At 38.9% G+C, this 72,089-nt stretch overlaps 1 pseudogene; it reads right to left on the bottom strand.

The window, feature by feature from the left end:
- On the bottom strand, positions 52,397-68,985 carry LOC110272077 (annotated as a pseudogene).

Below are 72,089 nucleotides of genomic sequence, written 5' to 3'. Positions count from 1 at the left end.
GTTTTTCGTTTACTTTATGTTAAGTGTTTATCTATGTTTGTGTCTTTATTACATGATCATTAGTGTCTAAGTGTCTATGCCTTAAAGTAGTGAATATGAATCCATCACCTCTCTTAAATGAAAAATGTTTTAAAAACAAAAGAACAAGAAGTACATAGTTTCGAATTCATCCTTGAAACTAGTTTAATTATTTTGATGTGGTGACAATACTTTTTATTTTCTGAATGAATGCTTGAACAGTGCATATGTCTTTTGAAGTTTTTGTTTTAGAATGTTAAATATGTTGGCTCTTGAAAGAATGATGAACAGAAGACATGTTATTTGATAATCTAAAAAATCATAAAAATGATTTTTGAAGCAAGAAAAAGCAGTGAATACAAAGCTTAGTTTGGAATTTATAGTATATTCTCTTCTTTTTATCCTATTTGATTTTCAGTTGCTTGGGGACAAGCAACAATTTAAGTTTGGTGTTGTGATGAGCGGATAATTTATACGCTTTTTGACATTATTTTTAGTATGTTTTTAGTAGGATCTAGTTACTTTTAGGCATGTTTTTATTAGTTTTTATGTTAAATTCACATTTCTAGAATTTACTATGAGTTTGTGTATTTTTCTATGATTTCAGGTATTTTCTGGCTGAAATTGAGGGACTTGAGCAAAAATCAGATTCAGAGGTTGAAGACGGACTGCTGATGCTGTTGGATTCTAACCTGCCTGCTCTCAAAGTGGAATTTCTGAAGCTACAGAACTCCAAATGGCGCGCTTCCAATTGAGTTGGAAAGTAGACATCCAGGGCTTTCCAGAAATATATAATAGTCCATACTTTGCCCGAGTTTCAATGACGAAAAAGGGCGTTGAACGCCAGTTCTACGCTGCAGTCTGGAGTTAAACGCCAGAAACACGTTACAAACCAGAGTTGAACGCCAAAAACACATTACAACTTGGCGTTCAACTCCAAAAGAAGCCTCTGCACGTGTAAACTTCAAGCTCAGCCCAAGCACACACCAAGTGGGCCCCAGAAGTGGATTTATGCATCAATTACTTACTTCTGTAAACCCTAGTAGCTAGTTTAGTATAAATAGGACTTTTTACTATTATATTATCATCTGATGATTTTTTAGTTCAACCTTGGATCATATTGATCACGTTGAGGGCTGGCCATTTGGCCATGCCTGGACCTTCATCACTTATGTATTTTCAACGGTAGAGTTTCTGCACTCGATAGATTAAGGTATGGAGCTCTGCTGTTCCTCATGATTTAATGCAAAGTACTACTGTTTTATATTTAATCCAACTTATTCCGCTTCTAAGATATCCATTCGCAAATCCTATTCCTGTATGATCGAGAACCTCCAGATGATTAGCCGTGCCGTGACAGAGCATTTGGACCTTTTTCACAGAGAGGATGGGATGTAGCCTTTGACAACGGTGATGCCCTATATAAAGCTTTCCATGGAAAGGAGTAGGAAGGATTGGATGAAGACAGCAGGAAAGCAGAGGTTCAGAGGAACGAAAGCATCTCTATACGCTTATCTGAAATTTTCACCAATGATTTACATAAGTATTTCTATCTTTATTTTCTGTTTATTTATTATTATTATTCGAAAACTCCATAACCATTTGATATCCGCCTGACTGAGATTTACAAGATGACCATAGCTTGCTTCATACCAACAATCTCCGTGGGATCGACCCTTACTCACGTAAGGTTTTATTACTTGGACGACCCAGTGCACTTGCTGGTTAGTTGTATCGAAGTTGTGACAAATTATGAATTAAGATTAGAGCACCAAGTTTTTAGAGCCATTACCAGGGATCACAATTTCGTGCACCAACACCATATACAACAATCCAACCAATCCTCTTCATCTTCCACCAATCAAGTTGATGAGCTTAGAGCCACTGTGGATAAACGGAATGAGAGTTATAAGGATCAATTCGAGGCCATGAATGCTCAATTGGCCAATATCACTGATATGATCTCAAAGATGGCCATGTCCTCCAACAACACCAACCAACCCTCAAGCTCTTCTAGCCTTCCTTCCCAACCCCAACCAAACCCCAAGGGCGGTCTCAACGCCATCACTCTACGGTCGGGGACTACATTGGAGGAGATACCTCCTAGGGTCATGGAAGACATTCATAAGGAAGAAGTGGTTGTTGAAGCTCCATATAAAGAGAAGGAGGTAGACAAAAGGCAAGATGAAGAAGGTGTAAGCCTTAAGGAACCCAAGAGGAAAACTATAGTGGATGAGTCCATTTCTATCCCATTCCCTTCCTTGGTGAAGAAAGCAAAGAAAACTCCGGAATTCGATTTAAACATGCTTCAAGTGTTCAAGAAAGTTGAGGTAACCATACCACTTCTTGATGCTATCCAACAAATTCCGAAGTATGCAAAATTTCTGAAAGACTTGTGCACACACAAGGATAGGATAGGAGAGTTGGAGACATTATCCATGGATAGTTCAATTTTTTTCTTGATGGAACCTATTCCAAAGAAATGCGGTGACCCTGGACCTTGTTTGGTGTCTTGTTGTATTGGTGGACGTACTTTTCATGACTGTATGTGTGATCTAGGAGCTTGCGTAAGCATCATGCCACTTTCTATCTTTGTGCGGTTGAATTTAGCTCCATTAAAGAAGTCGGCGGCGAAGTTTGCCTTAGCCGATAAGAGTGTGATCACTGTGATGGGAATAGCAGAAGATGTACTTGTGGCAAGCAAGGACTTAGTCTTTCCGGTTGACTTTTACATCTTTGAAATGCCTCCAACAGAAAATAGAAGCTCATCCTCCGTTCTACTTGGTAGACCCTTTCTTAAGACTTCTAAATTCAAGTTAGATGCCTTCACTGGCACATATTCCTTTGAGGTTGTAGATAAGACTATCAAATTCAATTTGGAAGAAGCCATGAAGCATCCTCCCGAAGAGCATTCCGTTCTCCGATGTGATGTAATTGATGAAGTGGTAGCAGAAGTACGAGAAGAAGACCACAACAAGTTGTGCTACCATATTGTTGAAGAGACGGATGACCAAGAGGATGAACAAAAGAAAGTCGTTGAGAATGAACTCCGTGAGCTTGATGAAAAGGAACCTCAGCTTGAGGCAAAAAGTGAACTGAAGCCTCTTCCATCTCATTTGAAGTATGCTTTCTTAGAGGACAACCAAAAGTTTCTGGTCATTATTGCTAGTGAGCTTTCGAGTGAAGAAGAAGAAAAGCTCCTAGATGTTCTAAGAAGGTACAAGAAGGCAATTGGTTGGAGCCTAGCTGATATTGTGGGGATTGATCCTCGCAAGTGCATGCATCGTATATTTCTCCAAGAGGGAGCTAGGCTGGTTAGGCAACCGCAAAGGAGACTCAACCCGACCATCCTTGATGTGGTAAAGAAGGAGGTCACTAGGCTACTTGATGCGGGTATCATATACCCAATTTCTGACAGTGAATGGGTGAGCCCGGTCCAGGTTGTTCCCAAGAAATCGAGCATCACTGCGGTTAAAAAGGAGGATGGAGAAGTGGTCACCAAGAGAATACAAAATGCATGGCGAGTGTGCATCGACTACAGGAGATTGAATGCCGCTATAAGAAAGGATCACTACCCTTTGCCTTTTATCGATCAGATGTTGGACCGTTTGGCGGGTAAATCCCATTATTGCTTTCTTGATGGATTCACTAGTTACTTCCAGATTCACATTGCTCCTGAAGATCAGGAAAAGACCACATTCACTTGCCCTTTTGGCACCTTTGCCTACAAAAGGATGCCATTTAGACTATGTAATGCACCTGCTACTTTTCAGCGGTGTAACCAGTGTCTTTTCCGATCTAATGGAGAATTGTCTAGAAGTGTTTATGGATGACTTCAGTGTTTATGGAACTTCATTTGATTGTTGCTTAGAGAACTTAGCCAAGGTCTTAGCTAGATGTGTTGATACTAACCTTATCTTGAATTTTGAGAAATGTCACTTTATGGTAAGGCAAGGTATAGTGTTAGGACATGTAGTATCTCATGAAGGCATTTCTGTAGACCCGGCCAAGGTCGATGTTATCACCACTTTACCTCACCCCTCATCTGTGAGGGAGGTTCGCTCGTTTTTGGGACATGCAGGATTTTACAGGCACTTTATCAAAGATTTCAGCAAAATTGCTTTGCCATTGTCGCGCCTACTCCAAAAAGATGTGGACTTTGAGTTTGACAGTGCATATGTGAAGGCATTTGAAGAGCTAAGGAGAGTTCTTACAACAGCATCGGTTGTGCGAGGCCCCAACTGGACATTGCCATTCGAGATAATGTGCGATGTGTCAAACCATGATGTAGGTGCCTCACTTGCACAGCGCGATGGTAAACTCCCTTATGTCATTGCTTACTCTTCTAAAACACTGGATGCAGCACAATCCAACTATACCACTACAGAAAAGGAACTCCTAGCTATTGTTCATGCTTTAGATAAATTCAGATCTTATTTGCTAGGGTCCAAGATAGTGGTATACATGGATCATGCATCTTTAAAGTACTTATTGAAAAAGAATGAGTCAAAGTCTAGACTCATACGTTGGATCTTGCTTTTGCAAGAATTCGACATTGAGATTAGGGACCGGAGTGGGTCTCAAAACTTGGTTGCGGATCATTTAAGCCGCCTTGAGAATTTAAAATTTGACCCATTTCCGATCAATGACTCATTCCCATTGGATAGTTTGCATGCTGTGTCGGATAGCTTTCCTTGGATTGCCCCAATGGCGAACTACTTGGTTGCAAAAATCTTCCCTCCCAACTTTTCTAAAAACAAAAGGGACAATTTGAGGAGTGATTCCAAATACTACATTTGGGATGACCCTCACTTGTGAAAGAGGGGCGTGGACCAAGTAACTCGAAGATGTGTGCCAGAATCTGAAATTCAACCTATTCTTGAAGCTTGCCATTCATCCGAATGTGGTGGCCACTTTGGCTCACAAAGGACAGCTAAAAAGGTGTTGGATTGTGGATTCTGGTGGCCAACCTTATTCAAGGATGCTAACCGGTTCTGTGTGTCTTGCCATCAGTGTCAGAAGTCGAGAAACACGTCCCAAAAAGATGAGATACCTCAGCAACCTATGTTGTTCTGTAAGATATTTGATGTATGGGGCATTGAATTTATGGGACCGTTTCCCAACTCAAGTGGGTATCTATATATTCTGTTAGCAGTTGACTACGTGTCAAAGTGGGTAGAAGCAATACCTACCCGCCTGGACGATGCCAATACCATTGTTTCTTTTATTAGAAATCACATTGTATGCCGTTACGGGTCGCCACGAGCAATCGTGAGTGACCAAGGATCCCACTTTTGTAACAAAAAAGTAGAGACACTGCTCAAGCGCTATGGGATATTGCATAAGGTTGCCACTGCTTATCATCCGTAAACCAATGGACAAGCGGAAGTGTCCAACCGGGAGATCAAAAGAATCTTAGAGAAAGTGGTCAATCCACGAAGGAAGGATTGGAGCTTCCGGCTAGGAGATGCACTGTGGGCGTATAGGACGACCTACAAGACTCCGTTAGGGATGAGTCCCTTCTGGATTGTCTATGTTAAGGCATGCGACCTTCCGATGGAAATTGAGCGCAAAGCCTATTGGGCGGTAAAGCAGTGCAACATGGATCCAACCAAGGCGGGAGTGGCTAGGAAATTACAGCTAGAGGAGCTCGAGTGTTTGAGGAACGAAGCATATGAGAATGCCCGGATTTACAAGGAAAAGACTAAAGTATTTCATGACCATCACATCCGGAAGAAGGATTTCCAAGAAGGTGATGCGGTTTTCCTCTATAACTCGAGGCTTAGATTCATGCCTGGCAAGCTCCGTTCTAGATGGGAAGGACCCTTCAAGGTGTAGAAGATAAAGCCCTATGGAGTGGTAGAATTGTTTGATCCTAAAAGTGAAGCAACTTTCAAGGTAAATGGACATAGAGTGAAGAAGTACCATGGCTACAAACTCCCTAAAGAGCTAGAGGTGTTCCTGCTAACGGATGCACCTAGAGGAGGAGAAGCTTAAGCGACTGAGTATCCAACTTAAGGACGTTAAAGAAAAGTGCTTGGTGGGAGGTACCCCACCCTGGTAAGATCTTCCTTGTGTATACCATCTTGTTTTTAGCTTTAGATTCTTGTGAATATTGTGACTTCTTGATGTTGTTGATTGCATAGGATTGCTAGTTTTGTTGATCTTGTTGGATGATTAGGATGTTCATATAGATTTTCTTATTTTGGTATGGATGAATTGTTAAAGTGAAGAGAATGCTATGTTTTGAATAAGTGTATGAATTTGTGAAGTGTTCTCTTGACTACTAGCTTAAACACCTGCCAAAATTGTGTTAGAATAGCTTTTCTCCATGTTGTGTGGAAAAAAAAACAAGGAAAATGTGCATCTGCGTGCAAGCGCCTTGTGCGTGCGCGCGCGGGTGGTGCATTTCATACTCCTGGACCAAAAATCCGAGAGTCATGCCCACTTTGTGCCCATTTCATGCTAGGCACCCACGCGTCCGCGTACGTGCACCTTGCAATTTGACCATCGACGCGCAAGCGCACTGTGCGCGCGCGCGCCGATGGTGCTACATAAACCCCCTGGTACAAAAACCAGAGAGTTGTGCCACACTTGTGCCTAGCCTGTGCCCATACCGATGCGTCCGCATACTGCAAGCATCCGCGTCGGTCGCCAATTCACTCAGGCATGCGTCCGCGTACTGTGCGCGTCTGCGCACTGTGCTGCATGCCAACTCTGGTACAAATTACCCAAGACTTAGGCCAACTTTGTGCCAATCCTATGCTAGGGGCACAGCTACACTCGCGCGTCAGCACCATTGACGCGTACGCGTCCCTTGCCTAAATCTCACCGACGCGCCAGTGCACTGTGCGTGCGCGTGCCGGTTGCACGAACCAGTTTTAAAACTGGCGCACCCTGTTCTGTCCCTCTCCCACCTCTCTTTCTTATTTCTTTCTTCTTCTTCCTACTCCATCACCTCTCTTCTCTTCTTCTTCCACAATCCACCACCACCGTCTCTGGTTACTTACCGGGGACCACCACCGCTTCCGGTGACCCTATATCTCTTCTATCTCTTTCTCATCTTCACAAAAGAGAATTTTACCTTATTCTCTTACATTTTTTTTCAAGGTGCTACTTCTTCCATATCTCATCTATTACCCTCTTTGCATAATCTCTTCTTCTAGTTAGATTTTTCTTGTTTGTTTACTTATTTTCTATTTTAGTTACATGATTATATTACTTGCTTTTTATTTGCTTACTTTTCCTTTTTCTTGTTCTTCCATGGATGTTGAATTTGAGTTTTAATTTGCTTTGATAGATCTTCTTGTTGTCTCTCATTGTCTTTGTCTTTTAAGTGATGTTGTGTGATGATTGATGTTTCATTTGAGCTTCTAATTGGTTGAGTATCTCATAATTACTCATTGCTTGATAATTGCACACCAAGTGTTCGAGGAATTGCACGAATGCCATCTTGGTTTATTTTAATCATGTATCTTCAATTTGGTGCTCCCTCCTCATTCACTTGCTCTCTTCTAAATGCATTGAGTCCACTTTGCTTATCACTTGCTAATTAGATACTCATTGAACATGACTTGCTCTTTGTTATGGATGCTTGAGATTATTCTTCTCATGCCATTTTGCATGCCTCACTCCCTCTTGCATCCCATGCCAAGTGTTGTGACCCATGTCTCTATGATTACTTTGTTGCAATATTTCTTTTGGGCACTATCTTTCACTTGCATGTTTTTATTGAGATGACTTTTTGGGATTCATGTTTTCCTTTTTCCCTTTCTTTTTCAGGATGGCCACCAAGAAAGGCAGGGAGAAAGCTTCAAGGAAACCGGCCGCAAGAAGGGTACCCCAAAGGTCAAACTCTAAGGCGCACTCTTCATTAGGAGCCAAACCCCTATTTAAGAAGGCGAAAACACCCGCTCCTATTGATGAAAACGAGAAGAGCAAACCGGCAAAGGATTCTTCAAGATTCTCTAACCGCTTCTGTGAAATTGTGTTCCCCTCCATGGTTGAGAGGAACTATCATGCTGAGCATCTACTCGCTCCGCCGGACAAGGTTGCTCCTTGTATTCTACCCTGCATTGAACGGCGAGGATGGAAGTTTCTTCTGAGAAAACCACAAGAGGTCAACCTCTCATGGGTGGTAGAGTTCTACACTAACTACCATCTTCCCTCTCTTCAATCGGTATACGTACGTCAGAAGCAAGTCTCAGTTTTAGAAGAGGCTATTCAGCATGTGCTTAATGTCTTACCAGTACCAAGTGACATGGATGGCTACCAAGAGGTCTTACGTCAGCGACAAAAGTTTGGATTTGATTGGGACTCGATTCTCCGAGTCATTGCTGAACCAGTGGTATTTTGGACCCATGGTCTACTCCGGATGAGGCCCAAGTGCATTGACGCTCGCTTCCTCACTGTAGAAGCTAGAGCTTGGGCCCAGATCCTATCCCACTATGTGCTACCTAGCACTCACAAGTCGTCCTTCATGGCGGATCTCGCTTTGCTTGTTTGGTGTGTTCTCATGGAGAGACCGGTGAACATTCCACCTCTTGTCAAGCAAGCGATGGGTCAAGTCCACGGCCGTGGTAATTTGCCATTTCCAACATTGGTATCTGATTTAGTTGCTGCTGCGGGTGTTCCTTGGGAAGATATAGACACGAAGGCTATAATTCTGGCTAAGGGCGATGTGGTCCCAAGCGAAAAATACTTACATCATCCCATGAACAACCCAAGTCTTGACATAACCCTTCTATCTACTATTCCTTCTACCTTATCATCACCACCATGGCAAAGATCCACCCATCAAAGGATAGAAGGTCTACACCAGAAGATTGATAGATATGAGCAGCGCAACTAATGCCGATACACTCACATCAAGAAGCTTCTGCGTTGTGTTACCCCTAGCATGGAGGAACCCGAAATATTCACATCCACCTCAAACCCAAGTGATGGGAGTTTTGATGGAGGGGATAGTGAAGGTTCCTGTCCCGACCGCCCTTTGCGCATTGTTGGTAGCACGGAGGACCGTGCTATATTCTAAAGTGTGGGGAGGTCGTTCGACCTATCTCCATGGGTAACAATCTCTTCCTTTCAACACCCATGGATTTATCTTTTACTTAGTAGTTAGTACATTGCATGTGTAGTTAGTCTTGCTTGTAAATACTCCTTGCATGATAGCTAGTCTCTATAGAGTTACTTGGTCAAAATAATAACTTCTTTCCCAAGAAACTGTGTTTTGGGGTACCCTATCAATTTTGAAAAAAAAATTTTTTTTTTGCCTTAAACTTGCTTCAAGAATGTATTTTGGAACATAGTGATTGAGCTAAGAACACAAGCATGTAAGTTTTGAGCCTATTGTGTGGTTATATCTTCTAACCATTAATTCTCATTCTTGTGTGCATTATTCTCTCTCTATGATTGTAATCCTTGCTTTGTCTGATTCTATATGTCCATTACCTGGTGTATGAATGCATTTACATGATTGAGGCTATCATTTCAATAGTCACTTTTCCCAAACTGCCTTAACCCTTTTATCTACCATTGCTAACTAATTTTGAGCCAATGATAAACCCTCTTTGTTCTTAAATAGAGCACATCAATAATCCTAAGTGAAAAACAATGAATGTCCCTAGATTTGGATCCTTGATTAGCTTAGGTAAGTTAGGGAGTGTGTCATTCAAATGGGAGGGTGTACTTGGGAACTTGGGTAGATAAAAAGGTATGTTTGTAATTGTAATTGGAAATTTTGAAAAGTCGGAACATACTCATGTATTGAATGATTGAGCTATGTGCATTGGAACTTTTGTACATGAAACCCCAAGAAAAAGGGGACCAAAAAGAAAAAAATAAAAATATATTTTATATGTGTATATACGAAAAAAAAGAAATAGAAAAATAAAAGAAACAAAAAATAGAAAAAGAGAAAGCAATGGAAGGGGACAAAAATGCCCCAAGACAAAGTAATAATAATAATGCATATGAGATGTGAACTGAAAAGAATGCATGAGTATGCAAAAAAAAAAAAGTGAAACGTATGGGTAGTTAGGTATTGTATTATAGTTGTATAGGTTGTTCTATGTGTCTAGTGGGATCTTAAGTTAACCAAGGATTCAAATTTTAAGCTCACTTGACCATATACATTCTTACCTTCACCTTAGCCCCATTACAACCCATGAATAAGACCTCATGATACTTGTAAGCATGCATTAAGTAATTGTTGATTGTTAGATGAAAGATAAATATTGGAAAGCATGATTAAGAGAGAATTGAGTGACGAACCCTATACACTCAAGCGAATAGAGCGGATACACTTCCGGTGAGGGTTCGATGCTCAACTCCTTGTTCTCAGCTTTCACAAGCGTTCATCTAGCAAGTTATATGCACTTCATGTTGATGTTCAAATTGGTAGGATTCATGAACTACATAGCATTTTCACGTTTTATGCTCATATGTGTTCTTGGAGGATAGATTTACCCTTGACCAAGTAGATAGATGATTTTACTTTAGTTACATGCATTCATTTAGGAAATTTGCATTGCATAAACCCTTTCTTACCATGATCTTTGGTCTTTTTATTTTAAGCATGAGGATATGCTTGGTTTAAGTGTGGGGAGATTTGATAAACCCCAATTTTTTGGTTTATATTGTGTAAAATTTGGGGGTTTTTGTCAATATTTCTCACACTTATCCACAAGAAATGCATGGTTTTGTGTTCTCTTCCTAATATTGCTTCATGATGAAAAACATGCTTATTTTGCCTTAGAATTACTATATTTTGATCCTTTTTTATTGCCATTCGATGCCGTGATGTATTTGTTGAGTGATTTCAGGATTTATAGGACAAGAATGGCCTAGAAGAGAGAAAGAAAGCATGCACAAAAGAAAAGAACATGAAGATTTGGATTTTGGGAACTTCAGCACCGACGCGCACGCGTACCTCGTGCGCACCTAGTTGGAAGCGGCGCGCAAGGATGGACGCATCCGCGGATCAGAGAATTCCCACCGACGCGCACACGCACATGGCGCGCATGCGTGGATCACAAAAGCAATCGGCGCGCACGCGCGGAAAGCTGCACGTGACCTCATTAAAGGAAATCATGCCTGGCAATTTCTGAGGCTCATCAGGCCCAAATTCAAGCTGTTTCTGCTTGGAAAAGACCCAAGGATGCTAGGGGAAAAGGGGGGATCAATCATTTTACACTTAGACACAATTTTAGTTATTTTTTGGGTTCTTTGTTATTCTAGAGAGAGAAACCTTTGTTCCTCTCTAGATCTAGCTTTAATTTGATCTTTCCTTGTTGAATTTTGAATTGGATCTTGTTAATTACTAGTTTTAATTGTTTAATTTGAATTCTCTAGTATAATTTTGTTTAGATCTTGTGCTAGTTTTATGTTTCTTTGTTGTTTGTCATTTTATACCCATTTCATGAATTTTGTAGATCTTGATTTGTTATTGTTTCATTGATGATTTCCATGATTAATTGTGTTGTTTGAGTGATTGTATGTTGATAATTGTTAGTGGGTACTTGTTAGTTCCAATTTAATTACAATTTAATTAGATATTTTATTAATGCTTACCATGTGTTTGATGAAATATTTTCTTTGATTATGGAGTAGTTTTGTTTACTCTTGGCCTAGGCTAAAGGAATTGGGTAAGCTTGAGTCATTGGGTCTAATGAATTTGATGATTTGGAAACCCTTAGTGGTCAATTTGATAGCCATTGACACTAGCCTACTACCAAGTTAATTTGTAGTTAGGTTGGACCTTATGGGTTGATGTTGACCAAACCATTTAACATACTTCAAGTATAGAAGTAGACTTAATGAGTTTGGTTCCTCATAATTGTCAAGATATGGTTATTAGACAAAGATAGTGATCTCAATTCCCTTGCCTAGCCAAGAGTTGCTTTTATCATTCATATTTGAAAACCCAAAAATTTTGATTGCTTTATCTTAGTTGTAGTTACTTGTTTAATTTAGAATAGAATTACTTTGGATGTTATTTTATGAGTTTGGAATTATTTACATTTTGCTCTAATTGTTTGCATTAGTTTCTTGCATTCCAAGATTACTTGCTTGTTGAGATTCCTAGTTTAATTTCTTGCTCATGACTTGCAACCCCGGATTTCTAACCAATGTTGAAGCACATGTTTGCCCATTCCTTGTGAGACGACCCGAGGTTTGAATACTTTGGTTACTTTTATTGGGGTTGAACTTGTGACAACCAAATTCCTTCTAAATTTGATACTCGAGGATTGTTGTTAGGAAGAGCTATACTTGGAACGGGATTTTATTAAGAAATTCTATACCAACATAGTCCACGAGGGCCATCAGTAATTCCCCAGCAACTTTTCAGAGGTGTATGCTTTCAATTTTTTTTGATATGGTTGAAAAGTTGATTGCGGTATTTATAGATGATTTTTCTGTTTTTGGTAATTCTTTTGAATCCTGCCTTAAGCATTTAGCTCTGGTCTTGAAACGGTGTCAAGAATCAAACCTTATTTTAAATTGGGAGAAATGTCACTTTATGGTCACATAAGGTATTATTCTTGGACACCAGATTTCAAGCAAATGGATTGAGGTTGATAGAGTCAAGGTGGAGGTAATTGAAAAATTACCACCACCAACAAATTTTATAGAAGATTTATAAAGGATTTTTCTAAAATTGCTAAACTATTGAGCAACCTACTAGTTGTTAATGTTCCTTTTGTATTTGATATTGAATGTCTGCATGCTTTTGAAAATCTAAAGGCAAACCTTACCTCTGCTCCTGTCATAGCTCCCCCTGACTGGGATTTGCCATTTGAATTAATGTGTGATGCTAGTGATTATGCTATAGGAGCTGTTTTAGGATAGAGGCATGTTAAGCTTATGCATGTCATTAACTATGCTAGTCGTGTATTAAATGATGCTCAAAAGAATTACACAACTACAGAAAAAGAATTATTAGCTCTTGTGTATGCTATTGATAAGTTTAGGTCCTATTTAATTGGTTCTAAGGTTATTGTTTATACTGATCATGCTGCTTTAAAGTACGTTCTAACCAAACATGATTCTAAACCAAGATTAATCAGATGGGTGTTGCTCGTTCAGGAGTTTGATATTGATATCAAAGACAGGAAAGGGTCAGAAAATCAAGTGGCTGACCACCTTTCCAGAATTGAACCTAAAGAAGGCGTGCAACCACCCACAGTTGTGACTGAGACATTTCCAGATGAGCAACTTTTTGTCATTCAGCAGGCTCCATGGTTTGCAGATATTGCAAATTACAAAACCATGAATTTCATTCTAAAAGAGTACAGTAAACAACAAGTGAAGAAGCTATTGACTGATCCAACCATGAGATGCCACAGCAGGGGATTCTTGAGATTGAGCTATTTGATATGTGGGGTATTGACTTCATGGGATCTTTTCCGCCCTAATATTCTAACAATTATATCTTGGTGGTAGTTGATTATGTGTCCAAGTGAGTGGAAGCTGTGGCTCTGCCTACCAATGATGCCAAGGTGGTGATGAATTTTCTTTAGAGATATATCTTCAGCCGGTTTAGTATCCCAAGGACACTCATTAGTAATGGTGGAAGTCACTTCTTTAACAGACAGCTGGACTCACTTCTGCAGAGATATGGAGTCTGTCATAAAGTGGCAACCCCTTATCATCCTCAGACAAGTGGACATGTTGAGATTTCTAACAGAGAACTCAAGGGGATTCTAGAGAAGACCGTCAGTATCTCAAGGAAGAACTGGTCTAGAAAGCTTGATGATGCTCTCTAGGCATACCGGACAGCATACAAGACTCCTATTGGCATGTCCCCTTATCAGTTGGTCTATGGTAAAGCCTGTCACTTTCGAGTTGAGCTAGAGCATAGAGGTTACTGGGTAATCAAGTTTTTGAACTTTGATGCTCAAGTTGCAGGAATAAAGAGGATGCTTCTGTTGAATGAGTTTAATGAATTCAGATATTCGGCTTATGAGAATGCTAAGCTCTATAAGGAGAGAACTAAGATATGGCATGACAAGAAGATCGCCATCAGAGTCTTTGAGCTAGGTCAGAGAGTGCTATTGTTCAATTCAAGGCTCAAACTTTTTTCCGGGAAGCTGAAATCCCGGTGGTCCGGACCGTTTGTGGTTACCAGAGCATCATCGTATGGTCATGTGAAAATTCAGGAAGAGAATTCTGATAGAAGGTTTACAGTTAATGGCCAGAGGTTGAAGCACTATCTTGGAGGCGAGATTGATCGCCAAAGGTCCGCTTATCTGCTGAACTAGCAGAACTGACCATCAAGCTAATGACGTTAAAGAAGCGCTTGTCAAGAGGCAACCCGATGTTTCCGTATCCTTTAGTCTGATTTCTTTTATTTTGATTTTGTTATTTATTTGGTTTTAGTTGAGTTTCTACATATTTCCTTTATTTTTCATGTGTTTAGATCATGCAGAGTAATTAGAATAGAAACAGGTACCTGAAGACAGAGTTTTGGACACCCTGGAAGAAGTTGTTTCGGATTGGGTAGTGCCTAACTTCAAAAACTCAAGTTAAGTGCCGCATATTTGTTGAATTTGGGTGTTACTCAATGGAGGGGTGGCGCCTAACTTCACCCCTTGAAGTTAGGTGCCAATACTGCGTACAAGTTTGATGTTACTCTCGGGAAGGGTGGAGCCTAACTTGGCTCTATCAAGTTAGGCGCCACACCAAGCGTAGGAATTGCATTCAATTCGGGAGGCTTGAAGTTAGGCGTCACGTATCCCAAGTTAGGCGCCAAACCAAGGAGTAGAGTTGCATCACATTCGGGACACCTCAAGTTAGGCGCCGTTGGTGTTAAGTTAGGCGCCAGGTCAGGGGTACACGCATGGAGTTAGGTGCCACAATGCTGAAGTTAGGCGCTAGGTGAGTGGTAAAGGCACCAAGTTAGGCGCCAGTACTTCCCAAGTTAGGCACTGAGGGAGAGAAACACATGATGTTAGGCGCCGTTTATGCCAAGTTAGGCACCAACCCCTTCCCCAACTTTGACCAATTCCTAACCGAATCAGCAATCCTTGCACCAAATCTCCCCCAAATCAATTCCAAGATACCCCCTCCTGATTCAGCTTTCCCTTTTTTCCAAGCCATGCACAACAATAGCCCTTAACCCCGCGAACCCAGCCTTTCTCCCAATAAATTCTTTGTGCAGATATCCCTTGTCCAACCCGTGACCCAAGTACTTCCCCATACACTCCCGTGATACCCAGCCATTTCCCCAAAGATCCTTCCCCTTCCCAACACTTACCCGTGACCACCCTCTTCGAACAACCCCAACCCCTCCCTCTATATAAACCCTCCTCCATCCCTCCTCAAACCACACCTCAACATACTTTACCCCCTTCTCAACCACCATAACAACACTAACCCTTCCCTTTAAACCCAACCCCAACCATAAGATCGAACCCCTCTATGCGCCCCCTTCTCCCTCTCTCCCTCGTCTATTTTTATTCAGTGTATTTCACACAAAAAAAAGAACAGAAAAGAAAATTTTAAATTTAATTTTTATTTTCTTCTTTTTCAATTTCTTATTTCACCCTCTTTCTTCCCCTTTGTATTTTTCTAATTTGCTCGGGGATGAGCAAAAGCTTTAAGTTTGGTGTTCTTGCTTTACTTGTTTGTTTTCTCTATTTTCTGTAATGGCACCCAAAACTAGTGCGCCCTCAAAAAAGAGGAAAGGCAAAGAGTCAGCCACCAGTTGTCATGATACACACAGGTTCCGATCCAAGCTCCATGAAGAACACTTTTATAATCATACCTACAAGAGGGCTATAACTCCGAAAGTGAGATTTGCACTGAAACCGGATGAATATCCGAAAATCCAATTTCAAATTGAGAGAAAGAGGGTGGCATTTTTTGTGCAACCCGCACACGATGGTTGGACAACTGATGGTCCTAGAATTTTATGAAAATCTCTGGGTCACATACAAAGATGTTGAGGGGGCCAATGAGAAGGATTATAAGAGTTATGTGAGAGGCAAGGTCATTAATTTCAGCCCAAGAAGCGTCCGACAGGCCCTCCATCTATTGTGTCCGCCTCAGCTAACTGCCTGTTACAATGAGAGAATGCATAGAGACTAAGAACAGGATCTAGTTATTGAAGAATTATGCATTCCGGGGTCTCAGTGGAGGATAGGTGCAGAAGGGAAGCCGAACCAACTAAAGAGCACTGATCTTCTTCCTGTAGCTAGAGGATAGTTAGACTTCATCCGAAGGTCTATCATGCCTACTAGCAACCGGTCCGAATGCACTGTAGACCGGGCTGTTATGATATACTGTATCATAAAGGGAGAAGTGGTTGATGTAGAGGAAATTATTCCAGAATAGATATACAACATTGCTTCTAATCCTCTTAAGAAGGCTAGACTTGGTTTTCCACATCTAATTTACCGCCTGTTTGAAGCAGCAAGGGTAAAGGTGGAGAATGACTTTTCCATTCCTGTTGAGAGACTAATTACCAAGAAGACCATGGAGACTCACAGGGAATAGCACAGGGTCCCTAGAGAAGAGCAAGTTGAGGAGATGAGGAATACTGGCAGTAGCTCACTTCCTCTATTGAGCAGATGAGAATCACGCAGGATAGCCACTGGCAGTAGTACACTACGTCTATTAAGGAGATGAGGGTGACACAAAACAACCGTTGGGAATATCTCACCACCACCTTGATCAAATGAGAGCTGCTCAGGACTCTCAGCACCAGGAGATTTCCCAGCTGAGACAGGATTATAGCTGTCTGAGAGGACCATATGGATCACAGCCAGAGGAGAGAGATCCCCAGCATGGAGACTGAGGTGGCTTAGTTCTTTTACCTTCCTATATTATTTTGCCATTACTATGTTATGCTCCTATTTTCTGCTGTTTTGTCTTAGTTTCTGCATGATTCGTTGTTATTTCAATTCTTAAGTTCTAATTTGATTTGCTATTTTAATTCTGTTATTTGATTTTAGTTCTTAAAAATGTCTCATGTATTGCTCACTGAGCTTGAATTCAAAACAAAAAGAAAAATATGTATTGCATGAGAAATAGAGTTATATCAAAGAGTAGTCTTATTCACCTAATGTGGTGGTATTCTTTGTGATTCTGAATGCATGACATGAACTGTGCATATTTGAATTTGAATCAAAGGATGTTGATGTATAAGGACTAGGAATTTAGAGAACTATTATGAATTCTCTAAAGTAAACAAAAGCTTAATCCTTAAAGCAAAAGAAACAGCAAAAGAAAAATAAAAGCAAGGTCCAAGGCTCTAAGCATCAATGACTAGGGAGGTCAGACATGATTAAAAGCTCAAAGAGTTGTTTCTCTAGTCATATGCTTGTGGTGTAAACGTGTCAAGTAATCCTTGAGACTGAGCACTAAGAGTCGATATCAAGTGTATTTAACAGCGTATGCCAAAGGCTTTGAGCACCACTGTCTGGGAGTAACTGAAAGAAAAATCAGAATTTAAGGAGAGTTCCCCAGTTAAGTGCTTGTGGTGTTGTTGTGTCAAGTGAAGCTTGAGACAAAGCATTTAAAGTCACGGCTAGGCTCAGGGTGCAAAGCACCAAAGAAAAGAGAATTAAAGGAAATTTGTTGTATTCAAGGATTAAACTGAAGTATAAAATATTAGAGAATTCATAATATTATCTGGATTCTAATTCCGAATGACAATGACATTCCTCTGGTTCAAAGGAGAGTGAGATGCCAAAACTGTTCAGGATTGCAGTGTATAAACCCCACTTCAAGAAGAGACATGAGCTTAATTGAACATTCACTTCTCATGCAAATTCACATCCTAAGCCTATATTAGTTTTGGTTGCTTGAGGACAAGCAATAATTCAAGTTTGGTGTTGTGATGCGTGAGCACCTTTCCTATCTTTTCCTAGTGAATTTGCATTCAAATTGTTGAGTTTAATCAAGAATTAATTATCTTTTAGACACGATGGATGCTACTTTGAGTCGTGTGCAATTCTATTTATTTCAGGTGGCATCCGGAAGGATTTGATGGAGTTTCTGTAGAAAAAGAGAAGAAAGCGAATGATGCTGTCAACCCTGACCTCCCTGCACTCTAACATGAATAACTCGAGATACAGAGGTTCAACTAGCGTGATTTTAGTGGCATTAGAAAGCTGACTTCTAGAGCTTTCCAACGATGTATAATAGTCTATACTTCTTCTCCATCAATTGGGAAAAGGTGGCGCCTAACTTGGGATATTCCAAGGTAGGCGCTAAGACAAACTCCACACACCAATTTCTTGCTGCATAGGTGGCGCCTAACTTGGATTTTCCCAAGTTAGGCGCCAAGACCAAAGAAACACGTTCAGAGCATTTGGCCATGCTCAAGTTAGGCTCCACACCTCACCAAGTTAGGCGCCAAGACCAACAACAACACTCAAAGCAATTCGGCGAGGTCCAAGTTAGGCGCCACTCCCTTCCAAGTTAGGCGCCAGCTATAGGAATCAAAGTGGTCTCCATTCATTAATTGAAGTTGCACGAAGATCATCATTTAATTTTGATTAAAATTTTATTTCATTTATGAATAGGAAAAGATATTATTTAGTTTAAGAAAATATATTTTACATTAATTAGGATTAGATATAAAAGGGAAATGAATAAACCCTTCGGGCTCTTCTCTTCTCTTCTACCTCATTCCGCACTTTACAGTTTTACAGAACCCTTGTTTTTTCTCTGAACCATGAGCGACTAAACCTCCACTGTTAAGGTTAGGAGCTCTGTCTATCGTATGAATTGATACTATTACTTTTCTATTTTAATTCATGTACTGATTTCTATTTCAAGAATTGTTTTCGTTCTTTATCTTATGAATCTGGGTGAAACGGAAGTATGACCCTTGTTCTAATTGAGTTCTTGTAAAACTTGGAAAAGCTCTTTACTTGAACAACATCTTGAAAATAATTTCTCCTAAACTTATAAATATCTGGATTTAACGGGATACGTGACATATAATCCTCTTATATTTGGGTAATTAGGGTTTCTGTGGCATATAAACTAGAATTGAACTTAACCTTCTAATTGGAATCAAGTGACCAAGGAATTGGCGGTTAATGATGGTTAGGGGAGACTAAAAAGGTCTAAGGAATTAGGGTTTAGTCACATATAGTTTTCCATTAATTGAATCTTGCATGATTAAAATAGTTAGTAAGAAAAGTCAATCCGGAAGATAGATATCTCTGAAACGTTAACTATTTTCTCCACATATATTTCACCTCAATTTACTGTTTATTTTCTGATTCTCTGAATTGCAATTGAACTCTCAACACTCTTTTATGTTTGTGTAACTAAGTAAATCACTTAACCATTGTTGTTTAGTCCATCAATCCTTGTGGGATCGACCCTCATTCACTTGAGGTACTACTTGGTACGACCCAGTGCACTTGCCAGTTAGTTTGTGGTATTCAAATTACGCACCATCCATCTGTGGGGAAAAAGGAAAAGGAAGGGGTGAGAACCTATATGGTTCCCAATAAGGTGACATCGTGAAAATACATCTCTCTCATGAAACCTATAGTTTTGTCTCTATCGTAATAACTCACTTGCTAAGTCTCTCGGCTACCTCCGTATCGCGGGCTCTGACATAACTCTTTCTTGGCATCTTTCTTTGGGTCAATGTCGTTCCTACGCTATTCTCTATGACTGTTATTTCCTAACTTTACTATCTTATTCTATGCTTTTGAGAAAGTTAAATAATAATTTTAAAATACAGACAAGAATCAGAGAACCGAAAGTTATCGAGAAGCACATATCACATAACTAAAAGAATGAATAGTAAACAATCACAATCAAATGCGCATACAATTTATGATGCATGCCTGTCCCTAGTGCAGGCCATGAGCTCATACGTCGGTTGTCTACCTGCAACCCGACGTTACTCGAGGCGAACACCGAATATGGTTTTTTTACTGTGTTAGTCAGGCACATGGGTTTCATCGTGGGCGAACCCATGTCAGTCAGGATACGTTGGCATCACAGGTTATCCGTGTCAGTTAGGACAAATCACAATAATGTCGCTAGCATTTCTACGTGCATCACAGTAAGAAATAGGTTATCAGTTAGGAGGATATTTCTGCATTAGCAATCTTAGGCTATCAGTCAGGCGAGCACTTCCGCATTAGTAGTTTGGCTCAAAGGTCCAGCGAAACAAACAATTCTTAATTATATTTTTCATTCGTTGTTTCTCATTTCCTTTATTTTCATCATGCCTCTGCATCACCTTATAAATATGCATACCTCCGCATCACCACATAACTAAGCATATCTCCGCATCACCATATTACTAAATATACCTCTGCATCACCTTTTAACTTTAAACCTTCCTAGGAACAACTTACATTTTTATTCATTTTCTTGACTTGTTTAGCCTAATACCTCCTTGGCGACTAGTCTTCTATTTAATAATTAATATAACAAACAGACTCAGATTTGTACAAACTTTATGTCCTTGCGTTTGTATTGAATTCAAGTTTCATTTGTATCATGTTTCGGAGCATTTTAGTTTCCAAAACAAAAGTTATGCATATTCGGTTTTGAGAGGTTTCTATTTGGTTAACCGGTGAACCAGTTAACTTCCAAAGTGCATAACTAATTTTTTAGAATAGTCATGTCTCTGAAATTTGAACTGAATGAAGTAGACACCATAGGATTTCATTTTGTTTTAGTTTCATCGCAAAATATTTTCCACATTATGAGATATCGCAAAGTCCCGTTTAGCCATGAGTGAGCAGTAAAATGTTAAAGCCTATAACTTTTAATCCATAGCGTTTAAAATTCTGAACTTTTGAGGGAATAAACTATACATCATAAGACTTCTATCAAATTTGGTTGCACTCAATTTGGAGTTTAAGATCAATACCAGGGACTCAAACAAATCACTGAAATTATCAAACAAGTTATAGAATTGCATGTCAATAAAACAGTGGACCTTCCATTTTTTAAATTGCATATTTAATTCTATAAAAATGATGTTATGTCAAAATATGGACATACTATTATTCACATGCAATCTTTTGACTCTTTTTGGTTTCAACTCAAAAACGCATCAGAATAAAAAGTTTTGTAAGTCGGAAGTTGCTACTAGATTAATTCAAAAGCAGATTTTTCAGTAGAAACCATTTACTTTCAAACAAACATTTTTATCTTTCAATCTACTCATCAGAAAATTCTGAAATTTTGAGAGAATGATATAAACTCACCAAGGAATTCTAGGGAATTATTACATGTTTTTTGAGTGGCTATATTTAGCCCAGAAATTCACAGAAGTCACTGATGCGGAGTGTTTATACCGGTTCGGGATTCCACAAAATACATCCGTTGTTATTATAGTCCAAACCGATAATCAACTCTCGAATTAAATTTAGATGGAATTGGTTGTCACAAGTTCAACCCCAATAAAAGTAACCGAAGTATTCAAACCTCGGGTCGTCTCACAAGGAATGGGCAAACATGTACTTCAACATTGGTTAGAATTCTGGGGTTGCAAGTCATGAGCAAGAATTTAAACTAAGAGACTTAACAAGAAAGAAATATTAAAGTGCAAGGAACTAATTCAAGTAACTAAAGCAAGGTATGAGCAATTCCAAACTAATAAGAGAACATCCGATATAATTCTACTCTAAGCTAGACAAGTAACTATAACTAAGACAAAGCAATTGAAATATTTTTGGGTTCAAAATATGATTGATAAAAGCAACTCTTGGCTAGGCATAGGAATTGGGATCACTATCTTTGTCTAATAACCATATCTTGATAATTATGAGGAACCAATCTCATTAAGTTTACTTCTATACTTGAAGTATATTAAATGGCTTGGTCAACATCAATCCATAAGGTCCAGCCTAGCTACCAATTGACTTAGTAGTAGGCTAGTGTCAATGGTTATCAAATTGACTACTAAGGGTTCCCAAATCATCAATTCTATTAGACTCAATAACTCAAGTTTACCCAATTCCCTTAGCCTAGGCCAAGAGTAAAGGAAACTACTCCATAATAAAAGGAAATATTTCATCAAACACATGGTGAGCATTACTAAAAGACTTATTCAAAATGCAATCAATTTGAAATTAACAAGTACCCACTAACAATTATCAATGAAAAATCACTCAAACAACACAATTAATCATGGAAATCATCAATTTAACACTAACAATTCAAGATTCACAGGATTCATGTAATGGGTAAAAAATGACAATTGACAAGAAAACATAAATCTAACACAAGATCGAAACAAAATTATACTAAGAAATTCAAATTAAGTAATCAAAACTCGAAATTCACAAGATCCAATTCAGAATTCTACAAGGGAAGATCAAATCAAAACTAGATCTAGAGAGGAACAAATGTTTCTCTCTCTAGAAGAACCAAAAACTAAAAACTAGCTAAAATTGTGTCTATGTGTGAATGAATGATCCCCCCTTTTCCCCTAGCATCCTTGGGTCTTTTCCATGCAGAACCAGCTTGAATTTGGGTCTGTTGAGCCTCAGAAATCGCCAGGCACGATTTCCTTTAATGAGGTCACGTGCAGCTTGTCACGCGTACGCGCTATGCACGCGTGCGCGTCGATTGATTTTTGCGATCCACGCGTACGCGCCATGCACGCGTGCGTGTCGATGGAGATTTCGCTAACCTCCGTGGATGCGCCAAATTTCACGCACCAATTCCACTTTCCGCACCCACGCGTGCGTGTGTGCACCGATGCTGAATTCCCCAAAATTCAATTCTTCATGTTCATTCTACTTGTGCATGCTTTCTTTCTCTCTTCTAGGCTATTCTTGCCGTGTAAACTCTGAAATCACTTAACAAACACATCACGGCATCGAATGGTAATAAAAGAGGATCAATATATGGCAATTTTAAGGCAAAATAAGTATGTTTTCCATCATGAAGCAATATTAGGAAGAGAACACAAAACCATACAATTCTTGTGAATAAGTGCGGAGAATATTGACAAAATCCCTCAAATTCTACACAATATAACCCACAAAATTGGAGTTTATCAAACCTCCCCACACTTAAACCAAGCATGTCCTCATGCTAAAAATAAAAAGACCAAAGACCATGGTAAGAAAGGGTTCATGAAGTGCAAATTACCTAAATGAATGCATGCAACTAATGTAAAGGCATCTACCTACTTGGTCAAGGGTAAATCTATCTTCCAAGAACACATATGAGCATATACGGTGAAAATGACATGTAGGCTATAAATCCTACCAAATTGAACATTAATATGAAGTGCATATAACTTGCTAGATGAACGCTTGTGAAAGCCGGGAACAAGGAGTTGAGCATTAAACCCTCACCGGAAGTGTATCCGCTCTATTCGCTCAAGTGTGTAGGGTTCGTCACTCAATCCTCTCCTAATCATGCTTTCCAAGATTTGTCTTTCATCTAACAATCAACAATTACTCAATGCATGCATACAAGTATCATGAGGTCTTATTCATAGGTTGTAATGGTGCTAGGGTAAAGGTAGGGATGTATATGGTCAAGTGAGCTTAAAATTTGAATACTTGATTAACCTAAGATCTCACTAAACACATAAAACAACCTATACGATTCTAATACAATACCTAGCTACCCATGGGTTTCACTTTTTCACATACTTATGCATTCCTTTTAATTCACATCCCATATGCATTTTTATTATTGCTTTACTTTGGGGTATTTTTGTCCCCTTTTTATTGTTTTCTTTTTTCTATATTTTTGTTTCTTCTATTTTTTTATTTCTTTTTCTTATATTATTTTTCCTTCATTCTCATATATACACATATTTTTTTCTTTGTTTGTCCCCTTTTTGGGGTTTCATGTACAAAAGTGTCAATGCATATGGTTCAATCATTCAATACATGAGTATGTTCCCAATTCTCATAATTTTTAATTACAAATACAAATACACACGTTTACATCTACCAAATCCCCAAGTACACCCTCCCATTTGAATGATACATACCCTCACTTACCTAAGCTAATCAAGGATCCAAATCCAGGGACATTCATTATTTTTCGCTTAGGGGTGTTGATGTGCTCCATTTAAGAACAAAAAGGGGTTTATCATGGGCTCAAAATTGGTTAGTAATGGTAGATAAAAGGGTTAAGGCCGTTTGGGCAAAGTGACTATTGAAATGATGGCCTCAATCATGTAAATGCATTCATACACAAAGTAATGGATATATAGAATCAGACAAAGCAAGGATTGCAATCATAGAGAGAGTACAATGCACACAAGAATGGGAAATGGTGGTTAGAAGATATAACCACACAATAAAGCTCAAGACTTACATGCTTGTGTTCTTAGCTCAATCACTATGTTCTAAAATACATTCTTTAAGCAAGTTTATCGCAAAATTTTTTTTTCAAAATCAGTAGGGTACCTTGGAAATACAATTTCTTGGAAAAGAAACCGTCACCCTAACCAAGTAGTCCAAAGAAGAAAAACTAACTAAACATGCAAGGTGTCCTAATTAACAAAACAAAAGAGAATAAAATCCATGGATGTTGAAAAGAGGAGATTATTACCCACGGAGATCGGTCGAACGACCTCCCCACACTTTAAGAATTAGCATGGTCCTCCGTGCTACTAGCAAGGCGTAAGTGATGGTCGGGTTTGGAACTTCCACTATCCCGTTCGCGAGTGCTTTCTTCACTTAAGTACGAGGTGGATGTGGAGATCTCCGGTTCTTCCACAGAAGGAGTCAAGCAACTCAGAAGCTTCTTGATGTAAGCATATCGGCGTTGATTCTGCCATTCATATCTATCTATCTTCTTGTGGAGGTCTTCAAGCCTTTGGTGGGAAGATCCTTGTGATGTAGAAGAAGTGGTGAGAATAGTCGAGGGGGCAGCTATATCAATGGTGTTGTATTCCGCCGGAGGCTTGAGATACTTTCTGGTTAGGACCACGTCGCCCTCTGCCAGAATCATCGCTTTCCGATCCTTAGTCTCTCGGGGAACACCAGCAGTAGCAACTAACTCCATCACCAAGGTTGGAAAAGGTAGGTTACCCTTAGTATAAACGCGACCTGGTTTCGTGGATGAGGCGAGCAATGTTAACCGGCCGCTCTGTAAGTATACACCAAACTAGGATGGCTAGGTCCACGGTGACCAAGGTCTTGTGAGTGCTGGAAAACACGTAATGAGACAAGATTTGGGTCTATGCTCGAGCCTCTACGGTCAGAAAGTGCACAAGAATGCCCTTGGGTCAGGGCCTGAGGTACCCTCGGGCCCAAAATGCATCCGGTTCGGTAATGACCCGGCGGACAACGTCCCAATAAAAAACAAGCCCGAACATATCACGCTGACGGAGGGCCTCTTGGTAACCATCTACCTCATCCGATACGGTTGGGACTCGGAGTACTTCTTGAATAGCTATCTCGGAAACTGGAACTTGCTTCCGGCGCATGAAAATAGCCTGAAGAGAAGGCCAGAAGTAATTTGTGTAGAACTCCACCACGCACGAGAGATTGGCTTCTTGTGGTCTCCTCACGAGAAATCCCCATCCTCGTCGCTCGATGCGAGGTATGATAAACTGAACTACATGACCCGGAGGGTTAAGAAGGGACTCAGAATGATAACTCCGTTTAGTCATGATGGGGAACATGATTTCGCAATAGCGGTTGGGGAACTTAGTGGAATCTCTTGCGGGGTTGTCTTTCTCTTGGTCATCAATCTTAACGATGCTTCACGCCTTATTGGGGAGAGGCTTAACTTTGGGCGCTTGGTGCGCCTTAGTGGTGGCTTTTTGAGGTGCCCTTTTGGAAGGCGGCTTCTTTTGTGCTTTTTTCTTGTCCTTCTTGATGACCATCTGAAAAAGGGTGAGGAAAAAGAATACATTAAACTCAAAGAGACCACAGTTGAATTACAACATGCTAGTGAAAGAAAGTGCCATGAAAGGAAAGGTAACATGCAAACATGACAGCTGTAACATGCAAGGAAGATGAAAATAGAGCAAGGCACTAGCATGGGATGCAAGAGTTAAAAAGGCATGCAAATAAGGCATGAGAAGAGTAAACTCAAGCATCACTAACAACCCCAAATAACATATGCAAGAAAGATAGAAGCGCAAACAGTTCAAATACCCAATCTAACTTCAAGACAATAAGGCACTCAAGAGGAATCAAATGGAGTTAGAGGAGGGTGAAATACAATTCTTGCAATATGATCTAAGGAAGCAAGTCATGGGTATGCATATACGAGTGGTAAAAAGGAAATGCAATGAGTGGAATGTGCAATGAGAAGGCAAGTGTATCGATAGAAGAGCACGAATTGAAAGCATAGTGTCAAATTTGACTAGAAATGTGATAGGTGCAATTCAACAAACACTTGGCGTGCAACATGCAAATCATAAGCACATTGAATAAATGCAAAGGTGCAATACCCCAAATTGATATACCCAACATCAAACAACATCACATAATCATAATGGATTCACAAGATAACAAATTAACCCATTAAAGCAAGTGGTAATAACAAAATTCATTATCCATAGAAATAGCAAAGTAAAAGGAGAACGCAAATAAACAAGATAGAATTTAACGAAATACAATTAAGAGAATTAAAAGAAAGTAAAGACATTCAATGAAAAAAAAAGAAAAGCATAAAGTAAAAACAAAAAGAATAGAAAAGAATATGACCTTGGGTGGAGTAGAGAAGATGAGGTACAAGTAAGAGAGAAGGAAATAGGGAAGAGACAAAAAAAGAAGAGAGAAAATGGGGCCGCCGGAAGTGGTGGTCGCTGGTGGGAGAAGTCGCCGGTGGTGGTGTGCGAGAGAAATGGTGAAGAGGGAGGGAAGAGAAGAAGGGAGGAGAAGAAGATGAAATGAAAGAAAGAAAATTTGAAACAGGGGCGCGCTGGGTCATTATCTGTGTCGCAAGATCAACGCGCGCGCGCACGCCGCGCGTATGCGCGGAATGATAGAAAGGGAAGAGACGCGCGAGCGCCACCCACGCGTACGCGTGGGTAGGGAAGCAGGCTAGGGACGCGTAAGCGGCAAGTGCGCGTAAGCATGGGATTATTGTGCGCTTTGCGCAATGCTTGCACAAGTCTCGGGTGCCAAGTACTAAGGGAATGCGTGCTGGGTGACCCACGCGTATGCGTTATGTGCACGCACGCATGGCTGGGTAGATGGTCAAACGATGCGTAAGCGTCAATTGCGCGCACGTGTGACACGGAGTTGCGCGTTGGGCGCAATGCTTGTGCAATGCTCACGCAACTCTCGGGTCCAATGTACCAAGAGTGGCACGCAGACCAACCAACACATACGCGCGGATAGCGTTAGGGGCAGGGACGCGCGGGCGTGCTTCACGCGGATGCGTGAACATGGATTTGCACGTTTCGCGCGTTGCTAGCGCATTGGGCGCTCAACTATCGGGTTGAATGCCCATATTTGTGAAAATGCAAGGGACGCGCGCGCGTCCTGCATGCGGACGCGTGCATCCCCCTTTTTTTTTCAATAACAACATAGAAAGGGATATTCTAACACATTCTTGGTAGATTTTTAAGCTAGATAGTCAAGAAAATACTCACAATTCATGCACTATTCACAACAACGTAATTTATCTAACCTCAATAATTCATCCATACCAAGAGTAATGAAATCTACATGAATATCCTAACAATTCAACAGAATCAACAAAGCTAGCATTCCTAAGCAATCAACAACATCAAGAAATCATAAAATTCACAAAAATCTAAAGCTAAAAGAAAGAATGTATACCCAAGGAAGATCTTACCACGGTGGGGTGCCTGCCACCAAGCACTTTTCTTTAACATCCTTAAGTTGGACGGTCAGTCGCTTAAGCTTCTTCTCCTCTATGTGCATCCGTAAGCAGGAACACCTCTAGCTCCTTAGGAGACTTGTAGCCATGGTACTTCTTCACCCTATGTCCATTCACCTTGAAAGTTGCCTCGCTTCTAGGGTCAAACAATTCTACCACTCCATAGGGCTTTACCTCCTTCACCTTGAAGGGTCCTTCCCATCTAGAGCGGAGCTTGCCAGGCATAAATCTAAGCCTCGAGTTATATAGGAGAACCTCATCACCTTCTTAAAAATCTTTCTTCCGGATATGGTGGTCATGAAATGCCTTAGTCCTTTCCTTGTAGATCCGGGCATTCTCATATGCTTCGTTCCTAAGACACTCAAGCTCCTCTAGTTGCAATTTTCTGGCTACACCCGCCTTGGTGAAATCCATGTTACACTGCTTTACCGCCTAATAGGCTTTATGCTAAATTTCCACCAGAAGGTGGCATGCCTTACCATAGACGATCCGGAAGGGACTCATCCCCAACGGAGTCTTGTAGGCGGTCCTATACACCCATAGTGCATCTCCCAACCGGAAGCTCCAATCCTTCCTTTGTGGATTCACCACTTTCTCCAGAATTTGCTTAATCTCCCGGTTGGATACCTCCGCTTGTCCGTTGGTTTGGGAGTGATAAGCAGTTGCAACCTCATGCCATACCCCATAGCGCTTGAGCAGTGCCTCTACTTTTCTGTTATAAAAGTGGGACCCTTGGTCGCTCACGATTGCTCGTGGTGACCTATAACGGCACACAATGTTATTTCTAATGAAAGAAATTACGGTATTGGCGTCATCAAAGCGGGTAGGTATTGCTTCTACCCACTTTGACACGTAGTCAACTGCTAATAGAATATATAGATACCCACCCACTTGAGTTGGGAAACGGTCCCATAAAGTCTATACTCCACACATCAAATATCTCACAGAACAACATAGGTTGTTGAGGCATTTCATCTTTTTGGGACGTATTTCCTGACTTCTGACATTGGTGGCATGATACACAGAACCGGTTAGCATCCTTGAATAAGGTTGGCCACTAGAATCCACAATCCAACACCTTTTTAGCTGTCCGTTGTGGGCCAAAGTGGCCGCCACATTCGGACGAATGGCAGGCTTCAAGAATGGGTTGGATTTCAGATTCCGGGACACACCTTCGAATTACTTGGTCCACTCCCCTCTTCCATAAGTGAGGATCATCCCAAATATAGTATTTGGAATCATTCTTCAACTTGTCCCTTTGGTGTTTAGAAAAGTTAGGAGGGAAGATCTTAGCAACCAAGTAGTTCGCCATTGGTGCAAACCAAGGAACGCTATCCGACACAGCATGCAAACTATCCAATGGGAATGAGTCATCGATCGAAAATGGGTCATATTTTAAATTCTCAAGGTGGCTTAAATGATCTGCAACCAAATTCTATGACCCTCTTCGATCCCTAATCTCAATGTCGAATTCTTGCAAAAGCAAGATCTAACGTATGAGTCTAGGTTTCGACTCATTCTTTGTCAATAAGTACTTTAAAGCTACATGATCCGTGTATACCACTATTTTGGACCCTAGCAAATAAGATCTGAATTTATCAAAAGCATGAACAATAGCTAGGAGTTCCTTTTCTGTAGTGGTATAGTTGGATTGTGCCGCATCCAATGTTTTAGAAGAGTAAGCAATGACATAAGGGAGTTTACCATCGCGTTGTGCAAGCGCGGTACCTACAGCATGGTTTGATACATCGCACATTATCTCGAATAGCTGTGTCCAGTTGGGGCCTCGCACAATCGGTCCCGTGGTAAGAACTCTCCTTAACTCCTTAAATGCACTCACACATGCACTGTCAAACTCAAAATCCACATCCTTTTGGAGCAGGCGCGACAATGGTAAAGCAATCTTGCTGAAATCCTTGATAAAGCGCCTGTAAAATCCTGCATGGCCCAAAAAGGAACGGACCTCCTTCACAGATGAGGGGTGAGGTAAATTGGTGATAACATTGACCTTGGCCGGGTCTACAGAAATGCCTTCACGAGATACTAAATGTCCTAACACTATACCTTGTCTTACCATAAAGTGACATTTTTCAAAATTCAAGACAAGGTTAGTGTCAACACATCTAGCTAAGACTTTGGCCAAGTTCTCTAAGCAACAATCAAATGAAGTTCCATAAACACTGAAGTCATCCATAAAGACTTCCAGACAATTCTCCATCAGATCGGAAAAGACACTGGTCATATACCGCTGAAAAGTAGCAGGTGCATTGCATAGTCCAAATGGCATCCTTTTGTAAGCAAAGGTGTCAAATGGACAAGTGAATGTGGTCTTTTCCTGATCCTCAAGAGCAATGTGAATCTGGAAGTAACCAGTGAATCCATCAAGAAAGCAATAATGGGATTTACCCGCCAACCGATCTAACATCTAATCAATAAAGGGCAAAGGGTAGTGGTCCTTTCTGTAATCGATGCACAACCGCCAAGCGTTTTGTACTCTCTTGGTGACCACTTCACCATCATCTTTTAAACCACAGTGATGCCCGATTTCTTAGGAAAAACCTGGACCGGGCTCACCCACTAACTATCAGAAATCGGGTATATGATACCCGCGTCAAGTATTCTAGTGACCTCCTTCTTTACCACATCAAGGATGGTTGGGTTGAGCCTTCTTTGTGGTTGCCTAACCGGCCAAGCTCTCTCTTGGAGAAAGATACGATGCATGCACTTGCGGGGGTCAGTCCCCACAATATCGGATAGGCTCCAACCAATTGCCTTTTAGTACTTTCTTAAAACATCTAGGAGCTTTCTTTCTTCTTTACTAGAAAGCTCACTAGCAATAATGACTGAAAACCTTTGGTTGTCCTCTAAGAAAGCATACTTCAAATGAGATGGAAGAGGCTTCAGTTCACTCTTTGCCTCAAGTTGAGGTTCCTTTTCATCAAGCTCATGGAGTTCATTCTGAACAACTTTCTCTTGTTCACCCTCTGGGTCATCCGTCTCTTCAACAATAGGGTAGCACAACTTGTTGCGGTCTTCTCTTCGTACTTTCGCAACCACTTCATCGATTACATCACACCGGAGAACAGAATTCTCTTCAAGAGGGTGTTTCATGGCTTCTTCCAAATTGAATTTGATAGTCTTGTCTCTGACCTCAAAGGAATATGTGCTGGTGAAGGCATCTAGCTTAAATTTAGAGGTCTTAAGGAAGGGTCTACCAAGTAGAACGGAGGAGGTGCTTCTATTCTCTGTTGGGGGCATTTCAAGGATGTAAAAATCAACTGGAAATACCAAATCCTTGATTGCCATAAGTACATCTTCTGCTATTCCCATCACAGTGATCACACTTTTATCGGCCAAGGCAAATTTCGCCGCCGACTTCTTTAATGGAGCTAAGTTCAACCGCACAAAGATAGAAAGCGGCATGATGCTTACACAAGCCCCTAGGTCACACATATAGTCATGAAAAGTACGCCCACCAATACGACAAGACACCAAACACGATCCAGGGTCACCACATTTTTCTGGAATAGGCTTCATTAAAGAAGAAATTGAACTACCCAAGGATAGTGTCTCCAACTCTCCTATCCTATCTTTGTGTGTACAAAAGTCCTTCAAGAATTTTGCATACTTTGAAATTTGTTGAATAGCATCAAGAAGGGGTATGGTTATCTTGACCTTCTTGAACACTTGAAGCATATTTAAATCGAACTCTGGAGTCTTCTTTGCCTTCTTCACCATGGAAGGGAAGGGGATAGGAATGGATTCATCCACTATGGCTTTCCTCTTGGGTTCCTTAAGGCTTGCTTCTTCGTCCTCATGCCTTTTGTCTACCTCCTTTTCTTCATGTGGAACATCAACAACCACTTCTTCCTCATGAATATTTTCCATGACCCTAGGAGGCATCTCCTCTAATGTAGTCTCCGATCGTAGAGTGATGGCGTTGAGACCGCCCTTTGGGTTTGGAATGGGTTGGGATGGAAGATTAGAAGAGCTTGAGGGTTGGTTGGAGTTGTTGGAGGAAGGTAGGGCCATCCTTGAGAGCAACTCTTGAATGTTGGATAACTGAGCGGTTATGGCACCAAATTGAGTCTCATGTTTTTCTATCACACCCTTTAGCCTCTCTTGCTCTTGGGTGATTGCACGGTTGGAATCTTCAATTTGGTGGGTAGAGGAGGAAGAGGATTGGTTGGATTGTTGTCTTTGATGTGGTGCTTGATACTTGGTATAGTTATTTTAGTTTTGATGGGAAGCTTGGTTGTGGTGATTTTGGTTGGCTTGATGGTTGTTGTTATTATGGTGGTATTGGGATGAAGATTGGTGATTGTTGTTGTAGTGAGAAGAAGAATTGTTCCATCTTTGATTTTGATTGCTCCCTTGTGCATTATCCCTCCACCCCTGATTATGATTATTGCCATAAGAGTAGTTGTTTTGGCCTTGAGAGGGATAGGGTGGACGGTTGTTGTAATTCACATTGGCTACGGCAAGGGCATACTCCTCTTGAATTTGGTGACATTGATCGGTGTAATGTGTGGTGCTAGAGCACAAACCACAAATTCTAGGAGGGTCTTCAAGTTGAGCAACTTGGGGTGGGGCTTGTATGGCTTGGATGGAGTAGAATGCCTTTTGCTTTTTATGCATTTCCGTAAGGATGGTGGTCATATCTCCAAGCACTTTGGTTAAGCTTTCTTCGGAAGGTGATGGTTCTACCACACCCTTGAGGGGATTGCTTCTTACCCTTACACGTTGTGTAGCCTTGGCAACATCATTTATCAAGCTCCAAGCTTCTCCCGCCGTTTTGTTTTTGGAAAGGAAACCACCACTAGAAGCGGTGAGCAATTTTTTATCTTTAGCACAAAGATCTCCGGTAAAGTAACTAATGAGCAAGTGAGTATCCAATCCATGGTGTGGACAAGATTCCAATAGCCTTTTGAACCGAGTCCAATACTCATACAAACTCTCTTGGTCCTTTTGCATTATACCCGAGATCTCTTTCTGGATGTAATCGGTCTTCTCCGGCAGAAAGAACTTGTCTAGAAACTCTCTTCTCAAGAAATCCCAGTTGGTCACAATCTCATCCGGTTGCGAATAAAACCAAGTTTTCGCTTGCCCCTCAAGAGAGAAGGGGAAGGCAAAAACCATAATAGCCATCTCATCGGCTCCATGTCTTCGAGTTGTAAAAAAGCAACTTAAAAATATCTTAAATGTCGGATGGGGTCTTGACCCGACAACCCATGATACTTTGGAAGTAGATTTATCAAGCTATTCTTCAACTTAAAGTTCGGATCAAGGTTGGGATACCTTGTTTGCAAGGGTGGAAGTATGATGTATGGAGCTCCTTGTTCATGCAGAGTGATCCGTCGTGGCTCCACCATGTATGGTTCACATGTGGGATGCAAAGATGTATTAGTAGTGCCAACAGAAGAATAGGAAGTAGCGGACTCCAAGTCACTCTCGGAACCATCTAGTGATTCGGTATGTTCCTCAAGAGAGGCCGAAGTACTAGCCGTATAGTCCAACCGCTGTCTAGCTTGCCGAGTGTGTAACAAAGTTCTTTCCATCTTAGAGTCAAACTCGGCTAAGCTAGAATTCGGTTGAGACCGAGTCATCAAACTTGGGAGTCATAGCACATGCACAAAAGAAATCTAAACTACAACTAAGTATTGAAAGCAAATAAACTATCTACAATATTCACATATTCACATAACCAATATCAAAGCATACGTTGCAACCATTCCCCGGTAACGGCGCCAAAAATTTGATGTGGAGTGTTTATACCGGTTCGGGATTCCACAAAATACTTCCATTGTTAGTATATTCCAAACCGATAATCAACTCTCAAATCAAATTTAGATGGAATTGGTTGTCACAAGTTCAACCCCAGAAAAAGTAACTGAAGTATTCAAACCTCGGGTCGTCTCACAAGGAATGGGCAAACATGTACTTCAACATTGGTTAGAATTCTGGGGTTGCAAGTCATGAGCAAGAATTTAAACTAAGAGACTTAACAAGCAAGAAATCTTAAAGTGCAAGGAACTAATTCATGTAACTAAAGCAAGGTATGAGCAATTCCAAACTAATAAGAGAACATCCGATATAATTCTACTCTAAGCTAGACAAGTAACTATAACTAAGACAAAGCAATTGAAATATTTTTGGGTTCCAAATATGATTGATAAAAGCAACTCTTGGCTAAGCATAGGAATTGGGATCACTATCCTTGTCTAATAACCAAATCTTGACAATTATGAGGAACCAAGCTCGTTAAGTTTACTTCTATACTTGAAGTATATTAAATGGCTTGGTCAACATCAATCCATAAGGTCCAGCCTAGCTACCAATTGACTTAGTAGTAGGCTAGTGTCAATGGTTATCAAATTGACCACTAAGGATTCTCAAATCATCAATTCCATTAGATCCAATGACTCAAGTTTATCCAATTCCCTTAGCCTAGGCCAAGAGTAAAGGAAACTACTCCATAATCAAAGGAAACATTTCATCAAACACATGGTGAGCATTACTAAAAGACTTATTCAAAATGCAATTAATTTGAAATTAACAAGTACCCACTAACAATTATCAATGGAAAATCACTCAAACAACACAATTAATCATGGAAATCATCAATGTAACACTAACAATTCAAGATTCACAGGATTCATGTAATAGGTAGAAAATAACAATTGACAAGAAAACATAAATCTAACACAAGATCTAAACAAAATTATTCTAAGAAATTCAAATTAAGTAATCAAAACTAGAAATCAACAAGATCCAATTCAGAATTCTACAAGGGAAGATCAAATCAAAACTAGATCTAGAGAGGAACAAAGGTTTCTCTCTCTAGAAGAACCAAAAACCAAAAACTAGCTAAAATTGTGTCTAAGTGTGAATGAATGATCCCCCCTTTCCCCTAGCATCCTTGGGACTTTTCCAAGCAGAACCAGCTTGAATTTGGGTCTGTTGAGCCTCAGAAATCGCCAGGAACGATTTCCTTTAATGAGGTCACGTGCATCTTGTCACGCGTACGCACTATGCACGCGTGTGCGTCGATGGAGATTTCGCTAATCCACGCAGATGCGCCAAACTTCGCGCGCCAATTCCACTTTCCGCACCCACGCGTGCGCGTGCGCGCCGATGCTGAAATTCCCAAAATTCAATTCTTCATGTTCCTTTCACTTGTGCATGCTTTCTTTCTCTCTTCTAGGCCATTCTTGCCCTGTAAACTCTAAAATCACTCAACAAACACATTACGGCATCGAATGGTAATAAAAGAGGATCAAAATATGGCAATTTTAAGGCAAAAGAAGCATGTTTTCCATCATGAAGCAATATTAGGAAGAGAACACAAAACCATGCAATTCTTGTGAATAAGTGTTGAGAATATTGACAAAACCTGTTAAATTCTATACAATATAAACCACAAAATTGGGGTTTATCATTCGCTGCCTAATTTCAGTAACCATATCGGCAGAATTTGGCTTATGTTCTAACTAACCATTTTGGTTTCCTAAGCTTCTCATCATATCTTAATCATCATCTATCTTTATTTCACTTGTCTAGACTTACTTAACTTAGTCTTAAATCCCCAAGAGCTCAGCTTTTATTCATTTGATCATTCATACATCATATGTTCATACAAGAGCATACCATTATCATAAAATTCTGCATGCTAGCACATCAATAATCTTCATCATTATCATACATAATCCAACATCATAGCTAGCAGCAACTACTCATTACATTATCAACAAACATCATTCACATAAACACAAACATATAATCACACTAGCTTAACCCCTACCTCGATGGAGTTCACCCTTTCTCACGAAATCGGTTCTAGCTTTCTCTTCCTCCCTCGGTTAGCTTTACTTCAAACTTTGGCCAGCCCCTTCTTCGCTTTCCCTTGTTCTCCTTGATTTGTTTGATCATCTCCATGAAAGTATGTAGCTAGAGGCTTGAGGAATCACGTGGAAGTGGGGGTAAAAATTGGAAGAACTCCCCTCTCTTCCTCGGTTTGCTCTCTTTCTCGTCACTCACTCCCTCACATTTCCCAATTATGTTTCGTTGCTCTTTCTTCCTTTCTTATTAAGGCTCAAAAACAGAACTCTAACAAGGTTATTTAAGGGAAATGGGTAGTGGATTAAGGGTATGGTTTGGTGACACTAATGCAAGGAAGTGAACACATGTTTGATTGTATGCTTCCTTCATTAATTGCTTCCTAATGATTCATCACTCTTGGACAAGTTGTGGCTGAGGTTTAGCCAATAAAAAGGTAAGAGAGAGAGTGGTTTAATTATGGTTAAGTGACTAATCTAGTGGGACTGGGTTGGTTAAGGAAAAATCGGTTCGGTTTAAGTTCAGTTAGATTTTAATTAAGCTAGGTATTTTGGTTCTCTATTTTTCTTCTAGATAATCTTTCTAGTGGCTTTATGAATTTAGATTGAAGACATCTTCCTTGGAGGTTTGGCTAAATTGCCAAAGAGGAGAAAGAAAACAGTTTAATAACTAAACCGTAAGATTACCGTTTTCAAATCGTATCAGTTTAACCAACCGGCAACTGAGAAATTAGCTACAGAGAGTAAATCAATTCTGAGTAAAATTTAGAATATTCTACTAAGCTAATTTAGTCAAGATAAGCTAGTAGTAATGATTCCATAGATAAATTTAACTCGACGGTCAAATTCCACGTTATCGATATGGTTTTTGGTTTAGGACACACTTTTATCTCTCATGGTTTATCTTTTCTTTTTACTTATCAAGTCTAAATTTGCCTTATTATTTTATGATGAGGTGATTGTTAGATATTTATTGAATTTCTCATCATAGAATTTCTGAGAATAACTCTGTGGAGAATCGGGATGTTACATCCCACCCACCTTACAAAACGTTTCGTTCTTGAAATTTCGAGTATACCTAAGGATTGAAAACTCTTAAGAAAAACACGTTCTAACTATGGTACTACATTAACGCAATACTTATCTTACATGGAAAGGAGTTCGATCCTAAGGACATCCGTAAGCGAAGTCGATAAAAACTCTTCACATTCGTATTTGTTGTGGGCATCGTTACTAGCTTTACTATAGGCATCCCATCTCTACTGAAGGCAACTTTGTTCCTTTGTTGTATGAACATGTCACTCAAAGTGTCGCATCATCAAGGTTGAGCGTCTCCTTAGAGTAGGTGCACTCCTAGTTGTACGTGTAATCCTTCCAAATCAAGTTGTTTGTGCTTGAGGCTTGATAAATTCCGATAACAAAGACAAATGGAGTTCGAGGGTTCGAATAAGGTCAAGTTACTACTTTAATAAACTAAGATATTCTTATCTACTCTCGTACTATTCCTATCCCAACATCTAATAGTCAATTGTACTTCTAAGTACAACAGTTGCGTTCCACACAAATGTGGTCATCAGCGTTTAAAAGTTTTATGATGGTGGTCTATCTGATAATTGTATGTGTTGCGAGAAATCCTATGTCGATAAATTCGTCTACTCACAGTCATTGAGGTCTTATTCATTCCCAACAAACAACATCAAGGTGATCAGCCTTAACATATCAGGTCAAGTGTAAAAAATTCCTAAACAAGCGCTCATAGACGATCATGCTAAATGTATCAATGAAGATGCCTTAACAGCATGAGAAAACAAAAAGCAGAGTATGCAATGAAGCATAGTCAATCCATTCCTAGGCTTTATTAGGAACGAATTAGTCTGATACCAAATTATAATGACCCAATTTCCGGTAGGTCCGGATGACTGCCAGTCATCAGGTGTCACTTCATAGTAACCCTACACCCTTCTAAACTCTTTAATATTTAATACATATGAGACTGTCACACTAGCGAAATCGTATATGTTAGCTAGGTTTATACTTATATTTTATTTATATTAGAATCCAAAACTCAAACATCAGCATATACGTACTATAAAAGCATATACTAATGAAAATAGAAATAATTTAAGTAGCACGTAATTCATAGAGTAAAACAGTATTCACATATATATACACATCCAAAGTTAGCTTGTTACAAACTTGACACATTTAGATATACATATATTCATACATACAACTGACAACTACTTATATATATATATATATAGATATAACTGAGAACTTTCCAGATACCTAGTTCATATAGAAAACCCCTAAGTTGGTACCTGGACTAAAGGAAAAGAAAATATCAAGTCTTATCCCTCAAAAATGCTACAAAGGTGAGGGAAAGTAAAGGATAAGGAACAAAAACCATCTATCTTACAATTTTTCCACCGTCGAGGGACAAGTCTGCAGACACCATCTCAGGATTAGTCTCGAGTATCTCCTATAGGGTTCGAAAATACATGCTCCTCTGGTACCTCTCTAAGTATAACACCAATGGCGGCAGTCAAATCGAAATCCTCCATTTGTGGGGAAAAAGGGAAAAGGAAGGGGTGAGAACTTATATGGTTCCTAGTAAGGTGACATTGTGAAAACACATCTCTCTCGTGAAACCTAGAGTTCTGGCTCTATCGTAATTAACTGTCTTGCTAAGTCTCTCGGCTACTTCCGTATCGCGGATTCTGACATGACTCTTTCTTGACATCTTCTTTGGGGTCAATGCCATTCCTATGCTATTCTCCATGACTGTTATTTCCTAACTTTACTATCTTATTCTAAGCTTTGGAGAAAGTTAAATCATAATTTTAAAATACAGACAAGAATCAGAGAACAGAAAATTATCGAGAAGCACATATCACATAGCAGAACGAATGAACAGTAAACAATCACAAACAAATGTGCAAACAATTTATGATACATGCCTGTCCCTAGTGTAGGCTATGAGCTCATGCGCCGGTTGTCTAACTGCAACCTGACGTTACTCGATAGGACCCTGAATATAGTTTCTCTACTGTGTCGGTCAGGCACATTGGTATCATCATCGACGAATCTATGTCAGGCAGGATACCTTGGCATCACAGGTTATCCTTATCAGTTAGGCAAAATCACAATAATGTCGCTAGCATTTCTATGTGCATCATAGTAAGAAACAGGCTATCAGTTAGGCGGACATTCCCGCATTAGGAATCTTAGGCTATCAGTCAGGCGAGCACTTCTGCATTAGCAGTTTGGCACACAGGCCTAGTCAAGCAAACAAGTCTCAATTATCTTTTTCATTCAATGTTTTTCATTTTCATTCTTTTCATCATTCCTCCACATCACCTTATAAATACTCATACCTCCGCATGACCACATAACTAAGCATATCTCTACATCACCATATTACTAAGCCTACCTTCGCATCAACTTACATTTTTATTCATTTTCTTGACTTGTTTAGCCTAATACTTTCATGGCGACCAGTCTTCTATTTAATAATTAATATAACAAACAGACTCCGATTCATACAAACTTTATGTGCACGAGTCTGTATTGAACTCAGGTTTCATTTGTATTAAGTTTCAGAGCATTTTCATTTCCAGAACAAAGTTATGCATATTTGATTTTGAGAGGTTTCTATTTGGTTAACCGGTGAATTGGTTAACTTCCAAAGTGCATATGTAATTTTTTAGAATAGCAATGTCTCTAAAATTTGAACTGAATGAAGTAGACACCATAGGATTTAATTTTGTTTTAGTTTCATCGCAAAAGCTTTTCTGAATTAGGATATATCCATCAAGAAAGTCACTCCTCTAAGTTTGTAAATCCCGTTTAGCCATTAGTGAGCAGTAAAATGTTGAAGCCTATAACTTTTAATCCATAGCTTCTAAAATTCTGAACTTTTGAGGGAATAAACTATACATCATAAGAGTTCTATCAAATTTGGTTGCACTCAATTTGGAGTTTAAGATCAATATCAGTGACTCAAATAAATCATTGAAAATACCAAACAAGTTACAGAATTGCATGTCAAGAAAATAGTGAACCTTCTATTTTGTAAATTGGATATTTATTTCTATAAAAATGGGATTATCCTGAAATTTGGACACACTGTTCTTCACATGAAATCTTTTGTTCTCTTTGGTTTCAACTCCAAAACACATCAGAATGAAAAGTTGTATAAGTTGGAAGTTGCTACTAGATTAATTCAAAAGCAGATTTTTCAGCAGAAATCATTTACTTTCAAACAAATATTTTTATCTACCAATCTACTCATCAGAAAATTCTGAAATTTTGAGAGAATGATATAACCTTATCAAAGACTTCCAGAGAATTATTACACGATTTTTGAGTGGCTAGAATTTGCCCAGAAATTCGTGGAAGTCACTGCCTAATTTAAGTAACCATATCGGCAGAATTTGGCTTAAGTTCTAACTAACCATTTTGGTTTCCTAAGCTTCTCATCATCTCTTAATCATAATCTATCTTTATTTCACTTGTCTAGACTTACTTAACTTAGTATTAAATCCCCAAGAGCTCTGCTCTTATCAATTTGATTATTCATACATCATATGTTCATACAAGAGCATACCATTATCATAAAATTCTGCATCCAACATCATAGCTAGCAGCAACTACTCATTACATCCTCAACAAATATCATTTATATAAACACAAACATACAATTACACTAGCTTAATCCCTACCTCTATGGAGTTCACCCTTTTTCATGAAATCGGTTCTAGCTTTCTCTTCCTCCCTCGGTCAGCATTACTTCAAACTTTAGCCAGCCCCTTCTTTGCTTTCCCTTGTTATCCTTGATTAGCTTGATCATCTCCATGAAGGTGTGTAGCTAGAGGCTTGAGTCACGTGGAAGTGGGGGTGAAGATTGGAAGAATTCCCCTTTCTTCCTCGGTTTGCTCTCTTTCTCGTCACTCACACCCTCACACTTCCGAATTGTGTTTTGTTGCTCTTTCTTTCTCTCTTATTAAGGCTCAAAAACTAAAATCTAACAAGGCTATTTAAGGGTAATAGGTAGTAGATTAAGGAGATAGTTTGGTGACACAAATGTAAGAAGGTGAACACATGTTTGATTGCATGCTTCCTTCATTAATTGCTTCCTAATGATTCATCACTCTTGGCCAAGTTGTGGCTGAGGTTCAGCCATCAAGAAGAGAAAAAAGAAAGTGGTTTAATTGTGGTTAAGTGGCTAATCTAGAGAGAGTGGTTTGGTTAAGGAAAAATTGGCGTGGTTTTAGTTCGGTTAGATTTTAATTAAGCTAGGTATTTCAATTCTCTATTTTTCTTCTAGATAATCTTTCTAGTGGTTTTATGAATTTAGAATAAAGACAGCTTCCTTGAAGGTTTGGCCAAATTGCTAAAGAGAGGAAAGAAAATGGTTCAATAAATAAACCGTAAGATTACCATTTTCAAATCGTATCGGTTTAACCAACCGGCAACTAAGGAATTAGTAGCAGAGATTATCTCGATTCTGAGTAAAATTTAGAATATTCTACTTAGCTAATTCAGTCAAGATAAGCTAGTAGTAAATATTTGATGTGAGTATTTTCGTCGGTTAAGAATTTCTTCTCGGTAAGAGGAATAACTTCGTTGCAAGTATAGTTCCCAACCGACAAATAACACTCAATCAAAGTTTAATTTTGGTTGTCACAAGTTCAACCCAATAAAAATAACCGAGAGTATTAGTCTCAGGTCGCTCTCCCTAGGAATTACAATCGAGTGCTCAATTATTGGTTATGAGTTTCACGGGGTGGATTGATAAAAGGGCAAGAAATTAAATGGCAAGAAATTTAAATGATAAAAAAGTAAATCAACAACTAAAGATAACAATTATCAAAAAGAGGCATTCATGGCAAGGATTGAGAATCAAGGCTTTCTATCCTAGTCATTAATTATCATACAATAATTAACAAGAGCTAATCCTATTTCGTCATCTCCAACATAGGAAGAGGGTATAATGTTATCTTCACATTGAGAGAAAGTCAAATAAGACTATTTAATCTCAATCCATAAGTCCTAATCAACTTATTAATTGAATTAGGAAGAGACTAGAGTAAATGGAAACAATATTAGCTAACAACTCTAGATCACCAATATAAATTGGGTATTAATGACTCAGGATTACCTAATTTCTCTTTCCAAGCCAAGAATGCACAAAATCTAGTCTAACATCCAACCAAGCATTTTGTCAAACACTTGGAAGGCATAAAAGGAAATCATGGTAAATTGCAACAAATAGTAAATTCTACAACTACCCAATGCACGGAATCAACAATAACAACTAAAGAAAGCAACATTAAACATGAAATACCTCAAATTGCATTAAAGGAAATTGAAATTGACAATAGTGTTCATAAACATAAAAATGACATAAAAGAGAAATTAACAAAAGGAACTAAGAGAACAAGGATGTAGAAACAAGAAATTGCAAAGAAAGCTAGATGAAAACAATAATTAAAATCTAAATCTAAGAGAGTTTGACCTAGCTCTACCCTAATTCTAGAGAGAAGAGGGAGGTTCTCTCTGTAGAAAACTACCTAAAGCATGATCCTAAGCTAATCTAATTGCTCTCCCTTTTTTCTTCTTGAATTCTACATCAAACAGCCTCAAAAATGAGTTGAATTTGGGCCTGGGTGGCTCAGAAATCGCCCCCAGCGTATTCCTTTCAATGAGGTCACATGACCATCGTCACGCGTGCACGTGGGTGATGCGTGCGCGTCGTTGGCAGATTTTTTCCTCACGCATACACGTGGATGATGCGTGCGAGTGGCTTTGAATTCTCCAAATGCTCATTTCTTCATGAATTCTCCACTTTGCATGCTTTTCTCTTCACTTCTTCCATCCAATCCTTGCCTTATAAGCCTAAAATACTCAACAAACATATCAAGGCATCAAATAGAATTAAAGTGAATTAAATTTATCAATTTTAAAGCCTAAAAAGCATGTTTTCACTCTTAAGCACAAATTAGGAGAAATTCACAAAACCATGCTATTTCATTGAATAAATGTAAGATAAGTTGATAAAATCCCTTAAATTAAGCACAAGATAAACCACAAAATTGGAGTTTATCAAACCTCCCCACACTTAAACCAAGCATGTCCTCATGCTAAACCAAGAAAGATAAGAAATGGGGTATGAACATTTATTCAATGCAAACTATCTAAATGCAACATATCTACATGCAATATATCTAAATGCATGCAATTACTTGGTCAAAATAAATCAATTCTCAAGAATACATATATGAACATAAGGGCTAAAGGTATTAACAACTAAGTCAAATCCACAATCGAATTGATTTATTGAAAAAAATTATAGACTTGCAAGAAAACAGATGATCATAAGTGAAAACATGGAATTGAGCAATCGAACCCTCATCGGATTTGTATCCGCTCTAGTCGCTCAAGTGTATAGGGTTGATTCACTCAATTCTCTTCTAATCATACTTTCTAGGATTTGTTTTTCATCTAACAATCAATAATTATTCAATGCATGCATACAAATATCATGAGGACTTATCTATAGGTTGTAACGAGGCTAGGGTCAAGGTAGGATTGTATTTGGTCAAGTGAGCTTGAAATTTGAATCTTTGATTAACTTAAGCTCCCACTTAACCTACAACCTATTTAATTCTAATGCAAACCTAACTACCCATTTTTAACTTTTTCACACACTCATGCATTCTCGTTTTTATCATAACAAATATGTATTGATTATTATTACTTTCCTTTGGGTATTTTGTCTCCTTTTTATTGGTTCCTTTTTCTTTTTCTTTTCTTTTTATTTATTTTTTTCCTTTTTCTTTTTCTACATTTTTTTTATTTTTCTTTTGTTTTTTCTCTTTTTCTTTTGATGAATTATATACAAAGGTACCAATGCATATGATTTAAATATTTAATACATGAGTATGTTCCCAATTCTCACGATTTTCAATGAAAAACTCAAAGTACACTTTTACCTCAACCAATGTTCACAAATTTTCCACTTTTAAATGATAAACACTCTCACTAGCCAAAGCTAATCAAAGATTCAAATTAAGAGACATTTATTATTTTTTGCTTTAAGGCTTATAATGTGCTAAAATTAAGAACAAAAGGGGGTTAAAATAGGCTCAAAGTTGGTTAACAATGGTCGACAAAAGGGTAGGCTATTTGAATAAGTGAGCTATTTGAAACAACAACCTCAATCATATAAATGCATTCATACACAAAACAATGGACATAGAGAATCAAACAAATCAAAGATTACAATCATAGAAAGAGAATAATACACACAAGAAGGAAAATAGTGGTTATATGATGCAACCACACAATTAGGCTCAAAACTCACATGCTTATGTGTTCTTAGCTCAAAAACATGTTCCACAATATATAATTCAAGCAAGTTTAATGAATTTTTTTTACTCAAATCAATTGGGGTGTCCTATAGATAAATTTCTTGAAAAAATTCATTATTTTGACTAAGCTTATTATATATATGCAAACTAAGAAAATGCAACTAAAAATCCTAAAAGACCTAGTAATAAAAGAAAAAATAAATAAAATATGAAAGTGTTGGAATTAGAGACTTGTCACCCAAAACGGCCGCTCGGTCGGACGACCTCCCCACACTTAAAAGTTTGCACCGTCTTCGGTGCATTCAGAGATGAGCAAGGGGGTACGGCGACTATACAGATTGCCACCTTCAGCTGGTGGATCAATCGGCTGCTGCATGTTCTTTCTCCGCTTCCAATTTTTGCTTATGACAAATCATCCTAAACAATAGAAAATAGGATACGATAAGACAAGTAAATGCACAAGCAAGGAAGCATAGATTGTTGGAAAGAGGTGGTGGTCACTAAAATAAAGTGTGTGACTCAATGTGTGACATGGATAAAAACAAGTGTGTGAATTCTTGGTTGCGCAGGTTTTAGAATACACACACTAGCATTAAAAGCTATGTCACAAGTACACAAAAGAAAGCGTACACTTCACTCATTCTAGTGTGCTTGAAATACTTCAAAGAAAACTTGTAGGTTAGGGCAAACAAACAAGCAATAAAAAAGCATAAAAGCATTCAAGCAATAAACGAGCAATTGTGAAATGGATAAGGTATGGACATAGATTGATGTGCAAGGTAACTTTAATGAACAAAATGGAATATGAAACTTACACATCAATCAATGGCACACTTTGAATTTTATTTGCAATACTTAATTGACACAAAAGTGGAAGACATTGGTGCTGTGGAACTTAGGAAAAGAGAGATAGAAATTAAAATCAATCACATAGCAAGAATAGTCCACAGAGCTTTAAAAAGCTCAAAAATATGTCACTAGGTAAGCTTATGATCCAATTTCACAATTCCACAAATCTCAATGCATGAAATAGGTGATGTAAATAAAGATCAATCATAAACAATCATCACCTAACAAAAAAATGCATTGATGATACACAATTTCCTAACAATAGATAGTGAATTCAAATCACATGGTGGCCAAAACATGCAATTTAAAAGATTTAGAGTACTTTGAAGGCAATTCATAAGAAGTTGGCATTCAAAAGATATTAAGCATGAAGAATTCAAAACCAAGAAACAAGATATAATCCTCAACAAAGAATCCAACAATGAGCAATTTTAGCATCAAGAAGCAGCAAATCAAATAAAAAACCCAACACTTATCGCCTAAAACAAAAATTAAGCTAAGTAACTAATTAACTAATTAACTAACTAAATAAGGTGATGGTGGATGGTGATTGATAGTGTTGGATGATGGTTAAAGAAGGAAAAGAAAAGAAGAAAAAGAGAAAAGAAGAAAAGAAATGGAAAGAAGAGAAGAAAAGAAGTGAGTGAAACAGGGCAGGGGGTCACGCGTACGCGTCATGTCACGTGTACGCGTGAGTGGCAGAAATGGGGTGCGACACGTGCGCGTGGAGCAAGCGTGCGCGCGTGACTATGGAAAATAGAGAGTGACGCGTACGCATGGGTCACACATACGCGTGGGTAGAAATTGTGCTATACATACAGTTCCCACACCCTGTACGCACAACTCTCTGGTTTTAGTACTGCAGCAGCAGCATTTCGGAGGTGACGCGTACGCGTGGAAGGTTGGAATCTTGGGGTCACGAGTATGCGTGGGTGATGCGTACGGGTGGCTGGCTGCTCAATTTTTCAAAATTTTTCAAGTTCTAGCACTAGACCAAGCATTCCAAACATCCAAACAGCTACCAAAATACCATCAAACCTTATTTAAGATACTAGACTCCCAAATAAACTCAATAAACTAAAATAAACATGAAATTAAACTAATTTTACCAATATTTACAAAAGAGAAAAATGAAAAGATGTTACAATAGTGGGGTGTCTCCCATCTAGCACTTTTATTTATTATCCTTAAGTTGGACTTATGGAGAGCTCTTGTGCTTGAATTCATCCTTGAATATCCACCAATGCTTGGACTTCAAATAATTGTCAAAATTCCCACTCAAGTGCACCAAACGTTGGTGAAGTTCTCCACAAGCTCGGAGCTTTGAAAGTTGATCCTCCTCTTGTAATTTGGGATTCCAAACCTTGTTTTCACACCCGTCTTCAAGTTGATCATGGTAATTCCCTCTGGGTGGTAAGTTCTTAGAATTCTCATGAGGACACCCAAACATCCTCCTAGATTCTATCAACTGAGTAGCACACCAATCCTTGCTCCTAAACCTTGAGCTTCCAACCATAATGAGCTGAGAGTTATGACGCCAACCACTAATCATCTCTCTTCTACTCTTTAACCCACAAAGCATCCTAAGTTGACCATCCGTTTCTAGCAAACCATATTCAAGAGGAATGAGAAAGTTAAGAGATGAGAGATTTACCCACTTGAATGATGTAATAGATGATGGTGACCTAAGGAGAGATGCTTCCAACGATCTTGATAGGGCAATTTCTACTCCCGTCCACCCTCTTTGAAGGGCTTCCACCACTTGACAAGATTCTTCAAACTCTCCCTCTTGCCAAGCTTCCTCAAGTTCACATTCTTCCTCACCAATTTCTTCTAGTTCTTCCCCATCACTCAAATCATATCTTGGAGGTTGAGTGAAATATACCTCAACATCAACTTCAAATTCAATGGGAAAGAATTCATCAAGCTCAAAAAGGATCATATGTTGATGCGGAATCATCATAAATATGGGGACTTGGTGCTTACCCCATTTCTTCCAATTCTTCAATCATAATATACTTTGGAGGTTGTGCACTATCCTCCTTAACATCACTTTCAAACTCTATGGAAGAAGACTCTACAACTTTAGATTCCTCTTTGCATTCAACATCTCCTAAATCTTCAACCACTTCTTCCAGTTCAATTATCACTACCTCCTCCTCTTCTTACAATTCTTGCTTTAACTCATTCTCTTCTTCACCTTGAAGCTCCAAGTTCTCCTTCTCATTATGCTCCTTAGTTAATTCCCCACATTTAACAATAGGGGTGTCTTGGATACTTGAGCACAATGATGCCAACTGGCTCACCACTTCAGTTAAGCTTGCCACGAATTCCCCTTGCTTTTGGCAACGAGCTAGAAGTTCTTATTGTTCTTGCATTAGGGGTTAGAAAAATTCGTCCAATGAAGGCGGTGGTGGGAGAGAGGGTTCATTGTTTGGAGGAAAAGTGTTGTAGTTGGAAGGTGGTTCATATTGGTGAAAGTCTTGAGGTGGTGTATGAGAAAATATTGGTTCTTGGGAGTATTGATGTTGGAATGGTGGTGGCTCTAGATATGGTTCATATGGTTGTTGGTATGGTGGATATAGGTTAGGATCATATGGAGGTGAATGGTGGTATAGGACTTGTGAGTAGGGTTGTTGAGGGCTATGTTGAGGATAATGAGGGTCACTACATCCATTAGGTTAGTAAGCATTAGGAGTTGGATTGTACCCATAAGAAGCTGGCAGAGGTTGTTGCCAAGAAGAGTATCCATATGCTTGAGGCTCCTCCCACCTTTGATTTCTAAATCGTTGATGTAAACCTCCATTGAAGCTTTCATTTCCTACAACATAGTTTGAAACAAACTCATAGCCAAAAGGGTGAGAATTCATAGTGACAAGAGAAAAGGAAAACAAAAACTAATAAGAAACAAAGAAAGCAAAGTCCTACAACTAGAAAAACTAGCAAAGAAACCAAAAATCAAGCTATTCACAATATTCACATATGAACGATAACCAATAATAAGCACACATTGTAATTCCCCGGCAACAGTGCCAAAAACTTGAAAGAAGGTTTATTGTCGGCTTGGAATTTCACACAAATAATCTCGTCGAAGTATAGTTCCCAACAAACAAACAATCTTCTATCAAAGTTTAATTTTGTTTGTGATGAGCGGATATTTTATACGCTTTTTGGCATTGTTTTCATTATGTTTTGTTTAATTTTTATTAAGTTTTTATAGGTTTTAGTTCAAAATTCACATTTTTGGATTCTACTTTGAGTTTGTGTGTTTTTATGCAATTTCAGGTATTTTCTGGTTGAAATTGAGAAGTTGGAGCAAAAGTCTAATTCAGAGACAGAGAAAGCATTGCAGATGCTGTCAGGATCTGACCTCCGTGCACTCGAAAGAGCTTTTCTAGAGATACAAAAGTTTAAATGGTGCACTCTCAACGGCTATGGAAAGCTAACATCTAGGGCTTTCCCGAAATATATAATAATTTATACTTTGCTCCAGAAATGAAGGCCCAAAACTGATGTTCAACGCCAGCCACCAGCCCCATTCCTGGCGTCCAGCGCCCATAGGGGAGCAATTGGAGTTCAACGCCCAGAAGGGGGTCCCTAGCCAGCGTTCAACACCCCTAAGGGACACTAGCACGTGGGAGACACTCAAGCTCAGCCCAAACACTCACCAAGTGGGCCACAGAAGTTGATTTTCACACTATCAACTTAGTTTTATCTTATTTCTGTAATCCTTAGTCATTAGATTAGTATATATAAGAGAATATCACCCATGTTTAGAATCTTCTTCCTCCCCCATTATTTTCAAAAACTATTATGTACAGTATGAGTCACTAGCCTCCTAAGTTAGGATTAGGAGCTCTGCTGAGTTTTATGGATTAATAAAAATACTGTTCTATTTTCAAAACAATTTTGAGTCTATTCTCTTATGCATTCTCGTTCTTCATCTCATGAATTGAGGGTGACCCATGACAATCACCCTTGTTCTACATGGGTTCCGTGTGATTCCTGACCCGGATAGCGTTGAACTAAAGCTAGAGTTTGCATTGCGGATTCGTATAGAGCATCTGAGCAACTTTGGATATGTGACATATAATCTCGTTGTCTATGGATGTGTGAGGTTTCTGTGGCACTAAGGCTAGAGACAGAAAAGCAACCCTCTCTTATCCGGAAGATCTGCCTTGTTTTTGGCACCTTGAGTAGGATCGCAAATGGGAGTGGCTTGCTTAGAGCTTCATCTTCTGCTACAGTGAAAAACCTAGAGGTGGCTTGATGAGAGGACATGAGTCATCTCAACGTGGTGGATTACTACAGTAGCAAAGGTTAACTTAATGAGAAGACATGAGTTAATCACTTACGGCTGTCATTGAATAAATCAGAAAGTTATTGAGATAGACAGTAAGAAAAGTTAATCCAGAAAGATAAAGCATCTCTGAAGCCTTAACTATTCTTCCATCACTATTTTCACAAATCAATCCGGTATTTCTATCTTTATTTATTTTATGCGTTTTCCATGACAACATATAATTTTTTATCCACTAACTAAGATCTGCAAGGTGTCCACTGCTTGCTCAAAACAAGAATCCTCGTGGGATTGACCCTGACTCACCTCAGGTATTACTTGGACGACCTGGTATACTTGCCAGTCTATCTGTGCGAATTTTGCGGAGCCAGTTTCGTGCACCAAGTTTTTGGCGCCATTGTCAGGGATTGTTTGGATTTGAAAAACAACCGGATTATCTTGTTGCTTAGATTATGTACTTTTTACTATTTTGTTTGAGTCTTTTATTTTCTTTTTCAAAAAAAAAATTTTTTTTTTTCAAAAATCTTTGTTTTCCTTTTGATCTTTATCTTTTTGTTTGAGTCTTTGTTCTTGTTCTTCTTAAAGTGTCAAATTTTCTTGCTTTCTTTTCAAAAAATTTTCAAAAATAGTATCTTTTATTTGAGTCTTATGTCAATCTTTTAGTTTGGTGTTCCTTTGAGTCATCTTGAGTCTTTAAGTTTCTTTTCTTTTCTTTTCTAAAATTAGTGTCTTTGATTTCAAAAATTCTTAAATTTGGTGTCTTTTAGTTGTTTTCCTTTAAAATTTTCGAAATTAGTGTCTTTGATTTCCAAAGTTTTTAAGTTTGGTGTCCTTTAGTTGTTCTTTATTTGCTTTGAATTTTCGAATTTGTTCTTTGTGCTCTTTATTGGTATTCAAGTTGTTCTTGTTTCTTTCCTTGTTTTGATCTTAAAATTTTTAAGTTTGGTGTCTTTTGGTGTTTTTCTTTTTAAATTTTTGAAAACTTAGTCTTAGATCTAAAAATTTTAAGTTTGGTGTCTTTTGGTTGTTTTTCTCTTTCTTCATTAATTCAAAAAATAAAAAAAATATCTTTTCTATCTTTATTTCAAAATCATTATCTTATCTTATCTTAATTTCAAATTTCAAATTTCAAATCTTACCTTTTTAAAATCTTTTCATTTTGTGATTCTATCTTTTCTTATCTTTCTTTTAAAATTTAAAATTCAAAACTTTTTCAAATCTTCATCTTTTCTTATCTTATCTTTTTATTAAATTTCAAATCATTATCTTATCTTATCTTAGTTATAAATTTCAAAATCAAATCTTTTTCAAATCTTTATCTTCTATTGTTTTTAATTCAAATTTTAAAATTCAATTTTCAAAATCTTATCTTATCTTAATTCAATTTCAATTTTTGAATTTCAATTTTTAAAATTCAAAATTCAAATTTAAATTTCAAATTTCAAAATCAAATCTTTTTCAATTCTTCTATCTTATCTTGTTTTCAAATCTTTCTTAATTAGTTACTTGCTTTCTCTTTCTTCTTTTTCATAACTTCCTAACTAATTATTCTCTCTCCTATTTTCAAAAACTTCCTACTTCTTTCTCTTTCTTCTTTTTCGAAATTCATCATTCAATTTTCAAACCTTTTTAGTTAATTAGCTTTTATTTTCGAATTCAATTAATAAATAAAATAAAAACAAAAATATTTTAATTCTAATTTCTCTTTTTACTTCGTAATTTTTGAATCCTTCTTCCCATTTATTCGAATTCTTCATCTCCTTCCTCTATCTTCATTCTTCTTCCTTCTTCACATCTCATAGGGAGTCCTCTGTTCTTGAACATAGAGCTCTCATTCTTCTTCTTTTTTGTTTTCTTTTTCTTGTTTATGAGTAGGAATAGGGATAAAGAACCTTTTTTTTATCTTGATCCTAAACCTGAGAGGACCCTAAGGAAGCGTTCAAATAAGACTAGTTAATCTCAATCCATAAGTCCTAATCAACTTACTAATTGAATTAACAAGAGATTAAAGTCAATGGAAACAATATTAACTAACAACTCTAGATCACCAACATAAGTTGGGTATTAATGACTCAAGATTGCCTAATTTCTCTTTCCAAGCCGAGAATGCTTAAAAAGCTACTCTAACATCCAACCAAGCATTTTGTCAAACACTTGGAAGGTACAAAAGGAAAACATAGTAAATTGCAAGAAATAGTCAATTCTATAACTACCCAATGCACGGAATCAACAATAACAACTAAAGAAAGCAACATTAAACATGAAATACCTCAAATTGAATTAAAGAAAATTGAAATTGACAAGAGTGTTCACAAACATAAAAATGTCATAAAAGAGAAATTAACAAAAGGAACTAAGAGAACAAGGATGTAGAAACAAGAAATTGCAAAGAAAACTAGATGAAAACAAGAATTAAAACCAAAATCTAAGAGAGTTTGACCTAGTTCTACCTTAATTCTAGAGAGAAAAGGGAGCTTCTCTCTCTAGAAAACTACCTAGAGCATGATTCTGAGCTAATCTAATTGCTCCCCCCCCTTTCTCCTTCTTGAATTCTGCATCAAATAGCCTCAGAAATGAGTTGGATTTGGGCTTGGATGGCTCAGAAATTGCCCCCAGCGTATTCACTTTAATGAGGTCACGTGACCATCGTCACGCGTGTGCATGGGTGACGCGTGTGTGTCACTGGCAGATTTCCTCCTCATGCGTACGCATAGATGACGCGTGCGCGTGGCCTTGAATTCTCCAAATACTCATTTCTTCATGAATTCTCTCCACTTTGCATGGTTTTCTCTTCACCTCTTCCATCCAATCCTTTCCTTATAGGTCTGAAACACTCAACAAACAAATCAAGGTATCGAATAGAATTAAAGTAAATTAAATTTATCAATTTTAAAGCCTAAAAAGCATGTTTTTACTCTTAAGCACAAATTAGGAGAAATTCACAAAACCATGCTATTTCATTGAGTAAATGAGATAAGTTGATAAAATTCCCTAAATTAAGCACAAGATAAACCACAAAATTGGGGTTTATCAATATTCTATGGATGAATTTAACTCAACAGTCAAATTCATTGTTATCGATACAGTTTTTTGGCTTAGGACACACTTTTATCTCTCATGGTATATCTTTTCTTTTCATTTATCAAGTCTAAATCCGCCTTATTATTTTATGATGAGGTGATTCTCAGATATTTATCGAATTTTTCATCACAAAATTTCTCAGAATAACTCTTTGGAGAATCAGAGTGTTACAAGCAACAACAATAACAACAACAACAAAGCCTTGTCCCACTAGGCGGAGTCGGCTACATGGATCAAACAACGCCATTGAGCTTTATCTTGTCTACAAAGAGACCATTTACATGTAGATCTCATTTGACCACCTCATAGATGGTCTTTCTTTGCCTTTCACCTCTTGTCCATCTTCCATCTCATCTATCCTCCTGACTGGGTACTCTTTCGGTCTTCTGTTCACATGTCCAAACCAGACGTGATTCTACTATTTTTTCCACAATAGGTGCTACTCCAACTCTTTCTCTTATATCTTCGTTCCTTATTCTATCTAATCGCGTATGACCACTTATCCATCTTAACATCTTCATCTCTACTCCCTTTGGCCATTGAACACTCTGTACTATAAAGCATTGCCAATCTGATAGCAGTGTGATAGAATTTACCTTTATGTTTTAAAGGCACTTTTTTTTGTCACATATGAAACCAAACACACTCTGTGATTTTGACCAACCTGCTTGGATCCTATGATTTACATCCTGTTCAATCTCTTCATTATCCTGTATGATGCACCCAAGATACTTAATATTTTTAACTTTTCGTAGGATATTTTCTCCAATCTTCACCTTTGTATTAGGGTTTTCCCTTTGGCGGCCAAACTTTGATGAGTCCATATTTGACAGTAAATTTTGGCTTAAATTGAATGGATTTCATCACAAACTCACACTTAATGACCAAAATAGCATACTTTTGTGTTTTATCCCTAAATTGAACGTAAATGTGAAAACATGCATTTTTGTGCTTAAAATTGAGCAATTTAATCCCACTTTTATTCAATTCGATGCCGTGATATATTTTGTGAGTGATTTCAAGTAAATTAGGCAAGAATGGGTTGGTAGAAAGTGGAAGGAAGCATGCAAAATGGGAGAACACATGAAGAAAACAAAGGAGAAGCACACACTGAAGTGTGCATACGCACAACCATCTGTGCGTGCGCACAAGTACATAAATTAGAGGTGTGCATATGCACAACCTCCCGTGCGTACGCAAAGGTCCCTGAGCGTGACTTCATTAATAAAGCACGTGGCTCGCAAATTTCGGGCTCTCTTGGCCCAATTTTTGGAGTTGCTGAAGCCTTTTGTGATGCTATATCAAAGAAAAATGGTCATACATCAAAGGGGAGCTCACTTAGACATAGTTTTACATAGATATTAGGAGTAGGAGTACTATAGAGTAGTGATCTTTTATTTCTCGCTTAGGGTTTTAATTAGGTTTTTAATGTAGCATTTTGTAGTTCAATTTTGGTATTAGAATTTGCTATCTCATTGTAAGTACTCTTTAATTTCACTACTCTTACTACATTTTACTCATGGTTCAAGTTATTTTGTTAATATATGCAATTTTGATTTATTGAATCTTTTGTTTATGAATTTGATGTTTTATGATTCCTATATGCTTGCTTGAGTGTTTGCTGTTGATTTTGTGAATAGTTTGGTGATAGTTTTCATTTTCCTTTGCGATTTCTCATGTTTTGCTTTTATGTCCACCAAGTGTTTGTGAAAATGCCACTTGGTAATTTTGAGTAGCTTTTCAGACCTTGGCTTGTGAAATGAGTCCCTAGGATACAAGAGTCATGATGTCCGACATTTAGTGGTAATTCTTGGGTAGTTAGTTGACTCTTGTTTCCATTGACGCTAGCTTTTTACCAAGTTAATTGGTAAGTTAGCTAGGACTTATGGATTAAGGTCAATTATGCTTGCTTGACTTACTCCTCGATGTTAAGGGTTGACGAAGCGAGATTGACTCATCATAGTTAGCATAGTTGTGGTTATGATAATGATAGGATTTCTTAATTCTCATTCCCAAGTCAAGGCTCTTTTATGCATATATAGCATTTTCACCAAGTGTTGATCTTATCTCCTTTTTAACTTACATTAATATCAATTTTGATCTCTTCTTAGTTCTTTTATCTCTTGGTTCCTTTAATCTTTTGTTCTTTGATTTCGAAACCCCTTTTCCTCACAACCAAAAGTGTGTCATTTTAATTGCATTGCTAGGGAGAACGACCCGAGGTTTAATTACTATTGGTTAATTTTAATTTGTATTTAAACTCTGATTGAGAGTTAGTTGTTGGTTTAGACTATACTTGCAACGAAGGGATTCTATTAAGAAATTCTAAACCAACATCAATTCTCATATCAAACTTACATTTCATATATTCCATCTTACTATGGCTTATGCGCAGACAATACACTTATAGAGCTTCTCTCCAGAAATCCAACTTCTTATTTAGGTCTTCCCTTGACTCTCCTAAAAGGACTATATCTTCGGCAAAAAATATGCACCAGGGCACATACTTTTGGATATGCTCTATGAGTACTTCTAAGACTAATGTGAAAAGGTATGGACTTAAGGATGATTCCTGGTATAATCTTATACCAATAGAAAATTTTTTTGTCACACCACCTTAAGTCTTCATACTAGTTGTAGGCCACACCATACATGTCTTTAATTACACGAATATATGTAATCATTACTCTCTTCCTTTCCAAAACCTTCCATAAGACCTCCTTGACACCCTATCGCACGCTTTATCTAAATTAATAAACACCATATGTAGATCCCTTTTATTACTACGATACCTCTCCATCATCCTTCTTAATAGGTATGTAGCTTCAGTGGTGGATCTACCTGACATAAAACTATATTAGTTCTTTGTTACTTATGTCTCTTGTCTTAGCTTCTGTTCTATCACCCTTTCCCATAACTTCATGGTATGACTCATGAGCTTGATCCCTCTATAGTTTCCGCAACTCTATATATCCCCTGATTCTTATAAATAGGTACTAAGGTGCTCTTCTTTCACTCATCTGACATTTTCTTTGACCTTAAAATCTCATTAAAAAGCTTGGTTAACCAACTGATGTCTTTCTCTTTAAGGCACTTCCAAACTTTAATCGAAATATTATAGGATCCTAGTGCCTTGCCATTTTTCATTTGCTTTAGAGCTTCTTTTACCTTAAAGTCTCGAATTCTTCGATAGTAGTCAAAGTTTTGATCTTCTTTCCTTGTGCATAACCGACCAAGTCTCGAAAAAGTCTTCTGTCCTTCATTAAATAAATCGTAGAAGTAGATTTTTCACCTTTCAATGATCTTTTCATCTTGAGCCAAAACCTCTCTGTCTTTATCCTTTATGCACTTAATATGATCCAAGTCTCTCATTCTTCTTTCATGACTTTTTGCGATTCTATATATACCTTTTTCTCTTTCCTTCGTGCCTAAAGACTGTTAGAGACTCTCATATGCTCTTGTTCTTGCGTCACTTACAGCCACTTTTGTCTCTTTCTTAGCTGCCTTATATTTTTCCCAATTATTTGCATTATGGCACAAAGAGCACTCTTTAAAGTACTCCCGTTTTGCCTTTATCTTTTCTTGTACACTTGCATTCCACCACCAGGACTCCTTGTCTCTTGGTCCTATCCCTCTAGATTCACCAAAACTTTCTTTTGCTGTTCTTCTAATAACTTCTGCATCTCCCTTTATATCTCCTCTGTGCTTCCATCTCCTTCCCACTTTGCCTCTTCTCCTATCTGTCTTAGAAAGCTTCTTTGTTCCTCACCTTTCATCCGCCACCACCTCGTCCTTGGGTTCTTCGTATGGTGTCTTTTTCCCAAATTTTTCTCATCGCAAAAATCTATGATGAGCATCCTATGTTGTATTGTTAAACTCTCTCCTCGAATAATTTTACAATTGATGTAAAATTTCTAGTCAACTCTCCTCAACAAGAAGAAGGCAATTTGAGAGCTTGTCATGTCACTCCTATAGGTTATAAGATGTTTGTCTCTCTTTTGAAAACATGTATTTGCAATAAGAATGTCAAAGGTTGAGGAAAACTGCAAAATAGTTTCACCCTCAGTATTGGCCACCCCGAAATCATGGCCTCTGTGAATACTTCCATATCCAGTCACTTCTCTTCCAACATGGCCATTTAAATCTCCTCCTAAGAAAATCTTATCTTCCGAATGTATGTGTTAGACCAAACTCTCTAGGTCCTCCCAAAACCTTATCTTGTGTTGCTCGTCCGAACCTACTTGCACTGCATAAGCGCTAATCACATGAAAAGTACCTCCTTCCACCACAAGTTTGATAGAGATGATCTCATCACCCACCCTCTTGACATCTACTACGTCCTTCTTCCACTGCTTATCCACGATAATACCTACCCCATTCCTATTCTTTACCTTTCCTGTATACCAAAGTTTGAACCCGGAGGTATTCAACTCCCTAGCCTTTGCGCCAACCCATTTTGTTTCTTGTAGATACATGATGTTAATCTTCCTCCTTGTCATTGTATCCACCACCTCCATGGAGTTTTTTATTAGAGTGCCCATGTTCCATGTTCCAAATTTCAACCTTCTGTCACTCCGACCTTTACCTTTACCTTTTTCTTTGTGAACTAGTTTATTTACCCTTGTTTGTTCACAAAAATCCGAGAACCCTTACTCATTTAACACTACACCCGAGCTCTGATGCAGTGACTCTTGCTCATTTGACACTATACGCGAGCCATACAACGCATTGTTTCCAAGCAACGACCTAGCTTTAGCGCAATAACCTCTCTGATCGATGTCATGAAGATTCGACTAAGTTTTTATATTAGTTGTCGAAGATCTAACACAACCTTCCTCCTTTATCCGGGCTTGAGACCGGCTATGCACTACAGGTGTAGCATAGGTAGAGTTTAAATAAGCTGGCCGACTCCCGGACCAAACGGATGCCTATTTTTTTTAAATAAGCTAGTACATTTTTTTGTAGATCTGACTTGAAATCCGACCAACCTCTAAAGAAAGTAACACGATAAACTTAAATTTTTTTGTGGCTAATATTATTTTTTTCAAAGTTGTTCACCCCAAAAATTGGAATTTTTCTTCCAATATTTAAAAAAAAAACAAAAAGGTTAATTGGGCTAGGCTCTGGCCATAAATGGTTTGAGATTGTTAGAAAGTTGAAGCACATAAATAAAGAAATTAAAGTTAATACTAAATTCGGCCTTTGAAATTTGAAGTCAGACTCAATTTGACACTCAAAATTTTAATAGACTTAAATTAGGCCCTAAAATTTGTAATCGTAACTCGCATTAGCCCTTGAACTGATTCTTGTTAACGACGTGTTAATTTGATACATTAACTTGTTATGATTTGGATTCTTCACTTAGGTTCCATGTGATTGAGACTTATTAGAGCTTTTAGAAGCTTGATTACTGCTCCAAAGTTCCAAAATTTTCAAACTGAACTTGTTATTGTTGTCTTCGTGAGGATGTTAGGAGTCCGTCAAATTTATCGGAGGTCTAATAGATCTTAGTCACATGAAACTTAGATGAGGAGCCCAAATTTTGATAAATTTATGTACAAAATCAACATGGCATTCATAGAAATTGGTTCAGAGACTAATGTGAGTTACTATTATAAATTTTGGAGTTCAAATTGAGTCAATTGTAATTTTAAGGATCAATTTGAATTCGACCTCACATTTTCAAGAGCCAAATTGAATATTAATTCAATTTTCAATAATTAAACTACATTAATACAAGAAGTAATCAATACCTATGAATAGGAATATATTCAAGAATATATATAATGACTATATTTACATTTATAATTAAATTTAATAAATAACACTAACAAATATATTAGAGTATGTAGGTCAAATATATATATGAGCTACTAAATATTTTACATGGATGATTAAGATTAAACCAAAACGTCATAAAATATTTTAAAGTGGTCGTTGATAGCACGAATCCCTACACCTTTGTACTGTTGTACCAGCAAGTGCACTAGGTCGTCCAGGTAATACCTGAGTGAGTCAGGGTCAATCCCACGAGGATTATAGGTTTGAAGCAAGCTATGGTTATCTCGCAGGTCTTAGTCAGGTGAAATCAAAAGGTTGTTGGTTGTGAGATCTGAAACTATGAAGTCATGTAACTAATAAAATACTTTGTATATTAGAAGGGAATCAGTAATAGGAATATGGTTAAGGATTGGAGTTGCGTTGTCTTTTTGAATTAACTCTGGTATTACTGTCTTCTTTGCTTGTGAGTAATCTCTTCAATGGCAGGCTGTAAGTGACTGGCGCCTTTATTGAAAGGTCTTCAATACTCCTCCGGATCTGAACCCCAAGGTTAGTGTGGATCCATCTTTGCTTAAGGGTGAAGCGCGTACAGTCCATTCTCCTTAATGATCCCACTCAAAAATGCCACAGATAAGGTCGGATCTTCCGGATCAGAGAATGCTGCATCATTGGGTTCTAGCCTCTACCACAGAGACCCTAATCTCCCTGTAAATTGGCTGAGCTGGTGTCTTAAGAAGTCCCCAACAAAGTCGTGGATTAGCCGTCTGAGAGATGTATAATCAAGCTGGTGGTGCGTGCTTTCCACTAAAGTATTCACACGAACCCAAGTAGACGCGGGTGTTTGTCAGACACGTTCGTCTTAGTATAATGAACAGAGCTGATTGTCACTGATCATTCTATTCACCATGTTAAAGTACAAATATACATCTCAGAATTAATCACATACAGATCGAAGAAGAACAGTAATACTTTTATTAATTCATAGGACTCAGCAGGGCTCCTCCCCTCAACCTAGGAGGTTTAGAAACTCATGTTGAAAAGAAAATACAATGTAAAACTCGAAAAAATGGTAAATGATATGACTCTTTCTTAGAGAGATGTAAAATAAGTCTTAAATACTAAACCGATGACTAGTAAGGGTAAAACAGTCTATCTAGTACTAAAATTCACTTATGGGGCCCATTTGGTGAGTGTTTGGGCTAAGCTTTGATGCGATCCACGTGCTATGAGGCTCTTAGGGCATTGAACGCTGACTAGGGGGTCCTCTCTAGGCATTTGGATGATGGACTCTGCTCTGTGGGCGCTGGACGCCTAGAACGGGACAGGTAGCTGGCGTTGGACGCCAGTTTTGGGCCTTCTAATTCGAAGCAAAGTATGGACTATTATATATGGTTGGAAAGCTCTAGAAGTCTGCTTTCCATAGCCATTGAGAAAGCTCCACTTGATCTTTTGTATCTCCAGAAAAGCTCTTCAAAATCCAAGGAGGTTAGATCCGGACAGCATATGCAGTGCTTTCTCTGTCTCTGAATCAGACTTTCGTTCCAGCTCCTCAATTTCAGCCAGAAATTAGCTGAAATTGCGCAAAAACACAAAATCTCATAGTAGAATCCAAAAATGTGAATTTAACACTAAAACCTATAAAAACTTAATAAAAAATAAACAAAACATACTAAAAACTATATGAATACTATGCCAAAAAGCGTATAAAATATCCGCTCATCACAACACCAAACTTAAACTATTGCTTGTCCCCAAAAAACTAAAAACACAGTAGGATAAAAAGAAAATTAAGATACAATAAATTTCAAAGTTTTCAAAGAAGCTCAGTTACAATCAGATGAGCGGGACTTAGTAGCTTTTTGCTTCTGAATAGTTTTGGCATCTCACTATCCATTAAAACTTAGAATGGTTGGCATCTTTAGGAAATTAGAATCCAGATGATATTATTGACTCTCCTAGTTCAGTTATTTTTTATTTTTGAACACAGCTTTCAGAGTCTTGGCCGTGACCCTAAGCACCTTGTTTTCTAGCATTACCACCATATACAATAATGCCACAAACACTTTAACTGGGTGAACCTTTTTAGATTGTGAGTCAGCTTTGCTAGAGTCCAGCAGATAGAGGTGTCCAGAGTTTTTAAGCACACTCTTTTTGCTTTGGACCACGACTTTAACCGCTCAATCTCAAGCTTTTCACTTGACATCTTCACACCACAAGCACATGGTTAGGGACAGCTTGGTTGAGTCGCTTAGGCCAGGATGAGGATCTCCTTGCATTAGAGGCAAGTTGAACGCCAATCTCACACTTTCCGGGCTAAAATCTAAGATTTTCCCTCAGAAAATGGTGATCCAATTCCTTGGATTTGGGTTCACACTAGTGTCATGGTTTTTAGTAACCCATGCATTAGCATAGAACTTTTCCACCATTAGAATCCTAACATCCTGAATGGGATTGGTTAGGACTTCCTAACCTCTTCTCCGTATCTCTCTTCGGATTTTCGGATACTCATTTTTCTTGAGCATGAAAGGGACCTCCGGGATCACTTTCTTCTCTGCCACTACTTCATAGAAGTGGTCTTGATGATCTTTGGTGATGAATCTCTCCCTCTCCCAAGATTCAGAGGAGGCTACTGCCTTTCCTTTCTTCTTTCTAGAGGGTTCTACAACCTTGGGTGCCATGAATAGTAATGGAAAGAAAAAAAAGCTATGCTTTTCCAACACCAAACTTAAAACTTTGCCCATCCTCGAGCAAAAATAAAGAAAAGAGAAGAATGGAGTAGAAGAAGAAGAAAATAGGAGGATATAGAGGGAGAGAGGGGGGCTCGGCCTTGTAGGGTGTATAAGGGTAAGAGAGGTGTGTGTATGAAGGGTTATGAAGAGGGGTATTTATAGGAGTGGGGAAGAGTAGGGTTCGGCCATAGGGTGGTTGTTGGGTGGTGTTCATACCATGGGTTGAGCTGTCCGACCCGGGATGTTGAGCGATAAGGCAACCGACCTCTTCAGGTCAGACTATCCGACCTCTTCTCAAAGAGCTCGGCCAAATCACCAGAAAAGCCCAATAAGGGCCCGAACAGAGGAACACGACCCAATTCCAAAGGCAGCCCAAGCCTATAAAGATAAGGGCGGTTCCCTTGAAGATAAGATGACCTCACCCAAAAGATAGGATAAGATAAGATAACTATCTTATCTCCAGAAAGGTCACTCCTTATCATTATAAATACACTGGAGCACCCAGGTATAACTCATACTCTGATTCTACTAAAAATACCTGCTTAATACCCTTGCTAACTTAAGCATCGGAGTCCCTTGCAGGTACCACCACCCTCCGATGACAAAGGATCAGCAGCATTGTCAGTCCAACAAGCCGGGCGCAACAGCTCCGGCTACTATCCATTAGCCAGACATGTTATCTCTGACCAGCAAAGAAGATCTCGTCCGTGATCAACCTACAGTTTCAGGTAACCCTCAGAACATTGGCGCCGTTGCTGGGGAACCTGGAAGTCATCCCATCATCATGACGGACAACCTTGACAACGACCACGACTCTGATCTAGAAGACAGGACGCCGCACAAAAATGCAGATACTACACCAAAAGATACTCCTCAACCCAACAAAGACAAGAATTAGCCAAATACGGAAGCTATGGAGGCATTTCAAGACCGCCTAAAACAACTCGAAAAGGAGGTGGAGCATCAACAAGAAGCTGAGAGAGATCTAAGAAGGGAAGTTAGGCGACGCCGTGAGTTAGAAGACAAGCTCCTAAAACTCGAAGTAGATCTCAAGGCCAAAACTACTCGATCTGGTCACGAAGATAGCTCCCGAAAGGACCAAGACCCATTCACCAAAGAAATCATGAGGACTAAAATCCCAAAAGACTTCAAACTTCCCGACATGACTTTATACGACGGCACAGCAGATCCCAGCCATCATCTCAATAATTTCAGAAGTAGAATATACCTTACTGACGCCTCCGATGCAGTCCGCTGCAAAGCCTTCCCGACTACTTTAACAAAGACAGCAATTAAATGGTTCGACAATCTGCCCCCTAGGTCTATCTCAAGCTTCGACGACTTATCCAAGATGTTTCTGGCCAGATTCTCCATCCAAAAAGACAAAATTAAGCACACCCCAAGTCTATTAGGAATCAAGCAATGAGATCGGGAAAGTCTCCGCAGCTACATGGAAGGATTCAACAATGCATGCCTTGACATACAAAGTCTTCCAACAGAAGCGGCCATCATGGGACTCATCAATGGCCTAAGAGAAGGACCTTTCAGCCACTCAATATAAAAAAAACATCCCACATCTCTGAACGAAGTGCAAGAATGAGCAGAGAAGTAAATCAACATGGAGGAAAACTCTCGACCAGGAGAGACCTCAAAATCCGGATCCTCCTACTCCTCCCGAGATAAGGATAAAGAGTCCAAGAAAAAAGAAGATCAGCATGGAGAAAAGATCAAGAAATACCACAATTACACCCCTCTTCGGGTATCTCTTGTAGATGTCTACCGAGAAGTATGCCATACTGAAAAGATACCCCCAGCTCGACCACTCAAAAGCAAAAAAAGAGGAGGAAATCGGGCTGAATATTGTGAATACCATCAAATCTATGGGCATTCTGCCAATGAATGTTTTGACTTAAAAAATGTCATAGAAAAACTTGTAAGAGAGGGAAAGTTAGATCGGTACTTAGCCAACCGAGCAGACGAACCCAGAAAAAGAAGAAGGGACGAAGATGTCGGACGGACTAAACGACCACCTCGTACACCAGAGAGACACGTCCACATGATACACGGAGGATTTGCGGGAGGATGGATCTCCAAATCATCTCACAAAAGACATCTTAAAGATGTATATCATGTCGAGGGAAGAGAGGAAGCACCCGACATCCCCACAATCACTTTTACTAAAGAGGACGCAGCCGGCATCATCTCGGGACACGAAGATCGCATGGTCATCACTATCATATTGGCCAACGCAAATCTCCACCACACATTGGTAGACCAAGGAAGCTCGGCCGACATCTTGTTCAAAACTGCTTTCGACAAACTCGGCATGGAAGAAAAAGAACTCAGAGCATATCCAAACAGCCTGTTCGGGTTGGGAGACACTCCAATCCAACCACTTGGGTACATCTCACTACACACAACCTTTGGAAAAGGAAACCAGTCAAGGACACTCAATATAGACTACATCGTGGTCGATGTGAGTTCAGCCTACAATGCCCTAATAGGCCGGACAACGTTAAATCAACTAGGCGCAGTAGTCTCGACTCCACACCTGTGCATGAAGTTCCCAACCACAGAAGGAATAGCTACAATAAAAGCTTACCAGAAGATGGCGCACCGCTGTTATAACGAAAGTCTAAACCTCAAAGGCAGAGAAGAAGAATTCCACACCATCGAACTTGGTGGAGTTCGAGGGTGGGAAGAACTCCGTCCACAACCCGAAGGCGAAGTAGAAAAAGTCCAAATCGGAGATGTCCCAGACAAAACAACCAATATTGGCACAATCCTAAAAGGAGACATAAAAGAGTCGCTCATACATTTTTAAGAGACAATGTCGACCTCTTTGTATGGAAAGCTGCATACATGCCGGGCATAGACCCAAAGTTAATGTGCCACAAGCTGGCAGTTTACCCAGGATCTCAGCCAGTACAACAGAGACGCAGAAAGCTCGTACCAGAACGATCCCAAGCTGTGGAAGAGCAAGTACAAGCTTTACTGGAGGTAGGATTCATAAGAGAAGTCAAGTACCCACTATGGCTAGCTAACGTCGTCTTGGTGAAAAAATCAAACAGGAAGTGGAGGATGTGCACCGACTACACTGATCTCAACAAAGCCTGCCCAAAGGATCCGTATCCACTACCAAGTATCGACGCTCTGGTGGATGCCTCTTCCAGATATAAATACCTCTCGTTTATGGACACTTATTTGGGATATAATCAAATCCCGATGTACCCACCCGATCAAGAAAAAACTTCATTCTTAACCCCAAAAGCAAACTACTGCTACATCGTCATGCCTTTCGGACTCAAAAACGCGGGAGCTACTTATCAGAGATTAATGAACAAGGTCTTTGCATACCAAATCGGGAAAATCATGGAAGTCTATGTGGACGACATGTTGATAAAGATGCAAGGTGAAGAGACGTTACTGTCCGACCTCACCCAAGTATTTGACACTATAAGAAGACATGAGATGCGGCTTAACTCAGCAAAATGCACCTTCGCAGTAGAAGCTGGCAAATTCTTGGGTTTTATGCTCACACAAAGAGGAATCGAGGCAAATCCGTTTAAATGTCGGGCCATACTCGACATGAAGAGCCCGACTTGCATCAAAGACGTATAACAACTCAATGGAAGATTGGCAGCCTTATCAAGATTTTTAGCTGGATCTCTAATGGACAACGGAGTGCGAGCAGGCCTTCCAAGATTTAGAAAGGTTCCTGGGACAACCACCTATCCTAACTCGGCCACGGGAAGGAGAACCACTTATATTGTACCTCGCAGTAGGAAGTCAGGCAGTAGCCTCAGCACTGGTCCGAGAAGACGATAGTGGACAACAACCTATATACTTCATCAGCAAGGCACTACAAGGATCCGAACTGAACTACCAAAAAATAGAAAAATTCTCCTATGCTCTCATATTAACATCTCGACGACTTCGTCCATACTTCCAATACCACATTATCAAGGTTCGGACCAACCAGCCCATAAAAGGCATTCTGCAGAAAAAATATTTAGCAGGAAGAATCTTACAATGGATAGTCGAGTTGTCCGAATTCGACCTTCACTATAAAGCTCGGACAGCCATCAAATTGCAATATTTGGCCGATTTTATCGCAGAATTTACAGACACCCCAAAAATCCCTACAGAATAGAATCTCTATGTAGACGGTTCCTCAAACAAAACTGGAAGTGGCACAGGTGTGATAATTGAAAGCGACCAGGGAACCCAAATCGAACTTTTCCTCAAATTCAGGTTTCCTGCCTCAAACAACTAAGCTGAGTATGAGGCGCTACTAGCTGGTTTGAAGCTAGCTAAGGAGGTTGGAGCTCAAAAGCTTATCATCTTCAGCGATTCACAGGTGGTCCCTTCACAAATAGCAGGGAGTTACCAAGCCAAGGATCCCACCTTGAAAAAGTACTTGGACAAAACCAAGGAACAGCTCGGACAACTCGGGGAATATGAGGTCCGCCACATACCCCGAGAACAGAATGCTCGAGCTGATGCACTCTCAAAATTAGCCAGCACCAAACCAGGGGGCAACAATAGAAGCCTCATCCAAGAGATGCTACAGAACCCGTCAATCTCGGAAGAAGAAAAGATCCTAGCCATAACAGGTCTGGATCAAGGATGGATGACTCCCATAATTAATTACCTCAAAACAGAAACACTCCCTACAGATAAGAAGGAGGCAAAGAGGTTAAATCGGGAGGCACAATACTACACCATCATAAATAATACTCTATACAAGAGAGGGATTTCAACACCACTATTAAAATGCGTGCCGACTTCCAATACAAAAGAAGTTTTAGAAGAAGTACACAGTGGCATCTATGGCAACCACCTCGGAGCATAGGCACTCACCAAGAAAGTACTCTGAGCCGGATTTTATTGGCCGACCTTACAAAAAGAAGCAACAGAATTCGTAAAGACATGTTCACCATGTCAGAAACATGGCAACTTTCACATCGCCCCGCCAGAGGAGCTCATTAGCGTAACCTCACCCTGGCCATTCGCAAAACAGGGACTCAATCTTCTCGGACCCTTCCCTCAAGGATCAGGACAAGTCAAATTCCTCATAGTGGGGTAGACTATTTCACAAAATGGATCGAGGCAGAACTCCTAGCTAATGCCACGGCTCAAAGAAGTCGAAAATTCCTATATAGAAACATTGTCACAAGGTTTGGGGTTCCATACTCTATAACCACAGACAATGGCACTCAATTTACAGATGCAGGCTTCAGAAAGTTGGTGGCTGATCTAAACATAAAACACCAATTCACATCCGTAGAACACCCCCAGGCCAATGGACAAGCAGAAGCTGCTAACAAAGTCATATTAGCCGGGCTAAAACGGAGATTACAGGATGCAAAGGGAGCCTGGGCCGAAGAGCTCCCACAAGTCCTACAGGCATATCGGACAATGCCACACTCCACCATAAAGGAATCACCCTTCCAATTAGCTTACGGAATGGAGGCAATAATCCCAGTGGAGGTCGAAGTAGGGTCACCCAGAGTGATCCACTACAATGAAGAGGCCAATTCCCAACTTCAAAGGGAAGAACTCGACCTACTTCCAGAAATCCGAGAAAGAGCTCGGATCAGGGAAGAAGCATTAAAACGACGGATGGCTTTAAGATACAATCAAAAAGTAGTGCCACGAGGTTTTGCCGAGAACGACCTCATCCTAATCCGAAATGATATCGAAATAACTCGATCTGGAGAAGGAAAGTTGGCAGCAAACTGGAAAGATCCTATCGAGTCATAGAAGTACTTGGAAAGGGCTACTACAAGCTGTCCGAACTCGAAGGGCGAGAGCTTCCCAGGTGATGGCACGCTTGCAACCTACGAAGGTATTATAGTTAGAGGTAATAAGGATCTTAGGATAAGGTGCACTCTTTTTCCTGAAAAGGTTTTTTAATGAGGCGCCAAGCCAAGATTCGTAAAATACCTAACTTAAAGGAGTAAAACTCCCACATGTATATATTTGCATATTTTCTATTTTGAATAAAGTTTTTCAGATTTCCCATAAATCCTTTATCAAGACGCATTAATCTGAAACGCAAAAATTCATCGCCTAATTATAAAGCTACAGATCGGTAGAAAGTGAAAATCAAATTCACTGCACGATCACGGTAAAGACCAACAAAGATGAAAACCAAATTCATCAAAAGGTCGACCAACGGGGATCAAATCCAATTTCTATGAAATCGGCAAAGATGAAAAGGCGACCAAAACAGAATAATGCAAGAAGTTATCAAAGGTGATCCATAGAAAGGACCTGACGAGGTCATAATAAAATGGGTTGCTAAAAATAACTTAAAGACTGGCCGACGTAAAAGAAGACGGACCAGTCGACCACAATAACCAAAGTTATAAAAAAGTAAATCCCTGGAAAGAGGCCTGGCCAGCCCTAAAAAGGAGGATTACTAGAAATAACTTAGAAGGGACCGACATAAAGAAGTCGGCCCAAAACCAAAAAGTTATAAAAAGTAATCCCTAAAAGAGACCTGACAGAGGTCCAAAAAAGAGGATTACTAGAAATAACTTAGAAGGGACCGACATGAAGAAGTTGGCCCAAAACCAAAAAGTTATAAAAAGTAATCCCTAAAAAAGATCTGACAGAGGTCCAAAAAAGAGGATTGATAGAAATAACTTAGAAGGAACCAACGTGAAGAAGTCGGCCCGAAACCAAAAAGTTATAAAAAGTAATCCCTAAAAGAGACCTGACAGAGGTCCAAAAAAGAGGATTACTAGAAATAACTTAGAAGGGACCGACATGAAGAAGTCGGCCCAAAACCAAAAAGTTATGAAAAGTAATCCCTAAAAGAGACCTGACAGAGGTCCAAAAAAGATGATTACTAGAAATAACATAGAAGGGACCAACGTGAAGAAGACGGCCCGAAACCAAAAAGTTATAAAAAGTAATCCCTAAAAGAGACCTGACAGAGGTCCAAAAAAGAGGATTACTAGAAATAACTTAGAAGGGACCAACGTGAAGAAGTTGGCCCGAAACCAAAAAGTTATAAAAGTATTCCATAAAGAAGAGACTGAACAAAAGTCCAAATAAATGGATTACTAGAAATAACTTAGAAAGGACCGACATAATGAAGTTGGCTTCCAACCAATTACCAGAAAGTAATCCATCAAAAAGAGAACTAACAAAAGGTCCAAACAAAATGGATTACTAGAAATAACTTCAGGCCGAAATGAAGAAGTCGGCCAACAGAAGGCATGCAAGTTGGACCCATAAATCCACGATCTCAAAAGATTCAAGCTACAAGTATGAAAGTACGAAGGCAATCAAAAGAGGTCGGACAACAAGGTTCCAACACTCACAAAAACCTAGAACGTGTCAGATAGGCGCAGACAAGCATATTACGAAAGAAACAAGTTATAATAATAACAAGACTCAAGAGGCCACCTAAAGTCGACACCAAGAGCCTGAAAAGCTACTTTGTTTTTCCAAAAACAGAGTTGCTAACAGAAAAGCAACTAAAAGATATCCACAGTCAGAAGCCACAAAATTACAGAATAAAAGAGTTCAAAGCCCACAAGTCAGGCTATATACAAAATATCCAGAATAATCATAGAGGATCCAAAGTGTTCCCAGTTGCAGCATCCCGGGGTGAAGAAGGACGAGTTTGAAGAGGCACCACATCTACCGTCCCATCATCCCGATTCAGGATCTGACAATCAGGATCCGACTCGGGATGACCAACTGCAGGAGTTGAAAAAGTTGGCGCAACAGAGACTTTGGCGGCAGGCACAGAAGGAGGCTCGACATCATCATCATCATCAGGATCATCAGGGACAATTTTACCATCCTTCACAATGTTGTCCAAGCTGAAAAGAGTAAGCTCAAGCTCGGGTGCAAGAACTCGAACCTGCTCCTTTCTCATAAGCAGCATTAACACTGCCTACAAGATGACCTTGAAGTTCGGCATAATCAGCTCGAACAGACTCTAAACTCTCCCTGAGATCCATCATCTCCCTATATGTGGTGACATAGCTCTCCTTATGCTTCAACGCTGTGTCCTCAGCCAACTTTGCAGAGGCCGCCGAAGCAACAACTCTAGTCTTTTTACCCTCCAACTCTTTTTCCAGCTTAGCCACCTTCACTTCGAGCTCCTTTTTTAACCCCTTGATCCTGTCATATTCTGACTTGGCCTCCTCCATAAAAGCCTTTGTCGCGTGAACTGGAACATCCTGGGCAGTCCGAAATAACGCTGCCTCCATGTGTGCCATTTTTATACTGCTCCGGGTAATGAAGTCCAAATGACGAAGAATGGATACATCGTCAGTAGGAACAACACTGATAAACTAATATTTTATGGTTTATCTTATGCTCAATTGAGTGGTTTTTATCAACTCTTTACCCACTTATTCATACTATTTGCATGAGTTTACGTTTTCCTTCCTGATTTTGTTCTATGATTGAAAACTTGCTTTCTAGAGTCTTTAATTTATGTATTTTAATCATCTCTTATTATCATTCGATGCCTTGATATGTGTGTTAAGTGTTTTTAGAGATTACAGGGCAGGAATGGCTTAGAGGATGGAAAGGAAGCCTGCAAAAGTGGAAGGAATACAAGAAACTGAAGGAATTGCCAAAGCTGTCAGCCTGACCCTCTCGCACTAAAGCGGTCATAACTTGAGCTACAGAGGTCCAAATGACATGGTCCTAGTTGCGTTGGAAAGCTAACATCCGGGGCTTCGCAACAATATATAATTTGCCATAGTTTCCCCGAAGCCAAGTGATGCGAACGCGTGGATCACGCGGACGCATGACTTGGCAGAAACGCAATCCACGCAAACGCGTGGACGACGCTTCCGCGTCACTTTCCCGTGACCTGTACGTACCAGAATACGCTGGGAGTGATTTCTGGGCTGTTTTTGACCCAGTGGGGGAATGCATCCAACACTTCATATAACATACATTCATAATTAATAATTTTAGGATTAGATGTAGTTTTTAGAGAGAAAGAGGTTCTCTCCTCTCTCTTAGGATTTAGGATTTTAGGATTTCTATTTGTTTAGTTCATTTCATCTTTAGTCACAGGTTCAATATTCCTTTTACTTTATATTTCTCTTCTACTTTCAGATACTTTAATGCTTTTATTTGTTAATTACTTATGTTGCCAAATTGGCTTATGAACCATTCATGTTAGGATTTCCTTTATTTAATATAAACTGAGGTATTTCAGATTTATGATTCTTATTTAGCTTTTTATATTCTTGGCTTTAATTGATTAATTGGAGACTCTTGAGTTATCAAACTCATCGTGATTGATAATTGTTATTTTTGCTAATTGAATTGAATTCCAATAACTCTAGTCCTTTCTTAGGAATTGGCTAGGACCTGAAGATCAAACTAATTAGTCCACTTGACTTTCCTTTGCTTTAGTAAAGGTTAACTAAGTGGGATTAAAACTCAATTATCATCACCATCGATAAGGATAACTAGGATAGGACTTCCAAATTCTCATACCTTGCCTAGAGTTTTCTTAGTTATTGATTCACTAATTCCTGCAATTTATTTCTCTTGTTCAAACCTTTTCAAAACCCAAAAAAATATTGTTTTCCATAACCAATAATAAATCATACTTCTCTGCAATTCCTTGAGAAGACGACCCAAGGTTTAAATTCTTCGGTTATAAATTTTATTGGGTTTTGTTACTTGTGACAACCAAACTTTTGTAAGAAAGGAATTCTTGTCGGTCTAAAAGCTATACTAACAACGGGAATTTATTTGTGAAAATTCTAGATCACGCGAGAATCCAGTTCGTCAAAATGGCGCCGTTGCCGGGAAATTGCAAACGTGTGCCTTATTATTAGTTATTGTAAATATTTTCTTTTTACTTGTTTATTTGTTTTTATTTTTGTTTTTATTTTTACTTTTTCATAAATTAAGAGGTTATTGGTTTTTATTTAGTATTAAAAATTTTTCAAAAATTTGTTCTTCGTGTTCATCTTGACCTTCAAGTTGTTCTTAGTTGTTCTCTTCGTTTTGATCTAAAAATTTTATATTTGGTGTCATTTTATTGTTTTTCTCTTTCCTCATTTAATTCAAAAATATATTTTCTCTTTATTTTAATTGAATTTTCGAAATTTGCATAAAAAAAATTTTCAGATTTCTATTTTAAAATTTTTATCTTATCTTATCTTAGTTTTAAATTTCAAAATTCAAATCTTTTTCAAAAATCATATCTTTTTCAAAACCTTATCTTATTTCAAATTTCAATATTTAAAATTCAAATTTCAAATTTCAAAATTTCAAAATTCAAAATTCAAAATTTAAAAATTCAAAATTTAAAATTTAATTTTCAAATTCAAAATTTTAATTTCAATAACCTTTTAATTTAAATTTGTTTTTATTTTCGTTTTTAATTTTTATTTGCTATTATGAGTTCTCACCCCCATCGCTTTAAGTTTGGTTCCAATGTTGTTGTAAGGATGGAAACTATAATGAAAATAGGCATCAAGGTTGGAAGAATCAAAGATGGGAGGAGCCACAAGGATTTGATCAACCCTCTTGGCAACAACCCCCTCCAATGCACTATAACCAATAACCATTCTATGATGCATACCAAAATGATGACTATGGTGGACCTCCTTGTAGTTACCAACAAGTCCCGCCATATGCTTATGAACTATCTCCTCAAACAACTCTGGACCACCATACTCACAAGTCCCTTACCACCAAACACCACCATATGACCCTAACCTATATCCACCACACCAACCACCATATGAACCACACCCAGAACCACCACCTCAATATTCACCATCTCCATATCCTTATCAAGAAGAACCACCTTCCTATTATGAACCCTTTCTCTAAAATAATGAACCCTCATATCCACCCCAATCTCCAATGGATGACATCCTTCGTGGTCTTCTTCAAGGGCAAGCGAGGATGAAAAGGAATGTACTGGAATTAGCGACTGCCTTAACCGAGGTAGTAAATCAATTAGCTTCCCAACATCTGAGCACTCAAGGAACCCCCACGGTTTCATGTGGAGAATCTACTGAAGAACGTAGCATGAAGGAGGCACTAGAAACTCCGGTAAACAGTGAGCAGCACGACTTTGTATTGGAACAATTGGAGGAAGCCATGATCATTGAAGAGGAAGAAGTAGTTGAAGACTTGGGAAATGCGGAACCTCCATGGGAAACTCAAGTCATAGAGCCCCCTTCTAAGGAGTTTGAAATTGATGTTGAGGAGGGTGTACAACCTCCAAGGCATAGCTTGGTTGAAGACTTTGAAGGGGATGATCAAGAGATGGATTCAATCATTAATGAATTCTTATCTACAATTGAATCATCTCTCATTGGACTAGACATGGAGA

The sequence above is a fragment of the Arachis ipaensis genome, chromosome B05 (genome assembly GCF_000816755.2).
Source record: "Arachis ipaensis cultivar K30076 chromosome B05, Araip1.1, whole genome shotgun sequence".
Classification (NCBI taxonomy): Eukaryota; Viridiplantae; Streptophyta; class Magnoliopsida; order Fabales; family Fabaceae; genus Arachis; species Arachis ipaensis.
The sequence above is the reverse complement of the archived record's forward strand: the minus strand, read 5'-3'. Positions and strand labels throughout refer to the sequence as shown.